Source organism: Balaenoptera ricei, chromosome 8, assembly GCF_028023285.1.
Source record: "Balaenoptera ricei isolate mBalRic1 chromosome 8, mBalRic1.hap2, whole genome shotgun sequence".
Classification (NCBI taxonomy): Eukaryota; Metazoa; Chordata; class Mammalia; order Artiodactyla; family Balaenopteridae; genus Balaenoptera; species Balaenoptera ricei.
The window spans coordinates 75879597-75951685 of record NC_082646.1 but is presented as its reverse complement, the minus strand read 5'-3'; the positions used below and the strand labels follow the sequence as shown (position 1 = coordinate 75951685).

General features: G+C 43.4%; 2 protein-coding genes across 2 annotated transcripts in view; both read left to right on the top strand.

Annotated features, from left to right (window-relative positions):
* The first annotated feature begins 35095 nt into the window (after window positions 1-35095).
* E2F8 (E2F transcription factor 8) lies at window positions 35096-49539 on the top strand. Its single transcript, XM_059929591.1, has 12 exons — window positions 35096-35110; window positions 37068-37346; window positions 37692-37848; window positions 39555-39869; window positions 40089-40250; window positions 41917-42054; window positions 43559-43762; window positions 44067-44154; window positions 44398-44929; window positions 48339-48471; window positions 48589-48983; window positions 49357-49539. The coding sequence occupies exons 1-12, from the start codon at window positions 35096-35098 to the stop codon at window positions 49537-49539; spliced, it is 2601 nt and encodes an 866-aa protein (XP_059785574.1).
* Window positions 49540-70964: 21425 nt separating this feature from the next.
* CSRP3 (cysteine and glycine rich protein 3) overlaps window positions 70965-72089 on the top strand; it is a 19438-nt gene continuing 18313 nt past the window's right edge. Inside the window, exon 1 of the mRNA XM_059929590.1 lies at window positions 70965-71097. The gene's annotated coding sequence lies outside the window, so the exon portion shown is untranslated. The remainder of the gene's footprint in view (window positions 71098-72089) is intronic.

Genomic DNA, 72089 nt, shown 5'->3' with positions numbered 1-72089 from the left:
GGAATATCTCAGTCTCTTGAGCAGAGCTTGGGTTTTTAGAGCCAGGTAGACCTGTTTTTAAATCCCCACCCTGCCATTTCCTAGTTGTGAGATGCTGGCAAAGTTACTTGACCAGTCTGAGCCTCACTTTTTCTCTCTGTAGAATGGGAATAACATCTACCTCACATGAATGCTTTGAGGAATAAATGCCACAGTGTGTATATAAAGCAACTAGCCCGGTTCCGTTGGAAATAGAGGGAAATTGCTGTGAGCAGACCGGGCAGAGGGATCAGACAAACATCCTTGAAAGAGATGAGATGAGAATGGCCCTAAACAGTCAGGACAGGAGGAGAGAAAGTGCAAGAGTTCCAGGTAGACCCAGAGGGTGATCTCTCTGGAGCACCCCCTCTGTGGGCCAGGTCTGGATGGGCCTGCCTGAGTACCTGCCCCCATGGCCCTGCAGTCCCTGATCCAGTGGCTACTTGACAGTCATCTGGAGCTTCACCTTTGCTCTGCAAACAATTCTGGCCTGAGCCAGGGGAAGTGCAATGTAGATGCCCCACTTTCTGCCCACTCTGTCCAACCTCCCCAGTAGACAGCTAATGAAGTCCACTGCTGAGAATCCAGTAAAACTCCTGGCAACTGCCTAGGGCTTCCCCACATCTCTGACCTCCCACTTGCTCCTGCCCTGAGCTTTGTCCCACTTTCATTCTGTACCTGCTCTTTGCATTCGCAAAAGGACCTTGGATTCCCCAGCTTAAACTTAAACACGCTCTGAGGACCCTGGTTCCTTCCCCTTTTCTGGTTCTTTTTGCTTAACCCCCACCTCAACACCAGCCCAACCAAACTAATAAAAAGTAGCTACCATTTATGGACCTTTCATGCCACGCACTTCCTCACATTATCGCATGTAAACCTCCAACAATCCTCTAAGGTTGGTACCAATGGTCCCATTTAAGATGAAATACGTGCCACTTAGAGAAATCAAGTCACTAGCCCAAGGACACAAGCCCACTGTACCAACAAGCTAGTGGTAAACGCTCTGGGGCCCCTAAAATCTGCACATTCTTCACCCTGACACCATGTTACCTTCCTTGGCCTTCGGGAATGCACACACCCGCCCCACAGCCTGCAGCTGCACCAGGTCATTCCCCACTGCCTCCCTCCTCCTTCTGGCCTGCAGTCCTTCCCTGAGATCCCGCAGGCAGCTGTCTGGACACAGATCTCTCCACTGCTGCCTGCTCCCCACTCAGCAGCCAGAACACCCCTCTCCCCAATGGCCAGGCTACCTGGGATGATGCAGGTCCTTAAAGTGGACCAGCTACAGGTGATGGAAAGAAAATGGGCTGGGATAAGGGAACTCACTGTACTCGCAGGATGTAGAGGCAGCCCCTGAGGGCAGCTTTCCCAGCCCTGGCCTTTCCTGGGATGTCACTATGGGGCTTCTGGCAGTCAGGCAGACCCATGGGTAAGGCTCCAGCCCAGAAACTCTCAGAACCATGTTTCTTGGGGTGTAGAATGACAGTGTGCCTGACTCTCCAGACAGTCCTTCTCATTTACTGCCACCAACTATCAAAGCAATTGTCAAGCTGTTTATTGGAAACTGCTCCCCTCATACAACTAAGCTGAAAGGAAGTTACCTCCAACTATCAACAATCTGGGTCAGCTTGACAAAGTCAACATGGTAGGGACTTCCCTGGTGGCGCAGTGGTTAAGAATCCGCCTGCCAATGCAGGGGACACAGGTGCGAGCCCTGGTCCGGGAAGATCCCACGTGCCGCGAAGCAACTAAGCCCCTGCGCCACAACTATTGAGCCTGTGCTCTAGAGTCCACGAGCCACAACTACTGAAGCCCACGGAACTAGAGCCTGTGCTCCGCAACAAGAAAAGCCACAGCAACGAGAAGCCCACGCACCGCAACAAAGAGTAGCCCCCGCTCTCCGCAACTAGAGAAAGCCCACGCGAAGCAACGAAGAACCAATGCAGCCAAAAATAAATAAACATTTTTTTTTTAAAAAAAGTCAACATGGTAGGTGCTCAAAAAAATATTTGAATGGATGAGTGGATGAACACACTAGACTCTAAGCTCCATGAGGATGGACTCCAGTGCTGCTTTGCCGGTCACTGCACTCCTAGCGCCCAGCACTGCCCCCTGTAATGCAGTCTTTGGAGGTCAGTGGTTATTATAGTCCAGGGGTGAGGACCTAGGTCTCAGGGGCGGCTGCAGGAAGGGGCAGACGAAAAAGACCCTGGGAAGGAAAAATGGACAGACTACATGATAGATTTGGTATCGAAGGTGGAGGAAAGAGAAAGAGGCCAGGCTGTCCTGAGCTCAGAGCTTGGGATACCAGAAGGTGCAGGAGGCCCTGGCCCATCAGGTAGCAGAGGAGAGGGGATGCTGCCCGGAAGGGGCAAGAGCCCAGCAGGAGAGATCAGAGGACAGTTACTGTAGGAGGACAGGGAAGGCATGCTCAAGAGACTGGAAGGATGGCCACCGGAAATTGTCCTGCAGGTAGCTGGCTGGACAGATGCCATCCTCCAGTGAGTCATCTGCAGAAGTGATCACTGAGGCTAGGGGAGGCAGGAGAAGGGAAGGAGGCACCGGGGAGGGGGTGGAGCGCCAAGGAGCCGGGCTTGTCTGTCCAGGAGACGAGCCACTTTCGGCTAAAGGAAGGACCTGCCCTGTGAGTGCGCGGTCTGGCATGACGCATCTGAAGGCAGTCAACCCACCCCAGGGGTGCAGGATTTCCTACTAAAGCTACAGGGACACCAAGACCACAGGAGCGAGACCAGGGAGTAGAGGAAGGGGAGTTGGAGAGGCCGTCAAATCATAATAGCCAAAAGCAGTAACAAAACAGATGAAGCCAGGAGCCTGGGAAGGGAAGGAGTGAGAGCCAGCTCGAGGAATGAGAGGGCAACGAGGGAAGGGCTGGATGATCATCTAGGAGAGAGGGGCTCACAACACAAGAGCAGGAATGTGGCCTCAAAAGGTAGAACCAGGACCAGGGAGATAAAACAGAAGGATGCAGATTTCAGCGCAGCAGCAAATATTCTTCACATCCAAAGATGGTACAGAGTAACTGGAAAGGTGTATATTTCCCTTCACTGAGGCTTATCTGACCCAAGACTGGATGCCTCTTGGCAGGGACATGCAGAGCGCACAGAAGCTTCACCTGGGGCACTGGACCAAAGGACCTTTAGGATCCATTCCTCCCTGAGACACCAATTCTCACCAGCTGCCCTGCCACTCTTCAGCATGTCACCCTTCACTAATACTCAGCACTCCCTTATCACCAGCTGATACTTTTCCTCCTTCATTTATTAGTTTATAACTTCTTCTTCATACTATCATCATTTACTGTATAACAAATTGTCCCCAAACTCAGAGGCTTAAGAACAACATTTACTATATCAGTTTCTGTGGGTCAGGAATCCAGGGGCATTGGGGTCCTCCAGCTGTGAGTTTCACTGGCGGCAATCAAGGTGCTGGCCGGGGCTGCAGACCCCTCAGACTCAACAGGGAGGGTCCGCTTCCTGGCTCCATCGTGTAGTTGCTGGCAGGACTCAGTTCCTCATGGCGAGGAGCTGAGGCCTCGGTTTCTCAGGAGCTGCTAGATGGAGGTCACCCTTATTCCCTGCAGTGTAGGTCTCTCCATAGTGCATCTCATGGCGTGGCAGCTCGCTTCACCGGAGTGAGCGAGAGGGAGAGAGCGATAGAGACAGAGACAGAGAGAGCAGCAAGATGGAAGTCACAGTCTTTTCTGACCTAATCAGAAGTGACATCCCACCACCTGGGCTCTGTTCTCTTTCTCAAAAGCAAGTCACTAGGCCAGCCACACTCAAGAAGAGTTGGGAATCACACAGGGCTGGGACCACCAGGAGTCACAGCTGTCACGTTCCTTCACGCACCCATCCCAAAGCTAAGCTCCATGACAGCAAGTACCTTATCTGCCTTGTTCACCTCCCTACCCCAGGGACTGACACATAGTAGATGCTTGACATATATTTTTAAATGAATGAATGAGGTAAGCTCTAAGCTCTGTGTGTTCCCAGCGCAGCACTGTAGAACGCATGCTTGTTAAATGAATGGGTGAATGAATGATCTGAATGTCCCTTGGTGAACACTTGACACTGTCACTATTAAAAATAAATTTAACAGACTGAGTGGCTTAGTGGGTACCATAAACAATTAAGATTTTTTCAGTCCTAATCACCCATAAATCCTGTTTCCCAACTATGTGTCCACGAGGCCATTTAGAAGGTGCTTCAAGAACTGAGGAATCCCTCTGGAAGACACGTGGCAAGAGGGCCCGTTGCCCCTAGAGAAAGGGACAGAAGGCAGACCTTTACCCTCTTGCCAGGCCATGGAGGGGGCTTGGGAGAGTTTAAATTTGCGTAATTGTTTCCCCTTCGCTGGCTCCCCTCACTGCTAGGGCTGATGTCCTGGAGATGCCTTTCCCAGTGACGAGTATAATGTCAACCCAGATCAGATCTGTGCGCCAGGCTGATTGGCAAGCCTCTTAAACCACAAAGAACGCCCCAGGTGAGCAACTTTGGGGACGTGGAGGAGGAGGCTGGTAAGAACATGTTCTCCCCGCCCCCGCCCCGGCTCTTAATTGCGAAGGAGAGCATCAATAAATTATATTGAAAGCAGATGATCAACTCGAGCTGCGTTTATTAAAGAAATAACAAATGGCACGATGCCAGCATGGATGAGTCTCACTGTAGCCAGTGTATTTATTTCACCCAGAAGAAGCCTGTCTGGGCTTCTTTTAAGCCTGATAAACTCATTATGCTAAATTTCAGCCTCCATAGCACCGAGGCTTTTCTACATGTTAATTCATTTTAGTAAATAATTATTTTGTTTGGCTGAAGGAATGCATGTCTCTATCATTTGATAATTGGGAGGGTTACTCCATGTGATTAATAGGAATCATAAACGAATACTGAGAGTATAATAAAGAGGGTCGTGGGGAGGCGGGAAAGATCCTCCCCCACCCCGCCCCCTCCCTCCTTTTCCTTTCAGAGTTAGGAACTCTGGACTTGGAATAGGAGAGAATGCCTTTCTTCTCCCCCCAAGATCCAATTCTGATACACAGCATGCTTCTCTTTGGAGCTCTGAAATGTGCCTCTGTGTGTCTGTAGGTAAGAGGAGAGAAAGGGAGAAGTCGAGAGAGGAGCTGGAGAGACACATAAAGACAGAGGCAAGAATTTGAGGGTTCTTCCAGGCCAGAGGCTCCCAAATGCCCATCTGAATCCCAACCTATCTGTTCCATGTTGAGCAGTGAAGTTTTCCCTAGTCCTCAGTGAAATGAGAACTATAAAAACAATGTAGCAGCTTTCCCACCAAGCCAAAATGCACGGCAAGTTTAAAAAATTCTGGGATCATCCTTCACATAACTGGAGTGTTAAAAACATCCTTTTGTGACATAATGAGTGTTGGTCATACTGTTATCCCTTTCCTTCCTTAGAAAACAAAAAACTGGCCAACTCTTTTTTTTTTTTTTTTTTTTTTTTGGCACTTTTCGTTTAGAAATTGACCAGTCTGTGAAACACCAACATCCTAGAACCTCTGCTTTTAGACCAGAGCCCTTCAGTCTCAAGACTTCCAAATCTGATTTTTCTGGGCTATTTCCTTGTTTATTAAGTGGTGAAACTGATTAACCCAGGTATTAATCCAGCAATTCAAAAATATCACTTAAGCACTACTCTGTGCTATTCTTAGCACTGATGATAAAGTTGATGGTGTGCTTTAATAAATAATCAATTTCAATGAAGAAGTGTTAACCCTATAAATGTGGAGGTTTGCTGTGCGTGACTAAGGCAAGGACCACAGTGCCCAGTTCTTGGTAAGGGATCAATGAAGTGTTTGTTGACTGAAGGAAGGAATGCATCAATACCACACATGGTTGTGAGATAATAGATGTAAAGGTTCTTGACATATTTCAATGTTGTTGCTGTCGTTGCTTCTGCCAGGAAATGGACCTTTAGGCCCCACCAGGGCCAGCTGGGAAGCCCTACGTCATCAGTGCCCCCAAGGAGCCTCGTGAACTGCCACCCCACTATCATTCCAGACATGCCGGCCACCAGGGGCACCTTGGCTCTTCCCCTCCCTGCCACCCCCAAACCCCAGACCTGCTCCCTGACGCCAGCCTTCTCACTTCTGACCTTTCCCAGCCCTGCCCACCCTCACCTGCTCTGGCCTTGGGGTCCACCATCCAGCCTCAGGGTTTTTCCCCCACCACTGCCCTCACCTACTGGAATCTTCTTCCGGGACCGGGGCACGTGGTTTGGGCAAAGGATGTCGGGGCTGTGGCTGCCTCCTGCCATACATGCCTCCTCTCCCCTAGGAAGCCAGTGAATCTAACGAAGTACAAGTCCCAAGGCCTGGCAGGCGCCAGCAAGCTAGGCCGGGATCGTTGTTCCTCCTAGAAGCTAGAGGTTGCATACCTGGAAGCTGCAGAGCAGTAAAAGCTTCCAAATGCATTCATTCACTCAGCAAATAAATTCAATTTGTTCCTGATAGACACCAGTCACTGTGCGAGGCACTGGGCATACAGCAATGAACAAATAAGCAAAACCCCTGCCCCCATGATGCTTGATTTCTAGCAGACAGATACAAACACATACACAATATAATGCCAGGGAGTGAACAGTGTCATGAAAACGAAGCAGGACAAGGGGGTAAGGTGGCAGAGAGGGCCTCTCTGGGGAGGTGACATTTGAGACAGAAAGGCATTCCAGGCAGAGGAGAGGGAACAGCAGGTGCAAAGGCCCTGAGGCCCACGCATTCTGGAATGTTTTAGGAATGGCCAATGTAGTAAGCCCTAGATGGGCTGCAGAGTGGAAAGAGCAAGGATAATGGGCCGCCAGTTCATGTGGCTCTGGTGGACAATTGTGATGGCTGTGGATTTATTCTGGGTGTTTAGGGAACCAATAAGAAACTTTCTGATCAATCAAAAGCAAGGGGAGGCTGGAGCTGAGGCCTGGCCTGACCAGCCACATAGTCATAAAAGAGGCAGCCTGTCTTCAGATAATTCCTTCCAGCCTCTTCCTCCTCCTGTACCCTCCAGCCTCACCTGACACCCTTCTCACCCACCCCCATAAAGTCTCTTGTTGTCTCTCATTCCCACTTCTCACTTGGTCACCGACCCATCAGCAAACAATGCTGGAGGTGGGGGGTGGCCATCATATGCCAGGCCCTGCGCCATATCCGAGGTTGGTTACTCAGATAAACACAGCCAGAAGAAAACCTGGTTTAGCAGAGACAGTACCAGGTGCAGGACCACAGGAGCTGTTTCTAGTCCAGCTCTGCCATTTAATAGCTGTGTGACCTTGCACGAGTTACTTAATCTCTCTGGGCGGTCTTCGTCTTTAAATGGCAACTGTAACCATGGCTCTGCTAACCGCATGTGGTAGTGAGAATCCGGTGTGACAGTGCTTTAGGTAAACTATGGAGTGATGTACCCTTGTCAGCTGCTCATCATGGGGATAATGCAGGATCATTTGTTTTTCTCAGTCAGTCAGTCATCAAATATTCGTTTAGAGACTTCTCTGATGTGGGCCAGGCTCTGTGCTAGGCCCTGGGGCTCCATCAGTGAACTAGACAGGCCTGGCCCTGGCCTATGGGGCACTTACTCAAATAGTATTTGCTTCCTTACAGCTGTGGTCAGTTTATCAGCTCTCAGGGAGCTCTGGGGGACCGTATCCATCCAAGGGGTCAGGGTTGGCTAGGGCTCCTCTGAGGAAATGTCTGTGTCACCTCTCTTGAAGACCACATTTGCCATTTTGCAGAGTTTGCCCGTGGAACAAATCACCTTTCTCCATAGACGCGCCCATCCCTGCAGCCCAGCAGTAGACAGCAAGCCAGGCGACCAGGGATTCCGTCCTGGTTCCACCATGCCAGGTCAGTTTGTAACTTTGGACACATCCCTTCTGCCCTCTGGGTCTCCGGTTCCCAGTCAGTCACAGGAAAGGCAGCAGAAGCCAAGCTTTCTTAAACCTTCAGTTGTCCTGGAACCATCCTCATGACTTTTGCCCCATATACCCCTTCCACCTTCAATTCACTTAATTTTATTTAACAGTTACTTATACAGTGTTTAGTATGAGCTGGTAAATGTTCTAAGCGCTTTATAAGTATTAACTCATGTAAACATCCAAACGCCCTCATGAAATGGCTCCTATTTTACAGATAAGGAAGCTGTCGCAGAGTGAAGTCTCCGCCCATCACTCCACAACCAGTAAGGGTAGAACCGGGAATCCCGCCCAGGAAATCTGGCTTCAGAGTTCACTCTCTTAACTATTATAGTATGCTGCTTCTCTAAATAGTTTTTTAAACCAATTCATCTTTATGTCAACTTCTTTTTTAAAAACTTTGTATCGTTGCCATCAATTGAAAAGCTATATGACTTGCCATAAATAAAGGAGACACATTAAAATGCATGGCTATTACATTTAAAACTCAGTATTTCCTCCAATGAGGTATCACCTCACAGCAGTCAGAATGCCCATCATTAAAAAGTCTACGAACAATAAATGCTGGAGAGGGTGCGGAGAAAAGGGAACCCTCCTGCACTGTTGGTGGGAATGTAAATTGACTCAGCCACTTTGGAGAACAGTATGGAGGTTCCTTAAAAAACGAAAAATAGAGCTACCATATGATCCTGCAATCCCACTGCTGGGCATATATCTGGAGAAAACTCTAACTCAAAAAGACACATGCACCCCAATGTCCATTGCAGCACTATTTATAATAGCCAAGACATGGAAGCGACCTAAGCGTCCACTGACAGATGAATGGATAAAGAAGAATGTGGTATATAAATCTATATATACGTACACACAATGGAATATTACTCAACCACAAAAAGGAAAGAAATAATGCCATCTGTAGCAACATGGATGGATCTAGAAATTATCATTCTAAGTGAAGTAAGTCAAACAGAGAAAGACAAATATCATATGGTATCACTTATATATGGGATCTAAAATATGATACAAATGAACTTATTTACAAAACAGAAACAAACTCACAGACATAGAAAACCAACTTATGGTTACCAAGGGGGAAAGTGGGGGGTGTGATGGGAGGGATAAATTAGGAGTTTGGGATTGGCAGACACAGTATACAAGCTACTGTGTATAAAATAAACAACAAGGGCCTACTGTGTAGAACAGGGAACTATATTCAATATCTTGTAATAAACTATATTAGAAAAGAATATGAAAAAGTATATATACATGTATATATATGTGTATAACTGAATCACTTTGCTGTACACCAGAAACTAACACAACATTGTAAATTAACTCTACTTCAATTTTTAAAAACTCAATATTTCTCCATGTGACTCCTAAGATCATCTCACAGACCACCAGAGGACACCCAGGGACACCTAGGGGGGATGTGCTAACGGCCTTTCCAGCGCCATTACACAGTGATCTTCTGTCACTTCCAGGCACCTGCAGGCTTCCTGGGGAGAAGCTTAGAGGCACATGGCCTTTCCTCTCTGGCCCCCCTCTCCCGCCCACAGGATGCCACTCAGCCACGCACACTCTGAGGACTTCCAGGGGATTCAAGGCTTTGATGACTCACCTGCCTCCTCCCCCGCGCGTGAAGCACCCACTCAGGGGCTGGTGATGCCCCAGCCCGAGGCTCCCTTTGCATGCTGCTTTCTCAAAAGACAACCCACTGGAGGTGTGTCCAACCTCCTGCCAGAGTAATGGACAATTCGCCATTGTCCACACTCCACGGGGGCCCTTCAGGGAATGCCAGCCCCAAGTGCAGGTGCAGGGGTAGGCGAGGGTGGGTCCTGCCATTGCTACCTGGGCCCCTGCCAGAGAGGAATTCTCAGGATAATGGGCGTTAACCACACTTCTGCAGCTGCACCACTTTGCAGACCGGCGTTTGTCCCACCACTCATCCCCCTGCCCTGTGCCAGGCTCTTTATTATAAAACAAGGATGTCTTGTATTGACAGTGGAAGGGAAGAAAAGTGGGGAATGGATGGCATGGGATGAAACTGTCCCCCATTGAACAGTTTTCTTTAACTTGGAGTACAAATTCATGCAGGGAAGATATAATTGTTTGGGGAACCAAATTCTGTGAATGCCAGTGAGCAGGGGGCTGGCAGCTTGTGGTGCCCCACTGGTCCTCGATCACAGAGTGTGGCCGAATCACAGAGGTGAGAGGAGCTGACCTGAAACCCCCAAAATTAAGTGAGTGTGTGAACTTGGGCAAGGCATTTATTCTCTTTTGGCCTCCGTTTCTTCATCTTCGAAACAGGGATAGTATCCCAGGCCTGCCCAGCCCAGCTCAAGGGGCCATTGTTGGGACTGAATGAGATGGTGGCTCAGCATGTGTCCCGGAAGAAGCAACGCTCCCTGTGGATGTGGGAGGCTGAGGGGACGAGGCGCTAACCACCAGCACCAGCTGACATCTGGTGTCAGGGGCAAAGATGGTCGGTTTCAGGTTCACCCTCTGAATATGAAGGCATGGTCCTGCCCACCTCAGTGTCTGTAATAATTTGTCAAATGGGGCATCGTTTGACCTCTAAGATAACCAGACTTCTCAGGAGGGCAGGATGCCAATGAAATGAAGTCTTGACTTAAGCAGAGTTGAAAATAGTTTCAAACTCCTTGTTTTGTTCTGGAATGAAAGAGAGGTTTGATTCCCATTATAACTAGTTTATCAAGTGAGATTTGACTCGTCAGGGAAGATGGGGGCACGGAGACAACTCTAAATCAGTTCAAATTCCAATGGATGGCAGACACTTGGGTTAAGTTAAGCTTCCAAGCAGGAGAACTGTTTGCCCTGGTTTGGGTTTAGGGTCTGTTACATCTGGGGTTCCCTGGCCTTTTGTAATGGGGTTTGGCTGAGCAAGTGACATGTGTCATACTGTGCTTTTCCAGTATGTTTGCAAGTCAGTATCCATTTGGTAGATGACATTCAGATTTGGCTATGACTACTAAGGGAATAAGCTGCAGAACTACTTACCCAGACACACAGAGGGAGCACCCACCCACTGCTTCATTCATTCACTCACCCATTCATTCACTCACAAGCATTTATTAAGCTCCCACTGTGCCAGCATTCTCCCTAATGCTAGGAAAATGAAAATAAGACTTAGTATCTGATCTCAAGAAGCTCATGGTCAGGGGAGAAACAAGCCTATAGAGAAATACATTACGATGTAGCATGTCAAGAGTGATGGTCAGGGACTTCCCTGGTGGTCCAGTGGTAAAGAATCCCCCTTGCAATGCAGAGGACACAGGTTCGATCCCTGGCCAGGGAACTAAGATCCCACATGCTGCGGGGCAACTAAACCCATGTGCCACAACTACTGAGCTTGCGTGCCTCAACGAGAGAGCTCACATGCCGCAAACTACAGAGCCCACGCACTCTGGAACCCACGCGCCACAACTACAGAGCCCACGTGCCCTGGAGCCTGTGCGCCACAACTAGAGAGAGAAAACCCGCGTGCCACAACTAGAGAGAAGCCGGCGCACCACAACAAAGAGTCCACGCGACACAACGAAAGCTCCCGCATGCCTCAACAAAGATCCCACATGCTGCAACTAAGACCCGAAGCAGCCAAAAATAAATTAAATAAATAAATAAATAAATAAATAATCTTTAAAAAAAAAAAAAAAGAGTGATGGTCTAGGCCCATGCATGGAGCAGGACAAAGACAAAGAATCGAAGCAGCGGTGCAGTCCAGAAAGTCTTCATGGAGGAGGTGGCCTCTCGTCTGTACTTTGAAAGATGAGTAGAGGTTCACCAGCTAAAGACACTTACTGCATTCCGATTCCTACATATTTACCAGTGGAAGTGTTTATTTCTACACAAGCATGTGTGTGCGAGTGAGCACACATGCAGCACTAGAATATCCACACAATGAGGTGGGACTTGGTCCATTCACTGCTACATCCCCAGAACCTAGAACGATGAATGGCAGGTATTTGTCAAATGAATGATAGAAGGACATATTCCAGTCAAAGAGCACAGCATGTTCAAAGTGCAGAATCAAGTTAAAAAGGACAAAGAAGACGGTTTCCACTGATGATGGAAGAGAAATCCTGTGGGCTGGCTCAGGAATGGATAGCTGCTCAAGCCAGAGGGCAGAGGGTTTACAAAGGAGGAAGTTACCTGACAAGGGGTAGACGGGACGTAGCTGAGGCTTTCAAAGGGCCATATTTTTAAGAAGGGTTCAGATACCCCACCCCACCCTACCCCCACACATACTCGATTTTTGCACTAAATTTGCCTGGAAATTGGCAGGCAGAGAAGGCTGGCACCAGCCGTAGGGCAAGTGCATTAACCAGACAGTGAGAAAAACAAAGCAGAAATAGGACTGTTGTGACTTCCCTGGTGGCACAGTGGTTAAGAATCTGCCTGCCAATGCAGGGGACACGGGTTCGAGCCCTAGTCTGGGAAGATCCCACATGCCACAGAGCAACTAAACCCGTGCACCATAACTACTGAGCCTGCGTTCTAGAGTCTGCGAGCCACAGCTACTGAGCCCACATGCCACAACTACTGAGACCGCTCGCCTAGAGCCCGTGCTCTGCAACAAGAGAAGCCACCGCAATGAGAAGCCCGTGCACCGCAACGAAGAGTAGCCCCCGCTCACCACAACTAGAGAAAGCCCGCGAGCAGCAACAAAGACCCAACACAGTCAAAATTAATAAATAAATTTTTTTAAAAAAGAAAAAGGACTGTTGACACCACACATAATCCTTCCCCCCTGACAAGCCAAGGCCCACGGACGGACTAAGGTGACAGCTACAGAGCCGAGAAGGCCATTCTCACAGAGCTGCCACTTGGAAGGTAGCGATATGAGCAAATAACGTTCATTTCAGATTCTAGGGACTTAAGATGGGGAGTCTTGAGACAGCCAAACAGCCATGACTTGAAAGTAAGATGTCTACACCTTAATACCACATTTATCAATTATTCCTGAGCCAGAGAGGTAATCAGGGCATTTGGTCTGCAGGTATCAAACAGCAAAGTAATGTCTGACCTTGCCAAAGGGTACGGACTATGTCATGAGAATGTGTTAGCCGTGGTGAGCTTGGCTTGCAAAGGATCAGAGTGGGAGCCAAGGAGGGAACTTAATTCTCCAAGGGGAGAGAGGCTAGTGCAGGAAGCACGCTCAGCAGTCAGTCGCCCCTGTGGCTGCAAATAAAAAGATGGGACTTGCCTAAGTGTTCCAAGTATAGAACAGCTCCCGAGGAAGATGCATTTATCACAGCTTCAGGAAAGACGCCAGAAAGAGGAGCAGACAGGAGGGAAGAGGGAAGCTCATTGATTCTGCTCACAAAGTCAGGCTGAAGAGCCTCCAACTGGAAAACAATCCTGTGCAGAGACAGTGGCTGAAAGTCACTTACTGAGTGGAAACAGAGAGAGGTGACATTTAGAAGAGGTAAAGCATCAAGCGACAGCGTCATCAAGATGAATTTGTAGATTTAACAGATGGTGAAGATGCACCTATTAAATAAATCAGGTCCCCTAACCCACACCTCTTCCTTTTAAATGGTCACCGACTTCTAGCTGGCAGGGGCCGGACAGCACTCCAAACCAAAGCCAACCCCCATCTTCCACAAGAAACACGGTGATGTGGTAGGATGAGCGCTGGGCTGGGAGTCACAGGTTCTTCCTCTCACTAGTTACTAGTCCCCCTCAGCCTCTAAGCTGCAATTTCCTCATCAGTGATATGGGAACAGTGAGGCTGATGTCACGTGACTGTCACGAAGATTCAATCAGAGATGTGAAACCGCATCGGAAATGTTAGGCGTTTGCCTATTTTTTTTTTAACAGGTGAGGTCACTGAGGTTCTGAGAGGTGAAGTAATTTAAGCCCAAGAAATCAGCAAAGGGGAAACAGAATCGGAATTCCCGACCCCTCCCTCAGTGCTGTCTCAGTGCCCACCAACATGTAAAGAGCTTGGATTCTCCTCGGGGCGCACATCTTGTCTCTTCAGCAAGTTTCTCTAGGACAAGGATTACGTGCTCTCCACTGTTCTGAATACTTAACAACAAAGCTAACATGTGTGGAGCTGTTACAGGGTGCTGGGTTTTGTCCTAAGTGATTTTCCTGCACTAACTCATTTGTCCACCTGTGAAATCTATGAGGTAAAGTGTTATTATTATCATCTCCATTATTACCGATGAGGCAGCTGAGGCACAAGTTAAGAAACCGGCCCAAGGTCACCCAGCCAATAGGTTGGTGGTATTTCTTTACTGCAGCATCTGAATGGAAAGCTCTGTTCTAGCCATCTGAGCAGAAGTGCTGTCACATAAAGCTGGCTGTGCTACCCCAGGGAAGTTTGGCACAAGGCTTGTTCATGCCAGGGACACAATCGATTGTGGTTTCCCTTGACCTGAAGAAAATCCTGTGATAAAAAAAATTTGCCATGAAATAATGCCATTTGCAGCAACATGGATGGACCTAGAGATTGTCATACTGAATGAAGTAAATCAGACAAAGACAAATATATGATATCGCTTATATGTGGAATCTAAAAAAAGAGAACAAATGAACTTCTTTACAAAACAGAAATAGAGTCACAGATGTAGAAAACAAACTTATGGTTACCAGGGGGTAAGGGAGAGGGAGGGATAAATTGGGAGATTGGGATTGACATATACACACTACTATATATAAAATAGATAACTAATAAGGACCTACTATATAGCACAGGGAACTCTACCCAATGCCCTGTAATGGCCTATATGGGAAAAGAATCCAAAAAAGAGTGGATATATGTATATGTATAACTGATTCACTTTGCGGTACACCCAAAATTAACACAACATTGTAAATCAACTATACTCCAATACAAATTAAAAACAAAAAAATAAATTTTAAAAAATTAAAAAATAATTTTTTTTTCTCTGCCGAAGGAAATATGAGGAAAAAGAAAATTCACCACCTGCAGCCCTGGTCTGGCTTCCTGCTCTTGGGAAGCACTTCCATCCTTCCCTCCTCTCACAAAGGACTCAAGGAAATGCGTCCTAAAATGTGATGAACAGTCACAAAGGGACGTTAACAAACTAGGAGAAACCTTCACCCTTGCCGGGAGTTGAAAAACACAAAGTAGAGTTAGATAGTCTTTTCACCTGTCAAATTAGAAAAGATTTTTTAAAATGATATCTAATGCTGGCAGGTGTGGAGTCAAACAGGCATTTTTACATCCTGCTGGTAACACTGCACATTGATTGTACGTCTCTGGAAAACAGTTTGGCCGTGTCCAGTCAATTCTTGCTATTCCCTGTAGTTACGTTTTATAAAGTCACCACGAACACAGAATTACAGTGAATACTGAACCATAGCTCCTAGGGGGAATACAGGGTTAGGTTACTGTGAGCCTCTGGTCACAACACTTTTGTCAACCAATCGATACGTACCTTGTTTTACATGTGTCTCTGTTTAAAGACACCACTTCAATATACTATATATTGTTGATTATTTAATATTGAACTCACAGCCAACAGCACTGTAAGCCAGGCCTGAATGAGGCTCACCAGACACACGTATTCTCTGTGTAAAGCACATCACAGCCTTCCTGTGCTTACAAACTCTAGACAGCACTCCAGCACAACACGTGGTGGACATTTTAAACGGCAAAATCACCGACAGAAAGCACAGAAAATGCAAAGAGCATGGCCCTGAGTAGACCACGTGAAGGACACTATAGTGTAAGGGAAATGAGGAGGCAGAACATCTTAGCTGGAAACGTGCATGATGGAGACTCAAATTTTTCCACTCTGCGCGTGTCAGCAAATGACTGTAAAAGCCCAGCGAGCACTGATTTCGAAGTTACAAATCAATCTTAGCAAGTAGGTGAATTTGCAAATCTGCGAAAAATGAGGATCCACGGTATCTATTAAGAACCTAAAAAGCTCAGCTACCTTGAAAGGGACAGGTAACACAAATACAGACTTGATTTCACAAGTGCCTTCTGACCTGATCCTATTTCAGCTGAAAAAGATCCCTCTGAAACAGAGTCGGGGCCTGACTGATAAGAACTACTGTGCATTTCAGGCTGAAAACTGCAGTAAGGAGAATTAAAGGCCCCCCACTTGGATTGGGGGATGGGGAGCATCACAAAGCCAGGCACAGGCTCCTCCGCCTCCTCACAGACTCTAGGCTCTGTCCTCAGGGAAAAGTTCCCACTAAGGACCAAGCCCTTCTCAAGTCTGTGCCAAACCCATTGTTCTTGTAATGGCCTGGAGGTCAAGGCCCCTTCTTCCATTCTGACTTATCTCCTGCCCCCTCTCGCTTTGACTTGTTTCTGTCCCACTGGCCTCCTTGCTGTTCACTTGAACGCACCAGGCAGGGTATGATCCCAACTCAGGGCCTTTGCACTTGCTGTCTGCCCCACCTAGAACTCTTCCTCCCGAGAGTCAATAGGGTCTTTCCCTCACCTCCCTCCTCTCTGCTCAGTGGGGCTTTCTCTGCCTGCCCCCACCCATCTCTCCACTCTCTCTTCCCTGTTCTATTTGTCTTCATAGTTGTTATCATCTGACTTATTCATTTCACTTGTTCATTTATTGTTATCTCTCCCCAAAAAGCTGAGAAAGGGGGATTTTATCTTTTTTTTAACCCCATATTCCTAAAAGAAGGCCTAGCACATACTAGGCACTCAATAAATATTTGTTGATCAAATGAATGAAATGAATGTCAGATACTAGTAGTATAGTAATAGGAATTAACATTTTTGCACCACTCACTGTACTTGGGTGCTTTACACATGTTTCTTCATTGGGTTTCAAAGCTTTAACAGGTGAGCACTCTTTTGCCCATTTTATAAGTGGAAGCACCAAGGCACAGAGAGATAATACACTTTAATTAAGATCAACCAGTTTTTGAGATTGGGCTGCAATAAAGCCCAGATTTTTCTAATTCTACAGCTTCTACACCAATGTTTTTCAAACTATCTGTGGTGAAGGACCAGTTGGGTGTTTTTTTTCTCAGTCCATCCCAGACTGATAATAGAAAAATAAAGTGGAAAAAAGTATAAGATACCCTCTACACTTGGATGTCACAGCAATATTAAAGTTTTAAACACTTGCAGTGTTTGCACTTATCTCACCACAGACTGGTAGAAACAGTTCCACCCAGACGGTACTGAGCAGCTCTGCACGTACACCTAAAGAACCAAATAGTTCTGAGTTTCCAGGTGGCCTGGGGACTGGGGCTGAGACTCCAATAGAAAAGTTCGTAATCCCTTTCCCATGTAGGGAACCTGAAAATTTCACAAATCAACTGTCCTTCATTTGACCCCTGCAGTTCTGTGAGATGAGAAGTAGCTTTCCTCATCCTCAAGATTCAGGTAGGAAAACCTGCTTTTCCCTCTGCCCAGAAGGCCCCTTCCCTGGGCTCTTCCCTGGATTGACTCCTCATCAGCCTTGGGGTCTCGGCTCAGCGTCACTTCCTTAGAGCGCCCCCTGCCCAGCCAACCCCCCCAAATACCGCCTCTGACCCGCTCTGTGAACACACCCTGTTTATTTCCAGCACGGCACTCATCACTACCAGAAACTGTCTTTCTTTTTCCTACGTGTTTACTAGTCTACTCTCCCTCTTCCCTCTTCATGAAACAAACTCCAGGAGGGCAGAAACCTCAGTTCATCGGCCTCTCCCTAGTACCTGGCACAGAGTCCGGCTCCCTGAAAGATGTGTTGAAGGAACGCAGTAAAAAATAAACAAAAAACAGAGTGGTTAACTAGCTTACCTAAGGTCAAAATCAAGCAAGTGCAGGAGCTGTAGAGCAAATCCATTCAGTCGTTCAACAGATAATGTTTCCGTGTCTCCTCCTCAGAGTCAGCCATCGGGCTGGGCGCTGGGGTCGCGGTGGTGGGCAAGAGACGCAAGCTCTCTGTCCTACGGGGGCTCACAGGGCTCAATTTCCGGTGCTCCTCCTCCCTGCCTTTCTGGCCCTCTCTAGTTTCTTTCACCTGTACGTGCTTTTCTGCCTGCAAACACTTCGTCACAAACAATTGTGTTATCGTGTAAGCAGGGAACTTTTTACACCTGTTTTTGCCAGAAAAAATACATTTGAATTGGAAATAAACAGTGAGTGATTCTTTAGGATAGTATGTCCCATGCAATACAGACATACTTATTCTAAGAAATTATTTATTGTTTACCTGAAATTCAAATGTAACTGGATGTTCTGGGGTTTTCCTTCTTTTCTTCCTCTAAATCTGGTAACATGACACATTTTACAGATGAGGAAACTGAGGCTCAGTGAGAACAACTGACGTAAGTGACTGGCCACAAGGGCACACAGCCAGTGGGAGAACCAGAACTCGCCTTATCTGCTGTCCAACAATTAGCTACGTCCTCATCCTCTCTCAGAGACCCTGTGCTTCTGCGCCCAAGCCAATCCCTGCACAGCTGTCTAAACCCACACACTGTGAAGGTAATCTTGCAGTTGAGATGTCTCCTTGGCCTCCAGCAAGTTTCTATGTCCATATGTAATCATTTTTAGTAAATCTTTTTCTGATTATAAAAATACAGACGGGCAACATATTCACACAATTTAATACTGCACACCAATGAAAAAGAACTGACTTCTGCTACACAAAACAACAGAACAGATTGGTGAGTTTTTATGTATTTATACACATCAGCTTAAAGAAATAATGTTGAACAAGAGTCCAGACACAAAAGAAGACATCCTGTATGATTCCATATATATATAAAGTAAAAAATTAGGCAAAACTAATCCATGGTGATAGAAGAGTGGTTCCTAGCAGGAGAGGGGTTACTGGGAAGGGACCCAAAGGAAATGTGGGGGGCTTGGGTAATGTATATCTTGATCTGGGTGGAGATTACTTATGTATATAAATATGTAAATCCAAGCTGTTTGCTTACAATTTACATATTTTCCCTTTGTAGGTTATACTTCAATGAAAAACTAAATACAAACAAGAAAGTTAATAGATGCCCATTGTAAAAAATGAATAAAGTACAAACAAGTATGAAAAAAACAAAACCAAACCATCTATATTCCCACCACTGGGAGAGATCACCACTAACATCTTAGAGCGTATCCTACCAGATCTTTTCCCAGTAGCATTTCCTAAGAAAGGAATTTGGGACCTAATTCCAATCACTGGAGGTGCTAATTTATTTAGGAGTCTGAATTTCCTGGACATGTCTTTCACTTACCCAGAAAGCCCTGAAACGAGTAGATTTAATTTGATCATTTTAGAAGAGCATGGAACAATTAACGGCAAATAAATGGAATTAAAATCAAATTGAATACAGCTGTTCAATGCTATGACTTAGAATCTGATTTTAAGCACAGTAATGAATATAAAATGAAAGCTTAGCGTGTGGAAGGCTAAAGGGCTCTTGAGCGTCCTGTGACCCAGAATGTCACCTACTGGTCACAGTCTGTAATAACATCCCGCCACCCCATTATGTAAATGTATGGCCTTCCTACTGAGAAGCCTCAAAATAATACCTCTTTTTTTTTTTCTATGAGTTTATATATCTCTCCCAAGAGCTTCCCAGACACCTTTGCTTCCATAGTGAATTGCACAGTTCCTAGCACATAACAGTTTGTTGAATGAATGAATGAAAGGATGGATAGTCGGTTGGATGGATGGATGGATGGATAAACAAACAGATGGACATTATTGTGCGTTGTTGTGAAATGAGGAAATAATCTCTGTCCTACCCAGCTCACAGGGTTTTTTTGGTTTATTTTGTTTTTAATAAAAATGATGATTTGATACACATAGTGAAACGATTACCATAGTCAAGCTAATTAACATCTCATCTCCTCACAGTTACCCGTTTGTGATGAGAACACCTGAATTCTATTCTCTTAGCATATTTCCAGTATTCAACACAGCACTGTTAGATGAGCCATCGTGGTCTCTAGACTTATTCATCCCACGTAACTGCAACCTTGTACCCTTTGACCAGTGTCTCCCGATTTCCCCCACCTCTGCACCCCCAGTAACCACCATTCTACTCTCTCTGTGTTCAACTATTTTAGATTCCACATATAAGTAAGAGAATGCAATTTGTTTCTTTCCTCAGAGGCTTTTTTGGGAGAGTGAATAAGACAGCCCTTGGGGGAGGCCAGAGGAATGTGAGGGATTATTATGACAACCCAACGCCAGGGGGTGGAGGAGTCCAGTGGTGACCAGAGTGAGCAGTGAGGCTGCAGAGACAGGTACTGCGTGGAAAACAGGAAGCTCAAAGAAATGTGAAATGTCTCGAACCAGATACTCAACAGGCACCTGACAGATGTTAGCTATTTTCCCTTTCCTCCTCCTCCTTACAGCCCAGTTCACAAATCCCTGCTAGGACCTGAGGAGCTAAGAGCAGAGATTTGTTCTTTTTTGGGCTCACTCAGAGGGTAGGTAATGTTCAATGTTTGTCTGCTGTCAGTTTTTGAAACAGGCCAGGGTCACTGTGCTTGCGGGTGTGAGCTGGCCCATCAAAGCCCTCCCTGAGTTAAGAAAAGTGGATTCTGAGCCATCACTGTCAGGCTGCCTGATGGCAAGGTGCCCATCTGAGCGTGTCCACTGTGACAGCGCTTGACAAGCATCATGCCAGCCTTGCTTTTAGATGCCGCCCAGCAGGGGCTCTGGTCTGCAGAAAGGCAGCCTGATGCAATTGAAAGAGTATGGACAAGAGGTCAGAAGACTGGGCTCAGCCACCTACTAGCTAGGTGACCTTGAGCAAGTCGGCTTGCCCTTGCCAGTATATAAAAAGTCTCATTAGGACAGTGTAACAAGATAATGCCTGGGAAAACACTGTAATCTGAAGCACTGGACCCAGGTTAAGGTGTGGCTATTAATAAAACCCTAGATGAACATCATGCCTGAGTGACCTGCGTGAGCTCAAACTACAGGGAGTGTCACCTGCATTGATCTGGGTCTGGCTTCTTCTTATGGAATCCAATCCTGTTTCAGCAGCTACATCACAATTATGGCCCACTAACACCTACCCCTTATTGGCTTTTTTTATATGGGCTGCGCCCCTTGGAGCACCATCCACTCCTTATTTGGGTGATTTTTTGAAACTAAGTGTAAACTTTGTGTTACACATATACTAGGTAAATTTAATCTTATTGCTCTGGTCTATCTATATAAGCTATTAAAATATTTTTAATACTGCTTTGGCTATCTATCTCCCTGCTGACTTGGTGAGAGCCATACATTTCAACAGTGTACAATCCATGCATTTGTTCATTCAATATACATTTACTGAGCACCTGCTATTCTCTAGACACTGTGGTAGGAACCAGGAGATTCAGAGGGTATATCTGATGGAGGGTAGCAAATTCCATAGTAGAGGCTCAGAGAGTAGGGCATTCCTATTGCTGTCAGCAGCATGGGAAGTTTTCTCAGTTCAGGAGATGTGGCGGAGGCCACTAGCCACTCGCCTCTTCTTTCTGAGCAAACCACTGGACTATATTTTCCAGCCCTGACAATTTGTGGTGCTTCTGCATTAATGACCATATCTTCCTAGGCAGATAAAGAGATGAAGTCCACTGTGACAGGCTTCTCATGGTTTCTTAGAAACTGCAGGTGGCAACAGCTAGCCTGCTTTTATCTGTCTAACCTCTTCACCCTATCCTCATTCCCTCGTCACACACACATTCATTCCACAAATATCGGTAGAGTTCCTACAATGGGCCAGCACTGGGTTGGGCACTGCTGCATTCTCTTAAATCCTCTCTGAGTTCAAAAATCTCCACACTGGGGAGCAGGTGCCTTCTCCATGTGGGTGGATCCCCTTCCTTAGCCCTTTCATCCCAGCCAAAATCAAGGTCTGAGCCTCTGCATCCTCACATCCCCAGCTTGGTACAGCCAGGATCTGTGTAAATGTGCCAAGAAAGGAAGGAAGGGAGGGAGGGAAGGAGGGAGGGAGGGAGGGAGAGGAGTCAAGGCACATCTTGTCTTCTTGGTCTCTTGATTAGCAGAGCACTGTAGTGAGTAAAACTTGGATTCAGATACAGATCCAGACTTGAGTCCCAGATCTGCAACCAACAAACTTTGTGACTTTAGCAATGGCCTGTAAAACAAGCTGAATAACCCAGAAGACCTTTGAGTTCCCACTCAGCTCTAATATTCTGATTCTTTCTATGCTAATCCCGAATTCCTGGATGAACCCTCCTCTCTCTTCTAATCTAGCTTTACAGAGGAATAAAAAAATTTCCCCAAAGAGGCAGAAGGGAGGGAAGAGTTTTGCCAACTTTCCTTATAATGAAACATCTGCTGGCAATAAGCAGTCCGAAGCTAAAAAACAAATGCTAAGTGTTATAACTTCAGAATATCCTAAAATTCTTCCTTGCCCGTAACCTGATTTCTTTTAGGCTCAGCCTAATTTTGTCCAGACTCAGGCTCCATGTTAATTGTCAAGACCAGCTTGAATTATTCATGGAATTTCTACACTGGAATGGTTTGGGAGATGTTCTTTGCAGATGTATTCATCCTTTCATGGCTGCAGGAACTCAATAATGAGCTGTTTGGATTGGGGAGTCCCTTCACTTTCTTGGGCCTCTGTTTCTTCACCTGTAAACTAGGGAGGCAGTTCCTCCCAGCTCGAGAACGTCTTTGGTTCTGTGGTTGCAAGTGCCTCAGCCAGAGATTCCACATGCAGCTCACAAGCAGCAGCAAACCACGGAGACAGAAAAAAAAAAAAGAAGAAGGATGCCATCCGACGATTAAATGCAAAAGGAATTATGCAATTAGCAAAGGACCTTGATCACACAACATGGGAGTCTAATTGCAGCACATACAAATGTTTGCTAAGTTAGATAAATATGGGTTTACAGTCACTCTGGTGCACAGATTGAGTTGTAAAGTTAAGGAAAATATAAAAGTTAATTATGAGATGGGAGTGATAAACATAGTGTATGTGCACTAGGCCGATTAGGATTATTAACCAAGTAATCATCGCACACCAAAAGTGTTATAGGAGTCCCAGGCCCACACTTGGACTACCGTGTACTGGTTACCACGTGTCACAGGACATGGACATGCTTCATTTTTACATAGCACCTGTCACCTAGGGAACCCCAGCACTCAGGGCTCGTTCCATTGGCTCGTCAATATGCCCAATGCACATTGCCAAGGTGGGCCAGGCTTCGTGTGCTGGCTCAAAGAAAAGCTGGATCCTAATGGTTCTCAGACTCTCCTGAACCTGCCGCCAAGTCATAAATCTATAAGCCCATGAAGTAGCTCTCACAAGATGTGCCTATCAGCCTGTTGGGACCTTTCAGGGATGGGTAAAGAGTCCTGGAGAGGCAGCCACAGTGAGAGCCCAGGTTCTAGAGGCAGACAGCTTGGCTTGAATCCTGGGTCCCTCACTAATTCTTTGAAAAGCTGGCTCAGTTCGCTGTGTCCTGGTTTCCTCATGTCTGTCATGGGGACAATAATATCACCTACCTCTTGGGGTATCTGCAAGGATTAGAGGAGTTATGACCGATAACAGAACACTGTCTGGCACATAATAGACACTCAATAAGTGCCTTGTTTCTTATCCTCTGGTTTCCCCTACTCATTAGATCATTCATTCAACCAAGTAAGGGCCCCATGGGCGAGGCACTATGCTAATGATAATAACCATGGGGGTGGGGGTGGGGTGGGGGACATACACACATGGGCTCCACCCTCACATCGGGATTAGGGAGGAAATGTTGGCACACAGATAACTGCAGTGAAGCCACAAGTGAGGTGCACTGCTGAAGTGTTATGAAATGCTCGAGGGTGCATCATTCCTGCAAGGCATCTGGAGAAAGCTTCACTGAAGACAGGCCACTTTGAGGTAGGCCGTGATGAGATTTTAACAGATGGTAGGCTGGGTGGAAAAATGTGTAACATTCTAGGCAGAGGATATGTCATGGGCAAAGATGCCAAAGTCAGGAAAATCAAGGCAACATCAAGTCATTGCAGGAAGTGATGGGTAAGGCTGGGAAGGAGCTCTGAGGTCAATCGTGGCAGGGGTGGGGTGGGGAGGTCTTGATATCAAGCCCAGAGTATCGACTTTGTCCTGTGAGCCATAAAGAGTCCTTGGGACATTTTAAATAAAACATTTTAGGACAAAGCAGTGTTAAAGGAAGATGAACCTGGCAGGGGGAGCAGAAAGGATGGAAAAGGGAAAGGTTGGTGACAATGGGAGCTGGGAGGCTACTGCAATAGTCCAAGTGAACAGTAATGAGGATACGTATGAAAAGAAATGCAAGGGAAGGACAAATTGACAGGACTCAGTGACCAAGAGGATGTGTAAAGCACAGATAGAAAGGAGGAGATAAGAGACGGTTTTGAACTTGGGGAGCATGGACAGAAAAGGAGGCTTGCTAGTCAAGCCAGGATTCTAATTCCTAGTTCCCCAGCATATTATCCCAGTGAAGCTCTTCCAGTGGGAAGCAGCATAGAGTAGAAGTTCTGAACATGGTCTTGAGAGCCCACATCCCTGCCCTGCTGCTTGCTAGCTGTGTTACCCTCAGCCAATCTTAACCTCCCAGAGCTTTCCTCATTTGCAAAATAGGGATAAGAGCAACCTACCTCTTAGATACACAGTGAAGATTAAATGAGATAATGTGCTGATAACATGAAGCACCTGGAAAGTGTCTGCCCCCTGGGGACCTCTCAGTAAATGCTGAAAAAAAATAAAACCAAGGCCTCAAAGTAGAGACTACCAAAAAAAAAAAAGCCCTAAGTAACTCTGCACTAAAATTCCCCTGAACATGGTTTGTTCACGCTTTGAGGATTCAGAAGCTCTTTCCAGATCTTGCAGAAACACCAGTACACTGTCACTGTGCTGTAGTCCCACAGAAGCACTGGTTGGTACATGTTAGGGTCAAAATAAAGATAAACCTAGCTCACTGTATTGATTTGGAGGCAGATTGAGAGAAAGCAGTGAGCAACAATCCCAGGTCCTGCTGATGGAATCAGACCATGAATTTGGGTAACTTTCTCCCCTGTTTTCATCAAGGACCTCACTATTTCCTTCTCTTGCCTCTCAGGCAATGCCAGCTTTGACACGCTGTTCCTGATGTCCTATGACAAAGGTTATGGAGATGATTCCAGGGGCTGCTGACCAGTCAGCGGGTGTGTGTGGGCTTCCAAAGCCTGCTGACACAGCTGCAGACACACCCCTGGGCGGGGGGCCAGTGGTGGGAGGCAGGCCTGTCTGAAATGCTTGGTCACACCTGGAGAGCCTCAGAACCAACGGCAAGGGTACCAGTAAACCATCCCAGCTCTTGGGGCACTGTTATTCATTCAACAAAAATTCAACATGCAAAAGCAAACTGGTTCTAGCAAATGGGCCGCTGGAGTTTGGAAATTCTAGACCTGAATCTTGGCCTGATCCATTTCATCACTGCGGAGCTCTGCTCACAGCTAACGTCTTCCTGCAAGCAAAACTGCCCTTCAGCCAAACTGCGGTTAGTTTTCCAAAATACCTGGAACCCTCTGAGACAACCTTTCAGGGTCCAGAAAGATAAAAAGACAGCAAGCTGTGAAGTGGGGGATTGACCCCAGTCTGTCAGACTTCAAAGCCTGTGCTTTTTCCAATTTCCAAGGGAAGCCTAACACCAGCATAAAATTATACAATGTTGGGAGATGTAAGTAATTAAGTCTGCTCTCCCTGTATCACAGGGGAGATAACTACAGTTCAGAGGAGTTGAGTGACTTGTTTAAGATCACACAGCGCATAGCAATTCCTACTGTGGAAATCAATTAGCTAGCAAGAGATGTGATCATATTAATAAGACTATTTCCTTATAATCAAATCACAATTCATGTTTTCAAACATTATTATTTTTACTTATGTTGCTTTGGTTGGTCTCACACAATCAGTGAAATATTTATGCTACAAACATTACCAACCCCTTTCAGAGAAGGAAACTGAGGCTTGAAGAGGTAAGTGGTCTGCGCTAGGGCACAGAGGTAGAAGACGCCACAGCCAGGGCTAGAGCCGAGGCCTTGTATTCTAAGCCAGTTGGCAAATTCTATGCCCAGGCCTAGGATTAGAGTCTTTAAGATGTCTGTGTGCTGGGAGCAGAAAGACAGGAGAAAAAAGAGGAGGAGAGGCAATATGTACTAATAGAGCCCATGAACTAGACAGGAAACCTTCAATTATGAGGTACTTATTAATTCTAATAAGAGATAAGAGTATGCTATGTTCGAGAATTTTTTTCCCCTTCAAAGTATCTTTCTCAAGCATTTCTGTAAATTATGTCCTAAAAAAAGGCCTCAAGTTGTTAGGCTTCCAAGGACACTGGACATGTCCCCCTGCAGTTGCGCACTGAGCCAGCTGCACCTCCTGCAGGGGGCGGCAGGAGGAAGGGGAAGAGGGAGGGAAGATGCAGACTCTGTTGGTCAAGAGGAATTTCCTGGCCAAACCACCTGGTTACCGGGAATCTTTTTCCCCGGAGTGATTAAACCCCGCAAAAAAACAAAAACAAAAATGAATATTGCTTTGTCTGGATTCGTGTGGGTTACAATAACATGTAATAATAACTGTTATCGAGTACTTACTGTAACGTGCTAAACACTGTGCTAAGCACGTTACAGTAAGTACTGGGTAACAGCTATTACCTCATCTAATCCTCACAACAACCCTTCAAGATGGGCATTTTGATCCCCATTTTAGTGAGGAGGGGAAAGTGAGGCTCAGAGAGGTTAAGTAATGTGCCTAAGGTTACACAGCTGTAATGATGAGGTAGGCTTTGAACCAAGGTCTATTTCACTCCAAAGTCCTAACTTGTATCCACATCCTATCCTCTCTGACTAGAAGATGCCTCTCCATCCTCCAGACCCTAATTTTCTCTAAGAGGCAGCCACAGATGCTATGACACAGATAGGACATTATTATCACAATGATACCAAGATAACCAGTATCAAAAAATTTTGGTTAGCAAATACCTTTCCCTTTTTTAATAAAAAAAGTAGTGTTTCATATTATTCAAACTAACCCTAAAACAATTATACATTTTTATTCCAAAGACTGAATTTGTAATAAAGCTTAGCTCTATATTTATGTTTATTTATTTATTTACTGAAAGAGTTAAACTTTAAAGCTTAGCTCTTTTTTAAAATTGCACTGACTATTCAGACATTTATCAATTAATTTAAAAAATTTACAAGGTTACTTGTCTCTTCTATTAGAATATAATATTTAGATTTAAAAGTACTTTAAGATGTTATTTAACTCTTCCAATTATGCACTGATAGAGTTTTTACTATTAAAAAATATGACTTGATTATAAATGCTACTTAATAAATCTGTATGACTAGAGAAGTGTTTCTCAAAAAAAAAAAAAAAAACGCCTATGTAGAACTATCCGTTTTGTGGGCAGATTCATATGCAATTACTCCAACCAATTTCCATACTGAAAAATACTGTGAGCTTTTATTGAGCATTTGCAATTAAAGCGGAGAGGACAGTTATGCACTTCTTTCAGAAGATCCTAAGTATTTTGTCAACAAAATTAATTATGTATGTCCTATCCAATCTCTGTACTATATGATGAAGCAGTGTAGTAAGACGTTAAACTCTACCATAATATGTCTGGGTATCATGGGTATATTAGATCAAGTCAGATCCTGAAAACCATGACTTGAAGGAGAATTCACATGAGCCAGTGAGTTAGAAGAAACGTGTAAGGGGAAGAAGTGGGTTCTTAGAGCGCTTGGTGACTGCCTGTAACCCAGTGGGGGAGATGCCCCTAGCCCAACTTGGCTGATTAAGAGCCTGTTCTGTCTTCCTGGCTCCTGTCTCCAAGACTTGGCAACTGAGAGCCGGCAGAGGTTTAACTAACCCACTTAATCTGACTTCAATGATCATTCCAGGAGAAACCGGGTTGCCTCCAGGGACTCTGAAGCAGCAGTCTGAAAGCCTCAGAGAAGCAGACAACCTGTCCAAATGAAGTCCATGTCTCTGGAAAAGAAAAAGAGAGAGAGAGAGAGAGAGAGAGAAAGAAAGAAGGGTGGTGAGTAAGTGAAAGGTTGGTTTTGTCGCTGTGATGCGAGGGCAGCCGCCAGGTCCTGTAGCAGGTGCCCAGCACAGTCCCTAGGCTCAGAGCAAGTGACCCATACACATGAGCTGAAAGAAGGAAAGACCAGAACTTGGGTTCCTAAGGAAGAAAAATACCTACAGAAAACTTAAAAAAAAAAAAAAGTACTATAGAGGTAGGACATAGAAAAAAAGACATTTGCTAAACTGAGGGGTGGCAGAGAAGTCTCACATTTACAGGAAAAAAATAAGATGATGGTAGTAATAATAATAGCAGTTAATACTTTGTGCCAGACACTGTTCTACTCCTTGACTGTAAATTCCAGTAGGGCAAGGTCTTTTCCTCTTTCACTCACCTGTATACACCAAGCACCTAATTCAGGGCTTGGGGCCATAGTAGGCATTCAGGATACTATGTTTTAGTGAATGAATAGATAAAACAGAAGTCATGGGTCAGGGAGGGGGGTGGAAATAGTATTTAGCTAAGTTAAAAAAAAAAAATTTAAAGGATGGTAATTATGAGCTCATTTTTTCTAACATTATTGAGCACCAAGTATGTGCCAGGCATTGAACTTGGCCCTGAAGATAGAGATTAAACGACAAGGTATATTCTGGGCTTGGTGAGATGGCAATTATTCAATCAACCAATACTTATCAAGCCCCTGCTCTGGGCCAGGCATCCAGCTGAGCACTGCGGGGACAGAGATATAAGGGAGTTCCTTGCCCTGCCATCCAGGAGCTCACAGTGGTGTGGGTGGGGTGTGTATAACAAGAGATGCATACACAGGGTTATGATCAGGACAGGGTGTGAGGAACCTGCCTGAAGGGGCCAGCACTGTTACCCTTCCCTACCAGACTTCAAGCAAAGGGTAGCCGTCGCTGATCAGGGAGGTTACGGGATTCCTGCATTGACTGGGACTTTCTCAGGTACTAAATTCCTGCCCCCACTCCCAGGAATCTGTATATATTTTCAGTACTCTAGAACCTGGAAAATGGGCTCTTCCAATCCAAGATAAGCGTTAAGCCTACATGATCCTCAGCTCTATGACAATTTTAAGATCAGATGATGCGGTAAGGCAATGAGGACAGAACTCAGACTCCAATTCTATAAAAAGGGTCCTCAGTATTTCGTGTTCTGTTATCCCCAAAGCATTTTAAAAACTTAGATGCAATAATTGCCCAATAAATGGCAGCAACTGTTGCTGCGGCAGCTGAGTTCAGGGCTGCAAATATCCGCTCAGGGCTCGGAGTTGAGTGGCGATCCCCACAGGAAGTCACAGGAGAGTTGGAGCAAACCTCACACACAGCCCAGAGGGCTCTGACCAATTCTGGCTCCGCCGTCAGCACAAGCCACCTCCAGGCTCTCCCACCCTCCTGCACCCCTTGCCGTATCCACCCTCTTTAAACCTTGTCCAAGGTGGACTCAGCATGCTTCATTTTCAGGAAGAGTAACCAACTAGTTAAAAAGCCCAGGGAGGGCTGAGATCTGGTTGGGAGCAGCTGCAACCTAACCCAGCAAGCACATGGGGATTTGTGCAACTGAAAGCTGTAGATGACTCTTTTGTAGTGGTCGTGCCAATGTGTGCTGCAGAAAAAGCACAAGCCCGCACTGCCCCCACTGGGTCAGGAAGTAGAGCGGGTGATAGAAGCACGTGGGTGGTGGAGGCAGTGAGAGAGCAAGAGGGAAAGGTCTAGGAGCCCACTGGCTAGAGCAACTTCTTTTTTTTTTTTTTTGATTCAAAAGAAACATTTATTTTTAAAATCGGGAAATTATCAAAAGGATGCAAATAAGATAATGAAAAGCACACAAATACCACCACCTAGAAACTGTGTGATCTAAATGGCTTAAGTTTTCATTCTTTGAACACATGAATACAATTCTGCTCTTTGTACAGATTATTTTCTGTATAGAAAATGTTACCTGTCTGTAATAAGTAATAAAGTAATATGTAGAAAACATCACATCAAATAATCAGATAGTATTTAAACATACAATCTTTCAACATGACGATTGAAAATAGTGTCTCCTTGCTATTGTAATTTGCATTTCTTTAATTAGTAGTGAATTTAACAATTCCTCATATGTTGCTGGTCTTTTCTGGTTATTTTTGACAGTTTATTTTTTTCAATTGTTCTGTCAGTGGTTGTCTTAATTTCCTAAGTGAATATTTTAAATGAGAGATACTAAACTATCTATACTCATTGATATAACTCATATATGAGTCTTTATTTTTTTTTAACATCTTTATTGGAGTATAACTGCTTTAAAATGTGTTAGTTTCTGCGTCATATATGAGTCTTGTGAAACATATTCATCTGGTTAGAAATCTGAATGTAAATGTCGATAAATACCACTGACTGAATTAATGTGAGTGAAAAATCCACATTATAGTAATAACGATAGAGACATACTAAACAGGAGCAGAAAACGATATTACCAATGATAAAGTATTACTAACATACTCATGTAATATTGCCACCCATTAAATGATACATATTTTATCTTAATTTGAAAATTACAAAGCACAGTTAAAGGAAAATTTTCAAATTTTTAATCACTGATAAAAATTTAAATAGGTTAAATAATTTTCAAAACACTGGAAAAGAAAAGAGCAAAGCATATTATGATCCTTACACCAAAGGAGTAAAAAGAGAAAATGTGTAAATAGAGCAACTTTTTTCTTAGCTCCTTGACCTGCTCTGGTCAGCAGGGAAGAGCCTGTTTTTTTCACACCCTGTGTGTGAGGCTCTGGTGATAATGAAAAGGGCCGTGATTCCAAAATCCTGAATGTTACCTTTGAATCTAGACACCTCAGGTGACTCCCATCTTTCCCCATTACCTCTGATATCTTTTTACACTGTGTAATGCTGAATTTGTTACCCAACATCTCACCCTCCAAGTTGTGCTAGCATAAGGGTAGCAGCAGAGAGTCGAAAGACTGGTCTACTTCAGTGAGACACAGATTATACAACATGGTGAACAAAAGACCAGCAACAAGTGCACGAATATTCCCTTGGATTATATAACTGGAAAACACGTCTGATAGCAATACAAGAAAAAAAGATTTCACATCTGCCCCTTCATCCTTCCTTCTTGGTTGTGCAGTAAACATAAAAGTTTTCAGTAGTCTTGTGTCCTTCCTTTCCACTCATGCTGAATTTCAAATCAGACACACCATACAGTGTTGAGTAGAATTGTTTTAGCTTGCTTTCTTTGTTCATTTCCTGTACATGAAAGGGTTGTTAAGACTTTAAAACTATATCATTTCCCTCTTAATAGGGCCACTTTTCATCCTAGTCAGTAAGCTGGATTATAATTTGCATGTTTCAATAAGACATGACAATTGTCATTAAACCAAGAATTACAGATCCCACTTTTTCTATATTTTGTTATGTTGGGGGAGGGGTTATGTAGTTAAGAGTGGTCTAACGTGTCACCAACACTGCTTTTATAGGGACTTTCAGAAGCAGTGGAATGGGATATAGGAACTGGGAGCAGGTAGACCTGGATTATAATCCTGACTCTATAGCTAACTTGGCTATCACTGAAACCTTTTTGTGCCTCAGTTTTCTTCTCTATAAAATGGGGCACAACTATCCTGTGAAGGAAGTACGGACTGGCCCAAGCACAGTGGAGAACATGGCTTTCAGGGAAAGCCCTTAGGAGTAAAGAGACTTGGCTTCAAATCCCAGGCCAGCCACTTACCCTGAGACCTGGGGTTTGTTACTTAAAAATGTTCTACTTCACTTTCTGGATGGTAACTCACAGTTAACACCTGTGCTGAGTATTGAATGAGATGACATCTGTGCAGCCTCACCAGAGGCAGCTGCTCCTTGCATTATTTGCCTTACAGGTACTTGGCACTCAGACACCTGGGGCATGAATGCCCCCATAGACCACAGATGTGAACGCATCAGTCACCGGTTCTGAATACAGTGGCGTCAGACCTTCCCTTTAAAGAGGATTCCCAGGTTGTAAAAACTTAAGGTAGGTTGGGCAGAGCTGGACAGGCACACTCTTATAAATGCTGGTGGGAGAGGGGGAACAATCCGTGAAACAGTGGCTAAAGCAGAAGCACCAACTGCCCACCTTTCGTTGATGTATATATAAACACACCTTCCTCCAGAAAAGGTGTACCGGGGCTCAGTAAGAACGAGCTGCTCAGTGCTGTCGGGGGTGGGGCCCTGCCCAGTGACCTCACTTTATTTTAAATCTGAGAGCTCTAGGTGGCCGCTGGCTTCTGCACAGCACCGCGCCCAAGGTCGGCTTTCAGGTGGAAGCGAGTTCTTGAGCGACACTTGCCTGAAGCCGGGTAGGACCCGCTCCCCGGGTAGTGGAGAGGGAAGGACGGAGACACCACGGCGCTAACCCTGCGCGCCCTGAGGTCGCGTTCAGCGGGAGAAAGAGCCACCGCTCGCCACCGGGACCCCTGGTCCTACGGCCTGTCGCTACAGCACGGCGACCTTAGCCTCAGTATCACTGTTTCCCCGCCCTTATATCGCGTCCGGGAATATAAGAATATTCCGCGCTGCGAGTCAGCACTGGATGATTCGTTGACAAATATAAATAAGTTACACGCTAGGGGATTGCGGCCCCGAGCTTTGCTGGAGCTTAAGAGATGCGAAATTACAAAAGAGGAGGAAGAGCTCAAACCAAACAGTCGATAGATGGGCGCCCTGATCTAGGCGCTGTTGGGCAATACATGCGGCCCCGCAACTCCAGCACAGGTCCCCAGAAAAGGGAAACGCTTTAAAGCAGAGAACAGCGGAGCAAGACAACGCGGGCGCAAACAATCCAGGCACAGGCAAAGGCAGCGCTGCCGCCCCGGGCCTCGGTTTCCCCGTCTGCAAAACAGGGCGTTGGACTAGAGTGTCTCCCAAACCTCCTATTAATCTAGAACTCTACAATATTCCATGCTGAAGCTGCCCGAGGCTCGGAAACCGGAAAAAGAGGGAAAAGCGAGGGAAGACGACAGGGAGGGGAAAGGGAGGAGCCGGGAGCAGACCTGGAGAGGGAAGACAGGGGACGCCTGGAACAGGCTTGGCGGGTTTTCAACCTTATTCCTCCTCCTCCCACACCTGCGTTCTCAAGTCTGGGCCGAGACCCCGCGCCCCTCAAATCTGAGCACCGGTTGGCAAGCTTCTCCCTCCACACCCCAGTTTCTAGAGGCCATGAGGAGATGGTGGGCAACACAATAATGCATGCCATGGGTGGAAGGGGTAATGGTCCTGGCTGGGATCCCCAGGGCAGGTGAGCGGATCTGGGGCTGGGCAGGGGGTGCCACGGACCCAGGCTGGGGATTGCAGAGCGCCCGCGTCCCAACCCGCGTGCCCCGGGCGGACTAAACTTCATTCCCCAACTTTGAGCTAGGGGAGGGGGTGTTTGCCAAAAAAAAAAAAAAAAAAAAGTTGCTTAACTTTTCCCCCAACTCTGTCGTGGAGGCAGGACCGGAGGGCGGTGCCTGCACCCTGATTCGCCGCCGGCTCCAGTCTGGAGGCTCGGATTGGCGCGCGAGGTCCGGGGCCGGGAAGAGCGGGCGTGGGGGAGGGGAGCGGCCCTCCCTGCCCGCGGGATCGGCTCGCGCCGGGAGCGGGTTAATTTCAAATCGGGGGCTTGACTGCTCCTGGACGGTCACGTTCCCTCTGCCCGCCCGCCGGCCCGCCAGTCCCGGTCCCGGCGTTTCCCTCCGGCACCCACCTCAGCGCAGCGTAAGGACCGACTGACTGCCCGACACGCGGGCTCCCGGGCCTGAGCGGGGAAGGGGTGCCGAGGAGTCCCCGCTCAGCCCCCGTCGGCTCCAACCGTGAGGTGAACTGACAGGTCAGCGGGGCGCAGAGGGACGCGGCGCTCGGCCAGCCTGGCACCGGGAGAGGGCTCGGGAAGGCAGCGGCGGCCGTTTCCCGCCTCTCGCTCCTCCCGGGGCAGTGGAGGGAGGAGCTGAGCTCCCGCGCAGAGGGGAGGGGGCGAGCGAGGGGGAGGGGCGGGGATGCTGTGGTTCCGGGCGCGGGTTTGCCCGCGCTCAAGCCCCGCGCTGATAAGGGGCGGCGCCGACCACGGTCCGGCTTTCCGCGCCAAATTTTTAAATCGAAGGCGGAAGGTCCGGACCCGCCCATGGCGCCGCCAACCAATCGCAGGCCCGCGACCAGCACTCTGATTGGTCGGGAATCGTTGCCCTAGAAACCGCGAGGATGCTGTCCGGGAACTGCCTGGCGGGCGGCGCGCGGACTGGGACCGGGGAGGGGGAGGGGCAGTTGGCCTGGCGCTAGGGGAAGTGCGCGGGGCGCGGGAGCCGGTGGCGGCAGGGGGATTGTACCTGGTTGCCTTGCTGAGCAAATGCAGCCTTCCATGGTAGGGTCCAACATTGTGGCGTGAACTAGCCGCCTGAATAGCGAGTACATAGCGCTTTAAGGAAGCCGCATCTGTAAGGAAGTCTTTTTTTTAAAAAAGTCTTAATCATAAGGCGCTCTTTAAATACCCAGAATACGTTTGGAGCTTAAGGACTGAATTTGTAAGTTACCTATCAAGCTATTTCCCAAGACTTTACTGCTGAGCCTATGCACGTGTGTGTCAAGGGAGAAATTCAGACATCTAGATGCAGACTTTTATCCAGATACTTAGGGTTGTGGCTGCTTAGCCGGAACCTGGGCTCATGCTCTGAGTCCCGAGCTCTGATCTGTGAACAGGTGGGTGCTTGTGCTTGGCTACAGTCCATTCGGTGGGGTCTGGAGAATTGTTTGCCTTCTCTAAAGGTGGGAGAGGGCTGTCACTGGAAATTCTGTGGGTTGCTTGAAGTCTCATGACAGCGGATCGGTTAGCTGAAGAAATCTACAGGCGTTTGATGGAGTTCTCTGCTCCGTGGGGCTGTCTGTGGTCGGGAATAAAATGTAAGTGTCGTTTGTCAGTTTTCTTTAGCCTTTGTTTCAGTAGCCTGTGGCGTCCATGAAGTTATTTTCAACAGATCTACTGCTTTTATTTTTCTTTAACTTTTTCTATGTCCTTTTTTCTTTAAGGATATTAAAGTTTTTAATTGGACTACCTGGACTACTTGAACCATCAGGATATTGGGAGGAAATCCAGATTTTTCATTTTTAAAGAAACTCTAAATGTATGAGAAATTTACAGAATGGAGAACGAAAAGGTACCTTTTTAGCTTCAGTACTCATCCTTGCAGTTTTAAATGCAACATCATCCTGATTTAGCTCCATAATTTTTCAATATCCAATATCTTACTAATGCCGCACCCTTTTTTGGTTATCCTTTTTTGGTTAGCCCCTATAAAAACCCAGAAGGAAGGGAAATTTAATTTTTGAAGAGGGGAAAATTACCCAGGATTAATCTTTCTAGTTTTTTATGATTTGGTGGAAATTTCAAAGAGATAAGTAGAGAGAAAAGGTATTTTTAAGAATAATAAAATTTGTTAGTTGCTTTATGATATTTCTGAGAATTCTTGAACAATAGGAATTCAGAAAGGGCATTTGACATGATTTGAGATTGGATTTCCTGTTAAGATAATTTTCTACCAAACCACCAGTTTCTTTTAACTATAGGGGACACTGTCAGTGGGGGGGTATCTTGATTGATGTCCAAATACTGATAGGTTAAAAAAAAATGAAATATGCAAATTTCCTAAAAGTTTTAGATAGTAGTCAAATAAGAGAATTGCTGTTGCTTCTGACGGTCAGAGGCAAAGGACAGCAGCCCTGAGAAAAATCCCCTTCTTGGATCAGCACCTCTCAAGTACACCATCAGGGGAGGGTTCCCCCCGCTTGGGTCCATCACACTGACTTCCATGTAAGGGCACCATAGTTGGATGGAGGAGATTCAGATTCAAGTCCTGTGTGACCTCTCTCAGCCTGGGTGTCCTCTTCTGTAGAATAGGACTACAGGATTGGATGAAAACACAAATGGAAAAGCACTTGATAAATCCTAAAGAGTCACAGACATATAAAATAGTCCCATTAATCTTTGTTCCTAAAGTCACTGAAGAATTAGTGAGCCTCTATTCTTTCGCTTATTGCCATCCTAAGCATTTCCTTATAGATACAGATGTATTCTCAGTGTTTCCATTAAAACAGAACAGTTAATGCATAGCAGTGCAAGAGCGGGATTGACTGGTCATTGTACATTGTAAATTGTAGACAAACATCTTTTGTTGTTGTTGTTAATAAAAACATGATAATAAACATCCTAATCAAATTTTTTAAAAATAAAAATAAAATAGATACAGGTGGTAGGAATGTGTGAAGTCACCAGTGGCCAAAAGTACAAGAAACGTAGTCTCCATCAGTCTTAAGTATGAACTGCTGTTAATGTACCCCCTTGTTTCTCAGTGGCAGTCCAGCCTCTGCCAGGAACCAGCTTTGTGGTCTTAGGTAACTAATCTTACTTCTCTGGGTTCCATTTTCTCCATCTGTAAAGTGAAAAGGTTAAATATTCAAAGAGCAGACTTTTCTGGTCGGAAATGCTGCTCGTAGGCACTCTGGACTTTGCTCCCCAGTGGATTTTGCCAACAAGTCTGACCATATGCTAGCCCTCACCCTTGTTTCCTTGGCTCTCTGACTTTTCTTCATCAGTGGTATTTTATTGAGTAGCCACTGCATGCAGTCATTGTGCTAGATACACAGATGAATGGGACATGGTTTCTGCCATGGAGACCTTTACTTATTACAGTGTCATAAGTCAAAGTCACTCCGAGAAGTTTGGGATCACTTAAATTATCAGTCCTATTAAGGGAAGCTAAGTGAAAGGTATATGGGAATGCTCAATTTTTGCAACTCTTCTCTAAATCTAAAGTTATTTCAAAATAAAATTTTTTAAAATTATAAGTCTTAAAGTTTTCTTTTTAAATTCTTGGAACATAAGATGAAAAGTTTAAGTCCATGCTTTGTTGAAAAGTTAAAAATGGGAAATTTAGCTATTAGAATGGACAAGTGTCAAAGTGATCATTGGAATATAGTCACTAATGTAATCAACTCGACAACCTCACTAGGCATTTTTTCCTTAGCACTATTCTATTTATACAATTTCTAGAGTCAAAAGCTATCTGATAAATCCTTTTTTACAGTGGATTTAATAATTTACTTGTTTTGAACCAGGAAAATCTCTTTTTCGAGCCACATAAAAGGGGACTGGTGAAAACACCTCTGAAAGAATCCACCGCAGCAAATATAGTGTTGGCGGAGATCCAACCTGACTTTGGCCCTTTAACCACACCCACCAAGCCCAAGGAGATCTCCCAGGGAGAACCGTGGACACCAACAGCCAACCTAAAAATGCTAATCAGTGCCGTGAGCCCAGAGATCCGCTACAGAGATCAGAAAAGGGGTTTGTTTGACAACGGAAATGGATTACCTGAGGCCAGAGATTGTTTACATGTAGGTTTCAGAGGCCTGGGTGGAGACTGGGGGATTTGGGGAGCGGGGGTCTGGGGAGCAGTGTGAAGCTGTTGCAGAAGCACTAGCAGTGTAAAGCATCACCCCCCTCAGAGCCCTGGAGGGGCTTGGACCCCATCAAATACAGCCCTGGGAATTCTGAACCTGTGACTTACTTATGAACTTCTTCCCTTTCAGATCTGTCAAGCAATTTATCCCGGCTCCACACCTTTTCTTTCCAATTTTGTAGCTATGGAAGCAAACCATATGTATAAGTGTTAGTCACTGAGCGCAGATGCCCCCAATAAATCTTTACGAATAAGATATTATTTACATCTTTCTTTGTAGGAACACTTATCTGGAGACGAATATGAGAAATCCCAACCCAGTCGAAAAGAGAAAAGCTTAGGATTGTTGTGTCATAAGTTCTTAGCTCGATATCCCAACTATCCCAACCCTGCTGTGAATAACGACATCTGTCTTGATGAAGTAGCCGAGGAACTTAGTAAGTATGCAAAGAGCTCACCGAAATGGTTAATCATTAAAGGGACTTCAGAGACTTACTCCTTCAGGCCCACGCTCATCTAGCCAGTGTTTGTAATGACGCAAGGCCACACAGAAGTTATCCATCTGTAAAGCCCTATTAATTTAAGAATAACCGCATATAGTTTCCAGTCTCAGTTAAGTCTTAAAACAGAAGCAGAAAATCACAATGGAGATTGCTCTGACTGCATTTCGAAAGCTCTGAAGCTTTAAAGGGAGGCACCATTGTTCTATGACTTGTTTCATAAACAGCTACAACTCTGAGCTTGGGTCTTGTTTCTCACTCTGGAGCCAGGCTGTGGAATGGTTTCTTCACAGTTTACAATGAGGATCGGCCTCTGGGCATGGGAGCAGGGCTTTAGCCCTCCCTGCCATTCAGCACTACCCTGAGAACCAGTGCATTTTCTGCATGTTTTGTGTTTGCCAAAAGTTACTGTGTTCCCCTGCCCCCTTTCGCTCCTCTCTTCGTGGACTCAAACCTAGTTACAGCTAAAAAGGAGTCTGTGGCAAACTTGGTATATACCTTTGGAGTCATGAAAATACTATAATCTGAACCTGTGAAGAGATATACAGGATATTTTAATATATAGCTATCACCCCGGGAAGAAAGTCTTGTCCTTCTCATACATGTTTATACATATCAACTTTATTTCATATTTTAAGAATATGCCATTTAGATTCATGTCTTCACATACACTTCATTGTAGCTATGGAGGATGTACCCTTTAATTCAGCAGGTATCTACTGATCACCTATTATGTGCCAGGCAATGTTGTAGCAGCTGGGATGACATTGGTGAACAGAAAGACAAAATCCCTGCTCCTGTGGAACCTGCTTTCTAGTGGGGGCAATAGATAATATGCAAAGGACATAATAAGTAAGTAATTATGATATATGTTAGAAGGTAATATGTGCTATGGAAAAAAGAAAATGTAGGCCAAGGTACAGGGGGATCCGGAGTGCTAGGGGTGTGCTTTGCAATTTGAAATTTAATTTTAAATGAAGTGGTCAGGGCAGGCCTTGTTAAGAGGGTGACATCCGAGCAAGGACTCAAAAGAATCGTGGGGAGCTATGAGGACATCTGGGAGAGGGAATCCAGCCAGAAGGAGCAGCCCAGCACAAAGGCCCTCAGGCAAGGGCATATCTGGCAAGTTCCAGAACAGCAAGGAATCCCAGCACCTTGTACCTATCATATGACAGCTGTATATGTGTGTGTGTGTGTGTGTGTGTGTGTGTGTGTGTGTGTGTTGGGAACTAATATAAGAAATGGAGTGTAGAGTGTGGGAGTTAGAGCACTGTAGACTTGATTTTGCCACTTACTGGCTCTGTGCCTTGAGGTGAACAGCTTAGCCAGCCTGAGCCTCTATCTCCTCATCATTAAAGTGTGGATAATAATGCCTACCTCACAAGTTCAGGGTAAAAATGTCCTAAACCTGTATGGCGCAGCGGAAGCCCTCAATAAATGTCACCTTTCTAATTCATATTAACTATTTGTGCCCTTGGAGAGCAGGGGCATGCCTTTCTCATCTTCACACTCTTTGTTGAGCATAAATAAAGTTATATAATCCAGCACCTACTGACTAGTAATCCCTGGAAGGAAAAGGTATTCAGTTCTATCCACATTACAAAATCTGATCCTAGTAAGGTACAATTGCTCGTTCTTTGCAGACGTTGAGCGCCGACGCATTTACGATATCGTCAACGTCCTAGAGAGTCTGCACATGGTGAGCCGGCTTGCCAAAAACAGGTACACTTGGCACGGCCGACACAACCTCAACCAAACCCTTGGGACTTTGAAGAGCGTCGGGGAAGAGAACAAGTATGCCGAGCAGATTATGATGATCAAAAAGAAAGAATATGAACAAGAGTTTGACTTCAGTAAGAGTTACCGTATAGAGGATCCGATCATCAAATCAAACACTGGCCAAAATGGACACCCAGACATGTGTTTCGTCGAACTCCCTGGAGTGGAATTTCGGGCAGGTGAGAGCTGCTGTTGAAAAGCCCAGGCGGCAGAGCACCTCTGGGAGGTCTAAAGAAGAGGTTCCTTAGGGAACCACGCTCAAAGCTACTGCTGCTTTTAATGTGAAAATGCTGCACATCAACCGTGGGATCAGGTTGTGGTATTTTTAGCCTGGTTACTTTAGAAAGCACTTGTCCCTTCATAAATTTTAATTCTCTAATCCTCTTCCTTCTCCAAAGCCTCTGTAAACAGCCGCAAAGACAAGTCTTTAAGAGTGATGAGCCAGAAATTTGTGATGCTATTTTTGGTGTCAACGCCTCAGATAGTAAGCCTGGAAATTGCTGCCAAGATTTTAATTGGGGAGGACCATGTGGAAGATTTGGATAAAAGCAAGTTTAAAAGTAAGTGGCACGACTGCCATGGACTTTTGGACCTACTCTTAAATAATAAAATCTCGGTTATTAACTGATTTCCAAATACATTTGTTATATAAACAGATCATATCTAGTTAGGCTTTTGTATCTTCACTTCTCCCCAGAAGCCATGATGATACTGCTTTAGCTGACTTGTAGGATTCAAAGATACATATATAATTACTCTTATCTGACACTTTGGCTTATACAGTTCCTTAAATGTTACCTCCTTTGTTACTGTAACATTGTCTCCATTTTACACATGTAGAATCTGTACTGTCTGAAATCTAAATGAGCAGTAAGTTGTAAAGTGGGAGTGGTACCCAGGTCTCTGCTCTTTCCACTGACTCTCATATTTGAGGGTGAAAGTAACTTCTAACACCGTCCCCAGAAGTGACCTGCAGCACAGTTGGTTCGCCATTTTGAAAGTGGTTTTAGCCAGAATATCTGCTCTAAGTTGGAAAGAGACCGTAGATTGGGTCCCTAACACAGCTCTACCCTTGCCTCTAGAACAGACTTTGCAGGAACCCCCTCAAAGAGGAGTAGAGAGAGAGTGTGGAAAGGAGTGCTCAGCAGACACCTGAGGGTATTAGCGACCTCCAAGTAGGGCATGAGGCTGGCCTGGACATGGGTCATTCGGGGGACCCGGCTGACTGGTGAGGAAGAGCTGCCTCGAGCCACAGCAGAGGCTGGGGGAATGCCTGGGAGCTACCACACAGATCCCTTCCCATCCCTGTGAAGCTGTACTGGTGAAGTATATTAAAAGTATATGAAAGTATATTCATACATCTCCAGTGTCTCTATAAAGACAAAATGAATAGAGATTAAGGCAATAATGCTGGCAATGGGCTTGGGAGATCTGTCATCTCAAAAAACACATCCCGATACTACCGATGGGCTGCCCGCTTTCTCTGAGCCACCAGACAGTTTTCAGCTCTCCATTTCACTGGTTAGTCACAGCCCTGGAAACTATTCCAGGAACTACAGATGTGTAATTTCCTGAATCCCCCTGGGAATTCAGAACCTTCTGGCATGGCTATGAAAGAGGGGCTCAATTTGTAACTTTGTACTGTCAAGCTGAAGTAAAGGCAGACTTTTTGTAGCAAAACTTTTCAAGATATGTAAGGTTTATAGAATTAACAAATCTCTGCTTTTCACATTACATATGGACAGTATGAAAATTTATAAATTTTGATGGGCTATAGAATATTCCATGCTTATGTTATTAAATAAATCTTTTTATAAACTATCACAAGCAGGAAAGCAATACATTTATCATCGATGCTATATTTCTATTTGTTCATAATCCTGAATCCTCACTAGGAGATGCCCAGCAATGGTAAATTTTTATTAGAAAATCTGTAACATGATTCCCAATAGGGTGATCTCATTGAGTCACTTTTCCTTTTCCAACATGTACTTTTGTCATTTCAAAATTCAGTATCATCAGTAACTGCATCTTATCAATATTTAAAACTATTTTTTGTTGTTTTAATTAAAGCAGTGTCACTAGCATAACTTAAGAAGAGTCACATTTTTCTCTGACATTGATAGTTAGGATAGCTCTTTGAATGTACATGAAGTCCTTATGAAGCAAAGTCCTTTGATCTTTCATTATTCCATTAAGGGATGTATACACTTTTTTTCCCCCCAGCAAAAATTAGGAGGTTGTATGATATAGCTAATGTTCTGAGTAGCCTGGATCTTATCAAGAAAGTTCATGTTACAGAGGAAAGAGGCCGAAAACCAGCTTTTAAATGGACAGGCCCAGAAATCAGTCCAAATTCCAGTGGTATGTATTTGTTTTCTTTCATTCATTGCTTCATTATTTTGAATTAACGCACATTTGGAGATATTCCCCCTTTCCCTTCCTACCCACACTCCCACATGTAAAGAACATATATAAGTGATTGAAATTACAAAGATGAGTACCAATATGGAAAATTTAGCTCTTGGCTTCATCAGCAGCACAAGGTCCATAACAACTGCACACCTTGTGCAGGAGGTAGAATCTGTATGTGAAAGGATTTGAGAAAGTTGAAAGCATCACGAAGCATAAGATACTACTGCTGTCATTATTATGCTGTTCAGTGACCATAACAGAGTCTGTGCACATGGAGAATATGAAGTGAATTCATTCTAGTATCAATATTCTAGTCTCCATCTCAACTCTGGGATTCTGACATTTTGCGTTCCACCAAGATCCCCACACAGAAGTGCTGGCAAGTGGGAAGAACATGGGCTGTAGAAGCAGAGGGAGGCTTAGCTTCCAGTCCCAGCTCTGATACTTATCAGCCTTGCGGCCTTGGGCAGGTCACTTCTCCAAGACTGTTTCCTCACCCGCAAGTGGGAAGAATAGTGGCACCTTCGCAAGGTTATTGTGATTTTGGATATAACTACAGAGAGAGGTCCTTCGGTACAGGGATTCAGAGTGTAGGCTCTGGGCTAGACTGATCGGGTTCATATCCCAGGCCCACATTCTACAAGCTAAGAGACCGTGAGTCAATTAATGTCTGAAATGTCTCTGAAATGGGGATGCATTTCCTGAGAAGTACCTACCCAAGTTGTGGAGGGTGTCTTAGCATGTTCAGGCTGCCATAGCAGAGTACCATCAACTGGGTGGCTTATAAACAACAGACATTTACTTCTCACAGTTCTAGAGATTAGGAAGTCCAAAATCAAGGCACCAGCAGATTCAGTGTTTGGTGAGGACCTGCTTTCTAGACAGCCGTCTTTTCATTGTAACCTCAGGTGGTGGAAGGGACTAGGGAGCTCTGTGGGGTCTCTTTTGTAAGAGCACTAATCCTATGCAAGAAGGCTCCGCCCTCATGAGCATCTTGCAAAGGCCCCACCTCCCAATACCATCATATTGGGCATTAGCTTTCAGCATATGAATTTGGTGGGTGGGGGAGTGGAGAGGGACACAAACATTCACTCCATAGCAGTGAGGGTCACCATATTTCATCAGATTAAGTCTCCACTGATTCTGAGATGCACAATGTTTTATATATCAATAAGAAAGAAAAATCAGTAACAGTCACACTATAGCACCACTGGTTATAAGATGCAACGGCTTTCAGAGATGTTAAAGCGTGAAATATTATCTCAGAATTTATTTAATAAGATAAACAGGGTTTTGTAGGTGAAGCCCTTAAAATGGTATCTGGCACACAGTAGGTGCTCTATTAACTGTGGCCAGTTTAATTCCTAAAATCATTTTAGAATCACACTGACCTCATACCCCAGAAGGAGGCCGAACCAACCGTGTATTAACACACTGCCCTTTCCTGTTTCAGGTCTTGGCCCAGTGCTTCCTTTTGCTGCCTCTGATTTGGAAGGGAGGCGGTCTTCTAAAGAGAACTGTGCCAAAAACCTCTTTTCCACACGTGGGAAACCAAACTTCACTCGACACCCATCTCTCATCAAACTGGTAAAGAGCATAGAAAGTGATCGGAGAAAGATAAATTCTGCTCCCACTAGCCCTATCAAAACCAACAAAGGTATGTTTACAATCATGTCAGGGCTCTGCTCGGAAGAATTCCTTTTTATCTGACTTTTTAGCTTACTTGATCCCGCGGGACTTGCTAGAGAATTGTTTCAACTTCCATAGTCCCAAACCCACTTGAAGCCTAACTGTATATGAATTAAAGGATAAAAAGTGATTTGTGGGGTTTATTGTTTAATTGCTGGGTGATTTTGGGGGGCGGTGCATGTTCCTTTGACCTCAGTGATGTTTCATCTGTGTGAACATGTATTCTTTTGCTTTGACCAATCCTCTCCCCCACCTTCTTTTTATTTTACCAGCTGAGAGTTCTCAGAATTCTGTGCCTTTCCCAAGTAAAATGGCTCAGCTTGCAGCTATTTGCAAAATGCAGTTAGAAGAGCAATCAAGGTAGGCAACGCTCTTTAGTAACAGGATGCATTACTTTACGTTGCATCCTTAGGATTACTTATTTTACATAAGAATAGGCACTAGCCTTGGCAACTGGTGAGAGAATCTTTTCTATACGGAATGATTACAGAAACTATCTGCTAGTTTCATAAAAGCATAGCTTCAATCTGGGGCAATCTAAAGTGGTAGAACATTTTAGAGAACATGTTTCCATTGTATCATGATTTAAATCTTGTCTTTTAGTGACCCCAGAAAGAAAGTGAAAGTACAACTGGCAAGATCTGGGCACTGCAAACCAGTGGCCCCTCTGGACACTCCAGCAAATGCTGAGCTAGAGATGACAGCACCGTCCCTCATCCAGCCCCTGGGGGTGGTCCCCCTCATCCCCAGCCCATTGTCATCGGCAGTGCCCATGATCCTACCTCAGGCCCCTTCGGGCCCATCATATGCCATCTACCTGCAGCCTGCCCAGGCCCAAACGATGACGCCGCCCCAAGGCCTGAGCCCCACGGTCTGCCCCACGCCCTCTTCTAACGCTACGAGATCAAAAGGTTCCACCGATACCACCACAGAGAATGCAGCCAATGATGCACCAAAGTCCAGTGCCTCCACCAGGCCTGGAAGCTTGCTGCCAGGGCTGGAGCGACAAGGTACAAAGAACCGAGACAGGGAGCCTGCTGGAGAAAGAGGCTCAAAGAGGGCAAGCATGCTTGAGGACAGTGGTTCCAAAAAGAAATTTAAAGAAGACCTAAAAGGACTTGAAAATGTCTCCACAGTAAGTACAGCCTTGAACTGTGCGAAGCTTTAGGAGCTCCCCAGTTGATTAGGAGAGAATCTGGTGGCTTGTGAAATTTACCAGAGCAAAGAGCAGTCTCTCAGAAAACAGGGAACTGTTCCTTAGCATCCCATAATCCAAACAAGGCCTCAGACAGCTAATCCCCTTACTGGGATGATGGCAGGGACATTTTTAACCTTTGGAGGAAGGGATTATTTGCTCTCTTTTTAAAGCACCGCGGGTGGTTGTCCTTAAGTCCATTTCTCTGTCACACACTGGAATGCAAACACCTGCCATGAAAGTCTTAAATAATTTACAAGCAGCCGTGACCCCAAATGAATGGATGGACACATAGGGTCCCTTTAACTCCTGCTTTCTGAGTCATTAGTTGATGTTTGTTTGATGTCATGTAACTGGCATCTGCTGCCTAGAAGAGAAATTGTTCCCCCTGTTTTTACTTTCTACCTAAAATTCAAACCAAAATTTCTATTTTGTGCAAATAGAAAAATCAAACTTAGCTTGGCTAATTTTAGGTATATTTGATGCATTGGTTTCTAGAGATTTTGATGTTCTAGACAATTTTTTTCCTAGATGGAGTTTTATTCAGGAAGGAATGAACATTTATTGGATGCCTACCCACATACCATACAGCAGAAGTATTAGGCACTTTTACATACATTATCTCATTTTCCTCCCTTAGGACAATTATATATGAGAGACAGCATCACCAAATAAACAAACACCACTAAACGTGGAAGCAGAAGTTAATCTCTCATTTTGTCCCTGCTGTGAATTCAAGTTATTTTACTTCCCTTCATCTTGTTTTTCCACATCTATAAAGAATTTATTCTGCCAGTTTTTCCTGATCGTCTATTGGGTGTAAAGAGAATGTGCTTTGGATCAAACCTGTGCTCTGGATCAGACCAAACCCAGCACCTGCCTTTGGGGGTGGTTGCTTTTGAGCACTTGCCCCAGGGCCATATTACAGTTTTTGTGAGGTTAAGTGCATTTATTACATGATGTTTTACATAAAGGGGTTCGTGGTCCTTTTAAGGCACCGTAGAAGCTGAAGGGTATTATCTATAACTGTTGTTATTAAGGAGGCTTTAGAGTTTGTCAAATCTTCCCTGAGGATGGCCTCATGGTAACCATTCAAAACATCCATTATCTTAGCATAGTATCATTTTGCATCTAATATCCATGCTAGGGGGAAAATCACAAGGCTTCGGCTTGATTCGATTTTCTGGGAGGTCCATAATCTCTTTGAGCAAATGGGTATGATTTAATAATGGTCTCCTGTTGCTCACTTAGTTATTCAGGATTAGGGTTTTCACTGGATAGATTTTTCACGTCCCCTGCTTCTTTTTTCATCTCTGACTTCATTTTGACCATTTCTCTTTAGCACGGACTGAGCAGGACAAAGAAAGTGAGAGATTCGCGTGTTAATTCATTCAACAAACATTTACTGAGAATCTACACTTCTAGGGGTGGAGAGAAGACAGTATACAAATAAACACAAACGTATCAGGTAGTGAATGATAAGAAATATGGTGAAAATAAAACAGGATAGTGTCATAGGAAGAGGGGTAAGAGTGGTAATGTAGGCTCAATGAGAAGATGTGCAAGTTGAAATATGTCAAATTCTTTCATCCTGCTACTTTAATAGTTCTAATTTGTTTTAAAAAAAAGGAATTGGCATTATAGGTGAACAAATTTTGCGATGAATATAGTTTGTAGGAAATGGAAAAATAATTATTATTAGAGTATTAGAGGTCTTGCTGGAGATTTGAAAAGAGTTAAACCGGCAACCAGAAAAACTCGTACCATGAGAGAGTACGATTAAAGATAGCAATGAGCAGCTATTTGTAAAACACCTAAATCTACCCCTTAAAAATTCTTCTTTGCTGCAGTCTTTAAGGAACCTACTAGTAAAGATATTGAATAGAACTAAGCATCTAAGAAACAAAATAGAAAGTCTGTGGTACCCTTTAGCATTGTGGATTCTGACCAGACCTATTAACAGCTAGATCAAAGTATAGACTGTTGTTTTGACAATGGCGAGAAGAAAGATCCGGAGGAAGATAAAAGGAGGGCCCCTAGTTTACAAGAGCTGCTTTTTTGCTTTTACCAGTCCTGCTCCTGGTAAGACTGAGCAGACTTTTCAGGCGGCTCAGCCACCCATGTAGGCGCTCTCTGTTTGGAAAAGTACAATGATCAGCGGGCAAGGTGCAGACACACACAACCCAACACTCTGGCCATTTCGGTTTGGAATGTAACTTTATTCCCTAAAGCTTTTGCTGCATGACAACTGGGCATCTAATATGAATTAATCAGTTCTCTTTTTTATCTGTAATTTTTGAACCCTGGTGCCCTGCCCTTTCATTTGTATATTATAAGGGTGTTTGTTTGGTATCATTTGAACCTAAAGTACTAGGGAAAAAAATCTATAGTTGTATAATTCCTTTGTTCTAAATCAGGAGTCAGCAAACGTTTTCTGTAAAGGACCAGATAGTAAATGTTTTTGGCTTTGTGCGCCATATGGTCTCTGTTGCACCTATTCACTCTGCCATTGTTAAAAAAAAAAAAAAGGAATGCATCTGTAGACAATACATAAATGAATGGGCATGGCTATGTTCCAATAGAATTTTATTTACAAAAACAGCCAGGAGGCTGTATTTTTGGCCTATGGTTTGGCGTTCCCTTTCTGTAAATCAACATTTCTTAAAATGTTTTCCTTAAATACCAATACTACCGAAAATTTAGTTGCTGAATAACCTAGGAAATGTTACATGATGCCCCCTTGGAGAACAATGCATGCCATCATAAAAGTCCCTTAGAAATTCTGTCATAAAGACCGTTTTCCTTTGTTTAATTCAGAATTTACCAGACATATTTGACTATGATTCGCAGAGTGCCTGCTTGCATCCCATAGGACTAGAGTCCCTCAGAATATTCTTGGGAAATACCATCCCACAGAATTCAAGGACAATCAGATAATAACACAGCAGTGCCTTTACGGTGTCCAGCTGCATTAAACTTGTTCTGACAGTACCACATCATACCAAGAAGTCTGGTAGCAGGACTTAGGGCGTCAGTGGTGGGGGTCAGGGGGGATGTGCTGGGTAAATCCTGCCCTTAAGCAGGTTCAGTGCTAGCTTTAGGACACTTCCTAAGACCACAGATGGCATTTAAGAAACACATGGTTTGTATCATTCAGGACAAGCGTTGGAATGGGAAGGAGGGCTATTGTCTTCAAGGAGCCATTATAGCTGGCCTGTCCGTGGCCCATAACATTGGAGGCTTTAGTCTGATGAGAGAACCACCAAGGGATACTAGTCCCAGAAGAGGCGCTTGGCCATTTTTCTTCCGTATTTGTGTGTAAAATAAACGCTTCCTCCTTGTTTTCTAGACCTTGTTCCCATCAGGATACCTAATCCCTCTCACCCAGTGCTCAACCCTGGGGGCAGAGTCCATTTTGTCTAGTAAAGAAAGCTCAGGTACACTTTCCCCAAACCACAGGATCTACAGCTCCCCGATTGCAGGTGAGTGTACGTAAAACACTGTTCAAGTGTGGGTCATTCTCAAGTTCACTCAAGCCTTGTATGCTTCTCGGACAAATGCCTGTGCTTTTAAGATATTCTCCCCCCTTTTCTTTCCAGGTGTTATTCCAGTGACATCATCCGAACTCACTGCTGTTAATTTTCCCTCTTTTCATGTAACACCTTTGAAGCTAATGGTCTCACCAACTTCCGTGGCGGCCGTCCCTGTCGGGAACAGCCCGGCTCTCACTTCGAGCCACCCCGTTCCCGTCCAGAACCCGAGCTCAGCCGTTGTAAACTTCACTCTGCAGCACTTGGGCCTCATCTCCCCCGGTGTGCAGGTGTCTGCCAGCCCCGGGCCTGGAACCGTTCCTGTGTCTCCAAGAATAGAGGCTGTTAGTGTCACACCAGAAAATGCAGGCACTCAGCAAGGAAGGGCCACCAAGTACGACGTATCAGTCCTGGGCCAGAACCAAACAAATGGACAATCAGTTGCAGTGACAGGGGCACAACAGGTAAGAGTATTTCCATTTATTATTTTTCCTTAGGTTATTAAGTCCCCAGTGTCAACATCATGGGAGACTCACATTTGCTTTTCTCCTTTGAGAAAAGGAAAGGATGGGAGAGTGAGGAGATTAAAGGCCTGCCTTCCTTCCAAACCCAGGAAGAGTGCCCAAGGAGTCCGTTTTATGGGGTTACCATGAGCTTTTTGTCTCACCTTAGCAAAAATAATTGAGAACATGAAACTCAGGCAGGCTCAGCCGGCAGATTTCAGGGCATGCGAGGTTCCCATCATGTGACGTGTCCCTCCAGTACAGTTTTCTAAGGTTGCCAGGTGTACCTGTCTGCGTGGGTTTGACTCTTCTCCATTCTTCTCTTTCCAATCAGCCTGTTCCTGTGACACCCAAAGGGTCCCAATTAGTGGCTGAAAGCTTCTTCCGTACCCCAGGTGGACCAACGAAGCCGGCAGGCTCCTCCTGCATGGATTTCGATGGTGCTAATAACACCTCCATAGGAACTCTCTTTGTCCCACAGCGAAAACTGGAAGTCTCAACGGAGGATGTCCATTAATTGACAGATTTGGCGTCGTTTAATCTTCTAGACTTGTTTAACAGAGATGATGTCCTCAGACTGATTTGGAGAACACGTTCTCTGAAAATGCTGTAAATACGTTGGGAGTTTACTTAATTTCAAAACAGACACTTGTTTTCATACTTATATATATCCATACACACATATAAATATATATTTGTATTAAGCTAAGTTCGGCCATCAGTCCTACAAAATAAAAGAACTGAGATATATATTAACTTCTAGGGGGAAAGAGTTCGATGTTCCAGCTGTGCCTATACTATTATGCCTAATAACTGTGTTAAAGTTTACTTCCCTTTGAGTGAATCTGTGACAGGCCTAATGCAGCGCTCTCTTCAACTTTGCACAAAGAAAACGCTGTGACGTACAATGCTGTATTTTTAAATAGGAGGGCTGTAGCTATATTTTTTGTAATTTCTTTCAGCTGTTGTTGCAGTATGTCTTTTTGTAAAGTTTGCAACAATCCTTAATCAAGTCTATGGAAAAATTATTTATAAAATGTATTTTTAATCATAAGTTGTTCAAATTAAAACTTTTCTAAAATGTATTTAACTTTTCATTTGGCCTGTTGGAAGAAAAGGAAAATTTCTCGAACCTCTGAGGCAAATTCTTAGTACGGAGAATACATCCTGGGTTTCCTTAGATATGCCAAGTTTACTGCCTACGTTCTTCCCCTCTTTTGATCTTCCATATGGCTCCACTTTTACAGAGTGAAAATGGCTTCAGAGAAGCTGTTGCTTGGCCAAGGACGGCCAGCTTAGTCTCCTGGGCTTTCCACCACGCCCTGGGAGGTTGGAAATGAGAGGTGTGAGTTGGGGTGCTCCTGCCCTGGCATGGCATGGCATGGCCAGCACCCACCCTCTTCTGTCCCGCTGTCGACAGAAGAGGGGCTGCAGCTATAGTCCTCTTTCCACACTTTCCAAATGGGCCCAGCTCCAGGGGTGGGCAAGTAGCAGTAAGGATTCTAATTTCGTCCACACTCAGGGAACTATCACATCAAACCCTCCATGAGCTCCAAGAGAAGGAACGAGCTATAATGTGTTAAGTGTGCATCTCCCTGATCCCCTGGTTATGCAACAAATTGTACCTTAAGCATTAACACGTGCCTTCCCTCGTCAGGGTCTTAAAGGATCATTGTAATATCTATTTCCTGCTTGTTTCCTATGTGCCAGGCACTGTGTTACACATTTTAAAGGCATTATCTCTACAAGCTAGGGCGATGAGGTCACTGAGGCGCCCAGAAATTCAAGCAGCAAGTCCAGGGTCACACTGCCAGTGTATGCAAGGACTTAACCCATGTCTTTATCTCTTTTTTTTTTTTTTCACACACACACACTGCATTTTATTTTTACAAGAGATAAATAGACTGACACCAAGCATTGTACATGGATGACCACAACAAAAGCAACGATTGCAATTACCAAACATGAAACATACTCATACTATGTCATAATATTGACATTCAGTCCAGTAATCCTCCACTGTTAACAGCTCCTTTACTTTGCAGTGAAAATTGATTTGTATATTCTTTGCCTCTGAGTCCTTGTGGGAATGTTTTTTTTTTTTAATTCAGACAGAAAGTCACAAAAATTATACTCATCCTCATCAGTTCACTCAGTCCCATGTAATTAATTTTTTTTTTTCATCTTGATCTTTTGTTAGCACTTTTATGAGTTCATCAGTTTTTCATTAGAGTTCTGAAAATGCTTATTCATTCAGTTCAGCAGTACAGTCAGTTACCAGAAACCTGTACTTGTCAGAGTACTTGTCAGAGTCTTTTCCATGAATTTCTTGAAGATGAAAGCCTTTTATAGGAACATATTTGCAAAAGCATCAGAGTGTTTATCTCTTTATCTGTTCATTACCCATCTGCCTCCAGATGCATGCCCAGCAGTTCTAGCAGGAACCAAGCACATTGTTTCAGGGTAATCTGAGCATTTGCAAGCTCAAAGCTTTCAAATATACATGTTTTGTTTGCACAACCAAGTACAGCTAAGAGGCAGATTTTCACACTGACCTAGAGATCCCTCTTCCTCCACACCACTAGAGAGCCAATATGAACTATTTCCCCCAAAGTACCTCTGCCTTGGCTTTTATAAACCTACTTGGAGGGCACGTGGATGGTTCCTGATTTAAGAAATGGCTCCTGCCTTTGCTTATAGTATCACTGAGGAAGACAGTATATACACACAAATAAATGAAAGAAAGCAAGTCCATTCAATATAGAGAAGGTAAGTTGCCAGTAGTAGATATAGACTAAAGATACAGTTCAGCGGAGGCTACTACATAATTGCACAGAGAACTGAGAGAAACACCAACCCAGACAGACAGTCACTGTAGCTCCAAGGAGGTGAATCTCCTGACATCTGCTCCCCGATAGCCGAGCTAGAGAGACTGCAGGCCAGGTTTTGTTCTGCCCCCCTTCTCAGGTCTACACATGGAGAAGTACCTCTCTAGGACGGAGGTTTGGGGAAATCAGATGCACAGAAAGAAAGGAGATGTGTCAGGTTTTGAGACAGCTCTGGGGTTGTCCCACCCAGCTCTGCCACTGGCAGATTCATAAAGTTGCCCCATAACCCCCACCTCCTGGTGTTCACGCCCTTGTGGATTCCCTTCCCTTGAGTGTGGGTGGGACCTGTGACTTCCTTCTAACCAATAGGACACAGTGAAGGTGATGAGGTGTGTGTGAGTGTGTGTGTACATGATTAAGAGCCTGCCTTTCCCGCTTGGAGGAGTCAGAGTGACCATGTTTGGGGAGCCCAACAAAGGACCTGTGAGCAGCTGTTGCAGCTGAGGGTGGCCTGCCACCAACAGCCAGCAAGAAACTGAAACACTGAATGTGGTGCCAACAGTCTGAGTGAGCTTGCAAGCAGATGTTTCCCCACTTGGACCTCAGATGAGACCACAACCATGACACCTTGATTGCAGCCTTATGAGATCCTAAGCAGAAAACCCAACTAAGCCACTCCCAGACTCCTGACCCACAGAAACTGTGACATAATAAATTTGAGTTGTTTGAAGATGCTAAGTTTGCAGCGATATTGCCATGCGGCAGTAGGTAACTAATACAGCTACATAACCCACTAGTGTTCATAAACGTCTTCTTCCAGTTTGTCTTATTATTGTTCACTGGTTTTATAGGCACTCATAGAAACAAACATCACTGGCACATGGTAACCCCAAAGGCTTTCATGGGAGAGTGTCCATTTTTAAAGCTGGAAGCAACTTTAAAGATGCCAGGTTGTAGCACAGTAGTGGACAAAGTTATCTGCCCAGCACGAAATTTCTTTCCTCAAACTGCACATTTCTCCAAAGAAGATATACAGATTGCCAACAGACACATGAAAGAATGCTCAACATCGTTAATCATTAGAGAAATGCAAATTAAAATTACAATGAGATATCATCTCACACCGGTCAGAATGACCATCATCAATAAATCTACAAACGATAAATGCTGGAGAGGGTGTGGAGAAAAGGGAACCCTCTTGCACTGTTGATGGGAATGTAAATTGATACAGCCTATATGGAGAACAGTATGGAGTTTCCTTAAAAAACTAAAAATAGAACTACCATAAGACCCAGCAATCCCACTACTGGGCATATACCCTGAGAAAAGCATAATTCAAAAAGAGTCATGTACCAAAATGTTCATTGCAGCTCTATTTACAATAGCCAGGACATGGGAGCAACCTAAGTGTCCATCAACAGATGAATGGATAAAGAAGATGTGGCACATATATACAATGGAATATTACTCAGCCATAAAAAGAAACGAAACTGAGCTATTTGTAGTGAGGTGGATGGACCTAGGGACTGTCATACAGAGTGAAGTAAGTCAGAAAGAGAAAAACAAATACTGTATGCTAACACATATATATGGAATCTAAAAAAAAAAAAAAAAGGTCATGAAGAACCTAGGGGCAAGATGGGAATAAAGATGCAGACTTACTAGAGAATGGACTTGAGGATACGGGGAGGGGGAAGGGTAAGCTGGGACAAAGTGAGAGAGTGGCATGGACATATATACACTACCAAACGTAAAATAGATAGCTAGTGGGAAGCAGCCACGTAGCACAGGGAGATCAGCTCGGTGCTTTGTGACCAGCTAGAAGGGTGGGATAGGGAGGGTTGGAGGGAGGGAGATGCAAGACGGGAGAGATATGAGGACATATGTATATGTATAACTGATTCACTTTGTTATAAAGCAGAAACTAACGCACCATTGTAAAGAAATTATACTCCAATAAAGATGTTAAAAAAATAAAAAAGTATTTATTCTGGTTCAATCTCAGGTTTTGTTTGTCACCAAAAAAAAAAAGTATATATTCAATTTTTACTATATGCTTAGAACTGTTATGCAAAACAATGCCACTTTTGATAATAAAATATCCTCTGTGTATGAATCTTCTAAAAGTTTATCCTGAATAAAAATTTTTTCTTTTAGTTATGACTAATTAAAATCTTTCTAAAATGATAATATACCCTTCCAGTTCCTAAACAGAGTACTCTGAATATAATTTAAACTTTTCTTCATGTTTCAGAAACTCATGAGCGCTATTTTATTAAATTCAAATTCAACAAACAAACAATTTAGACCATCTATGATACAGTAATGCCCTCAAGGGCTATTAAATATATAGGTCTGTATCCTCCTAAAATTAATGGCTCCAGAATATTATGCTTTTCAAGTTCTGTTTTTAATGGTTCTCTGTCTCCACCTTTGATATCAGCTTCAACTTGCTTCTTCCCTCTAACCTCATGATGAATTTCTCTTCTAACCCAGGAAAACTGAAGGATTCCAGGGGAGCTGATGTCACCACACTCACTTTTATAAACCACTCAACAGATTTCTAACTATTTAAAGAATGCTCTGTTTCTCTCTTGGGGGATAAAGGCCGTGAGCTTCATCTCAGGTGTTTCCCTTGCCAAACAGTGGTCTTTCTCACTGTCCACACAAATCCAAAATTGTTGATACTGGGAATCTGGGGCATGACGGAGTGCCAGGAATGCTGAATTTAAATTATAGCTCTATATTCATGATCAAAATCCAACTTAGCCAATAAGGGCATTTCTACACGGAGACATTTTGAGAAATACTACATGTCCTAGATGTACTAGGGGGAAGGGTGGGACTGGAGAGATAAAAGGAGTCATTTTTATTGAGCATCTACTACTCTACCTACTCCAAAACAGTATTATGAGGTGGTTACTAAGACCTAAATGTAAGGCCAGACACCATCAAACTCTTAGAGGAAAACATAGGCAGAACACTCTATGACATAAATCACGGTAAGATCCTTTTTGACCCAGCTCCTAGAGAAATGGAAATAAAAACAAAAATAAACAATGGAACCTAATGAAACTTAAAAGCTTTTGCACAGCAAAGGAAACCATAATCAAGACGAAAAGACAACCCTCAGAATGGGAGAAAATATTTGCAAATGAAGCAACTGACAAAGGATTAATCTCCAAAATATACAAGCAGCTCATGCAGCTCAATATCAAAAAAACAAACAAAGCCTTTCAGAAAGTGTAAGGAGCATGTCCCAATCCCACAGTATGTGTGCAAAGCCAGCACGCATGCGCAGATCAGCCTGGTGACAAAGCTGTTCTGATTCCAGGGCACCACGCCCCACTGCTCCATCACACTAAAGCTATCACACGTTTTCAGACTGTGGTGAAACAGGTTGATTCCAGATTGTTCATGACAAATGAGAACAGAGCTTCAGGAACATTACTCTCAAGGTATGACAGCTGTTTCTATTTAAGGCTCTCTACCTACAGTGATTAACGCTGTATCAAGTTGCCTAAGCCAGAACACCATCTCACAGAAACCCCTTCGTGTTATGGTTGTGCTTTTGAGTTTGCCAAAAGAGCAATGCTTGGCTCCTTGAATTGACTGGTTGGTGCCAGCTCTGGTTCTCCACCTCACCCTTTCAAACCTTCACTATCCTAGCTCCTCCTCCAATGGTGCGAGGTCTAATTCCTGTAAAAAAAATCCCTGACTTCATAACTCATCGTAGTTCTCCTTCCCTGATTTAACACTGACTATACAATACCATGCAGCACATTTGAAAGTAAATGGGGCTTGGGGAGCTTCAGAGGTGGCCAGGGGCTGTCTAGTTCCCAGTGCGCAGAGAATAGGATGTGCCAGTAAACTGTGGGTCACTTTATAAGCTGTGGGTCATTTTGGTTGCCAGTATTTTAGTAACTGCAAATCCAGGAGCTAAAGCATGTTTAGGTCAAAATGCCCTTTACAAATGCACTGCATGGAACTCAGCCACGGCCCACTCACTGCAGCGCCTGATCCAGCTCAGTTACTGAGTTACTCAGTTACTGGAGACTCCCAGGGGCTCCAGGAGACTCCACATCCAAGATCTCACCTGCCTCAGCTCAGTCAGATAGAAAATGTGTTTCTTAGGAGCCAATGTCTGGCTTCTGGACCCAGTTCTGACCCCCTAAATAAGGCACATAACCTCTCAGGCCTGGTTTCCTCTTCTATCATTAGAGAAGTGAGCTCAAGGAAATGATTTCTGAAGTCCCTTGGAAATAAGCTTTTATGAAAAGCAAATTTAAAGTCACTAGCGATTCCTAGCACATAAGCAGAAACTGCACTCAACCAAAAGAAGTTTGTCAAATATATGGGAAAGGGATAAGCCTAGGGAGAAAAGGAGACGTTTAATGAAACCACTAATCCTCAGACCTGAGCATACATGGTCTCCCTTCTGGCTAACACCACATAAAGCAGATTTAGAATTTATTGCTGCTTTTAGTGCAAGAAGTTGTCATTTCCATGAAACTAACCTTACAGGTTAGGAGTCCATTCGTTCTCCTGTTGGCTTTAATATCTTGACTTTGCCTATCAGTTCTATATATTTTTTGGTCAGCTCTGTGGCAGCTATGTGGCATCACATAGATGACCTATGTGATCCAGAGCTTCAGTTAAACATTTGAGGGAAGTGGCTAAGCACCTCACTTAACAAGCAGCTTTCTGAATGGGATATTCTGAATAATATAGAGCCTGAGGATCTCAGGGTTGGAAAGGACCTTGGAGATCATCTCATCCAGGGCTTCTCACACTTCCAGCTTGGACCCTATCTCTGGGCACCCCCCAAAACCGGTGCCAGGTTGGCTATATCAGAAACTCAGAAACATCTTCTACAGATTCTTGGGTTCCCATCCTCAGAAATGAGTCTAGGGTAGGGTCCTGGAATTTATGTTTTTTTAAGTTTCCCAGTTCATTCGAATTTGTTGCTAGGTTTGAGAATAATGATCTGCAAGAGTGGTCATCCAGTATTTAAATTGTCATTACAAAACTTCTGGTGCTAATCAAGACAGAGTGAACCCATGATAGCCTATCTTTCCCAACGATTATAACTAAAACCTCCAGAGAGAATACAAAAGCTACTAGCTGAGGACTCTGAAAAGTAAACGGTAGCATATAGACTGAGAAGGGAAGTCAAAACCTGAAGCACAACTGGTATGGCAATGAGATTACTTGGTTTTTCTTTCCTTTATCTCTTGGCTTTGATCCGAGAGTGGGCTGAGTCCTGGAACTGTTCTACAGGTAGAGACAGCAAAAAATCTGAAAGAAATCCCCTTTTCTAACCAGAGAATCAGGAAAGGGGGCCCTTAAAGCTGAAGAGTATGGGGAGAATCCCTTTAATTTTTCTTTCTTTTTTTTTTTTTTCCTCCCAGGCCTCAATGCCAGTCCTAGTGCTAAAGCTTCACTGTCATGATGGCAGCAGCAGTGGTGTGGGTACCTAAAACTCAAACAACCATCTCTCGGTTTGCACAAATCGGGAAAAGGAGTCCCAATAGCCTGAAGAGAATGGGAGGGATTCCTATTATTTTTCTCTTTTCTTTCTCCTCATGTTGCCTAGAAGGCACCCCAGGTTCTCAGAAAGTGCATGGGTTAAAATTCTGGGAGAAACAATGGCTTTCTACCCAGAAGACTGGGAAAAAGGACCCCTGGAAGCCAGAGAGAGTCAGGGCAAGTCTAAGGATGAGAAAGCTGAAGAAGCAAATCCCTTAATTCTTTTTATTTTCCGTTTTTTTGGAAATCCCTTCATTCTGACTATGAACAACCACCAATCTCACTCACTCCTGAGTTATACATGTACAACACAGACCCAAAGAAGAAGAGAAAAAGTTTTGAGAACTAAACTATGATATAAATCACTGCCCAAGTAACAGATAAACAGTTGAATGGTGTATGTGCTGGGCAGACAGACAGAGCACGGCAGAAGCTTTGACCTGACATTGCACCCACCACTCTCAGAAGGTAAGACACAACTTGGAATATGAACATAACCAGGCACACTGCCTGCTAAAAAAAGCAAAAAACACAGAAAAGAGAAAATCTGCCCAATTCTCAAAGGAAAAGAGCACCAACAGATGCCAAACCCAAGACGATCCACATGTTGGAATTAGAGAGTGGCATGGACATATATACCTACCAAATGTAAAATAGGTAGCTAGTGGGAAGCAGCCGCATAGCACAGGGAGATCAGCTCGGTGCTTTGTGAGCACCTAGAGGGGTGGGATAGGGAGGGTGGGAGGGAGACGCAAGAGGGAGGAGATATGGGGATATATGTATATGTATAACTGATTCACTTTGCTATAAAGCAGAAACTAACACACCATTGTAAAGCAGTTATACTCCAATAAAGATGTTAAAAAAAAAAAGTGACTATTATAACCATGATCCATGAAGTAAAGGTGGACACGCTTGAAATGAATGGAAATATAGATGTTCTCACCAGAAAAATAGAAGCTATAAAGAAGAACAAAGTGGAAATTTTAGACCCGAAAAATACAGTTTCTGAAATAAAGAAAATTCATTGGACTGGCTTAATAGCACAAACAAAAATTAACATTCTCCAGAGATTTTAGTAGTGCCCAGAATCAATAGAGAGACCAGAAATAGACCCATGCAAATATGGTCAAATGATCTGATACAATTTTTTGACAAACGTGCAAAAGAACTTTAATGGAGAAAGAATAGTCATTTCAGCAAGTAGTGATAGAACAGTTAGACAACCATATACACAAAAGAGTGAACCTCAACATACACCTTATGCCTTTTACAAAAATAAACTCAATATGGATAATATGCCTAAATATAAAATGTAAACCTGTCAAACATTTATTTTAAAGGAACCATAGGAGAAAATCTTTGTTACTTTGGGTTAGGAAAAGTTCTTAAATACAACCCCAAAAGCTTGCATAATCCATGGAAGACATAATTATTACCCTGGACTCTATCAAAATGAAAATCGTGGTATCATAAAAGGCTTGAAAAATGTTTTAAAAATGAAAAGAACATCACAGACTGGGCAAAAATATTTGAAAAATCACATAACTGATAAAGAACTTGTATCCCGAATATATAAAGAACTCTCAAAACTCAACAATAAGAAAACAATCCAATTTTTAATAGGCAAAAGATTTGAACAGTCAGTTTACTAAAGAAGGTATATTGATGGCACATGAAAAGATTCTCAACACCATTATTCACTGAGGAAATGCAAATTTAAAACACTTATTAGAACAACTAATTAAAATACCATTATTAGAATGACTAAAATTTTTAAATCAAGAAATTGACCATACCAAATGCTGGTAGATATAGAATCTGGAATTCTCATTCACTGCTGATGAGAATGCAAAATGGTACAGATACTTTGGAAAACAATTTGGCAGTTTCTTAAAAAATTAAACATGAACTTACTTTATGACCCAGAAATTCTCCTCTGGTGTATTTACTTCAAAAAATGAAGAGTTATGTTCACACAAAAACCTGTATGCTACTGTTTGTAAAATTAGTAGTTTATTCCTATTCACTCCAAACTGGAAACAACCCAAATATTCTTGGAATTTATCCTACTTGGTGTTCTCTAAGATTCCTAGATCTGTGGTTTGCTGTCTGACATTAATTTTGGGAAGTTCTCAGTCATTAGTGCTTCAAATTTTTTTGTTGTTGTTCCTTTCTCTCTTCTGGTATGTTACACTTTTCATAGTTGTCACACAGTTCTTGGATATTCTGTTCCATTTTTTAAGTCTGTTTTCTCTTTGCTTTAGTTTTGGAAATTTCTGTTAATATGCCCTCATGCTCACTGATTCTTTCCTCAGTTGTGTCCAGTCTACTAATGAAACCATCGAAGGCATTCTTCATTTCTATTTTGGTATCTTTGATTCCTAGCATTTCTTCTTGATTTTTTCTTGGGATTTCCATCTCTCTGCTTACATTACCTGTCTGTTCTTCCATGTTGTCTACTTTTTTCATTAAAACTCTTAGCATATTAACCACAGTTGTTTTAAATTCCTGGACTGACAATTCCAACATTCTTGCCATATCTAAATCTGGCTCTGTCTCTTCAAACTCTGTTTTTTGCCTATTAATATGCCTTGTAATTTTTTGTTGAAAGCTAGATATGAGGTACTGAGTAAAAGAAACCCAGTAATGGTTCCCATGAAGGTCTCTACTTGTGGGTTTCTGCTCCAGTAAATTGTGATTCTCTGTATCCACCTATCTGTCTCTCCAATTTTGGGGGCAGTAGTTTTTCCTGTGACCTCAATTCTCTGATGGATATAAGGAGAGTTGTTAATTTTCAGTTTGTTCAGCTTTTAACTTGTTGTTAGAATGGAGTCATGACTTCCAAGCTCCTTACATGCCACACTGGAAACCAGAAGTCACTTATATATTCTTCAACTGGTTGACGGATGGACAATGTGGTAGATCTATACAATGGAATACTACTCAGCAATAAAAAGAAACAAACCTTGGATGAGTCAACAATATGGATGAATTTCAAATACACTATGCTGAGTGAAACAAACATGATTCAAAAGGCTGGATACTGTATGATTTCATTTATATGACATTCTGGAAAAGGCAAAACTTTAGGGGTAGAGAACAGGTCAGCAATTGCCAGTGGTTAGGGATGGGGGTGGATTTGACTACAAAGAGGAAGTACAAAATAATTTTGGAGGATGGTAATTATTCTGTATCTTGATTGTTGTGGTAGTTATGTGAGACTACCTATTTGTCAGAATTCATAAAACTATACAATAAAAAGTTCATAAATTTTAAAGAATTTTTTTAAATTGCCATTACAGCACCTCATCTGGGTTGTTTCCAAACTCTGCTTGAAAATTCCCTATGATGGGGAATTTATTCTTTTCAGAGACCACTGATCCTATTATTACAGAGCTTCCCTATCACTGTGCTGTGAATGGATTACAGGTTGCCAAGATATTAAACATCTCAGCCCTCAGGCAGGTGGGAGTCATTGGACAACTCTTTTCCACAGTGGACTGTAAAAATTCTTTCATTTTCTATAATTACCATAAAGTGAAAAAGGATGCACTGTGTTATTAGATGGATTAAAGTTTTTTTATACATTGAAACAATATCAGCCTATCTACAACGTTTATTCTTATTGGTCCTTGTGTTTTCTTGAAACACATTTATTCCCTCCTTATATATACGGCAGTTCATCAGGTATTTGAAGATTTGCTATATGTTTTCCTACTCCCACCATCACCAGTTCTTCTCTGAGTAAATGTGTCTGGTTCCTTGGGCTGTTCCTCACATGGCATATTTTTAAGATTTTTTACTGCTCCCTGGAACATGGTCTTTATTTGCAGTATTTCTTCCCAATCTCCAGAATATGATATTCAATTTTCAGCTAGCATAGGATCTACAAGGAAAACACTTTTATTGAAGCTGGTCTATGATATCTGCCTTCACACATCCAGCAGAGAATGAATAATACAATCTTTTTTTGGAGACTGAAACTATTACAGGGTCTCATGATCTTCAAGTTTTGTCATCTAACCGTACTGGCTCTAAAGGCTCTAAGAGTTCGTGGAGCACTTTCAAATTCTAGCATTTGGAGACAACTCACTAGAAGGAATTCACAGAATCAAAATAACACCAAGCAAGTCAACAATAACTATAACACAACCACCAGCACCATATCTCAGCATCTATAAAAGGATCCACATCTATAAAAAAGATCCACAGTTGTCACCCCGTATACTTGGCCTTCCTCCAGCACTATGTCATTCTGTAACTAGAGCTCCTTATTGCCCTGACCCTTTTCTTTCAGATACTCATGAGGCAAAATCTTCCCATCTTCCAGGAAATGGGAGACCTTTCTTAGGTTCCAGCTAATCTTCTCAGGAAATTGTTCCTCACTCACAAAACATCTCACCATCTACTTAGCCCACATTCCAGCTGACAGACATTGCCATAACAATATGTATACTCAGCGAGAAATAAATTTTATCTCCTGTGGGTTTATGGAAACTTAGTTGAAATCCCTTGGTCTATGACTTCAGATATAGCAAAGTGGATTTAAGAAATTGGGTTGAAATCTCCCAACCCCAAAGACATCCCCTCAATGAATACTGGAAACACACATTGCAAGTTATAACTCAAATTTGATGACAGATGATTTTTCTAACTTCTGTTTATAACTCCTAAATCAAGGAAATACAAATAAAACAAAGCCTATTTCTATAGGCTAGAAAGAAATTTCTGGATAAGTGGGATTTCTGCTAAACAATTTAAAAGTAGAATTTTGCTTGAATGGATCTATTAAAAATGAGAACAGCTCTGCAGAAGATGCTGAAAAGAGAATAAGGATACAAGCCGCATTTGCAAAAGACATATCTGATAAAGGACTGTTATTCAAAATATACAAAGAACTCTTAAAACTCAACAATAAGAAAATGAACAACCCAAGTAAAAGATGGGCAAAAGACCTCAACAGACACCTCACCACCAAAGATGGCAAATAAACATATGAAAAGATGCTCAACATCTTATGTCATTGGGGAACTGAAAATCAAAACAATAAGATATCACTATACACCTTTTAGAATGGCCGAAATCCAGAAGACTGACAACACCAAATGCTGACAAGGATGTGGAGCAACAAGAACTCTCATTCATTGCTGGTGGGACTATAATACAGCCAATTTGGAAGACAGTTTGGCAGTTTCTTACAAAATTAAACATATTCTTACCATATGCTCCAGCAATTGCACTCCTTAGTATCTACCCAAGGGAACTGAAAACTTTTAAAACCTGCACATGGATGTTTATAGCAGTTTTATTCATAATTGCTAAAACTTGGAAGCAACAGAGATGTCCTTCAGTAAATGAATGGCTAAATAAACTGTGGTCCATCCATATTCAGCACTAAAAAGAAATGAGCTATCAAGCCATGAAAAGATATGGAGGAAGCTTAAATGCATATTATGAAGTGAAAGAAGCCAATCAGAAAAGGCTACGTGCTATGTGATTCCAACCATATGACATTCCAGGAAAGGCAAAACTATGGAGGAAATAAAAAGTTTCAGAGGTTAGGGGGGAAAGAGGTTGAAAAGACATAGCACAGAGGATTTATAGGGCACTGAAACTACTCTGTATGATAATATGATGACGGGCACATGTCATTATACATTTGTCAAAACTCATAGAATGTAAAACACCTAGAGTGAACCCTAATGTAAACTATGGACTATGGATGATAATGATGTGTAGTGTAGGTTCATCAATTCCAAAAAATGTACCACTCTGTGCGGAATACTGACATTGGAAGAGGCTGTGCGTGTATATGGAAATTCTCTGTACCTTCTGCTCAACTTTACTGGGAACCTAAAATTGCTCTAAAAAATAAAGCCTAGTTTTTTAAAAAAATGGGTAGAATAGCATTTCAGAATACTGGAGGGCTTTCAAGTTTCCTGTTACACAAAAGGAAATTGTCACAGCATCTAACAGGTGCCAGGGATACAGCTGCACTCACAAAATTGAGGATTTCCGATTCCCTTTGTACCTGTGACATATTGTAAAATGCCTTCCCTAAAGACCTGAATTTAAAACTCCACCTCCAAGCATCTTCTCCTTCCTCTCCAAACCATCTTCATGTATGACCTGACCACTTTATTCTCTCCTCCATCTTTGTGAACCCATCAGATCAACTAATCTGTCTGAGGTCTTTTTCTTAGCCTTATGCATGGACTTTCAACTTTAAAGGGCCAGAGGCCTGATGTTTTGGCAGTAAGGAATTTTTTGTTAGTTGTTTTGCTTTTGTTTTTGTTTTTTACCCTGTATCAGGAACTCTCACTTCATAAAATATTTGGTGCTTTTTCTAATACCTAAATTTTATGTAATGGGGCCACAGTAGGAGAAAAGTGTTTTTATGACAATGTAGAATGTCTGCTCTTCTTACTAAGGGACCATCACACTCAAAGGGAAATAAAGACTTAGTCTTCCTAACTAGAAAATAAGAACCTTCAAATTTTACAGTTAGAAGACACCTTTAAAGTCATTTTGTCAAGCATTTTTGTAAAGAAAAAAATCAGAAAGGGGGACCGACTTGCCAAAGGGCACACAGCTCAGTTCATTGCGGAGGAAGGACTAGAAACCCAATCTGTTTGTTCCAACCTGGTGCTATTTCCATTTTAGACATGGCATGAACTTTTTGGTAAACCCAGTAAAAGGCTTCCAACTATTCAAAAAATGCACCCAATCCTTATTTTAACATTTTAGATGGAGTATGCTTAAATAAGTAATTTCTTCATGCTGATTTTCTGCTTTCTCTTTTGCTGCTTATCTCAGATCTGGTAGGAATTTAGCCCTTTCAAGACCTTTCAAAACCACTCAGTTAGGGACTTCCCTGGTGGTCCAGTGGGTGAGACTCCAGGCTCCCAATGCAGGGGGCCCCGGTTCCATACCTGGTCGGGGAACTAGATCCTGCATGCATGCCACAACTAAGAAGCCTGCATGATGCAACAAAGATCCTGTGTGCCGCAACTAAGACCCGATGCAGCCAAATAAATAAATAGTAAATAAATATGATTATTTTAAAAAACCCACTCAGTTAGATGAATAAATTCAACCAAAAAATTTCAAATGCCTATAGGTACCAACACAGAGGACACAAAGATGAAAAAGATGCTCTCTGTTCCCCTAAGGAGTTCACCATCTCATGAGTCAAAATGACATGTGAAAAACCAGCCAAAATTCCTTGAAATGAGGAGTGTGAAAGGAGTGTTTGAGGGCCGGTGCAGAGAGTGGTGCGTCCCACCTGGAAAGGGGTGGGTGAGGAGGCCTGCACTGAAGAGGCAGCATTTGAGCAGCTCATGGAAGGTCGAGGAAGATTCCACCGAGGGGGTAGGTTAAGGAGGGGGAGGACATTCCAGGCAGAGGACGGAGCATGAGCAAAGCAGAGAGGCATGAGAGGGCTGGCTATTTTTAGAGAACAGTGATTAGACTGGAGAGGCTGGAAGATAGAATAAAGGAAAGTGGGGCGGTGGGAGGAAAAGTTGGAAAGTTAATTTGGGGCAAGAAGAAGAAACCTGAATGCCATGTCAAAAGTTTTTAGTAAGATCACATAGTAAGGGGGCGCTAATGGGGGTCTTTAAGCTGGAAGCTGCCATCATCAGATCTGTGTTTCGAAAGACGGCTCTGGTAACAGTATGAGAGATGGAAGACAGGTGGGGAAAACTCAGTGGGAAGCTTCTGAAAAAGTCTAGGCAAGACATCTGAGCCAGGGCAATAAGAGGAGCAGGGATAAAAAGGACTGGATTCAAAAGAATTTCTGTTGTTGACACAGGTGAACAGTGATAGAAGCTAGTCAACCCATGGAAACAGCTCCTAAGATGATCCCATTGATCCACTTTAGAACCTCCGTGAGTGGATTTGCATTTGTCAATTTGCTGGCCCTGTGATACCCACTTAAGGGGTTTGCACTGCTTCAGGCTCCTCCTAGAGGCTTTGTCTTGGCTGAATAGCGAATGCAGAAACAGCCTCTACTGAACCCAAGGGACCATTGATGTAAATAAAGCCCTGCTAATCTCTCAGGGCAAGAAAAAGTTGAGTTGGTACTTTGGCTGCAGAGGCACTCTGACCTGTAGTGATTCTCAGACCTAGTGTCCTCTCTCCCAACTACATAATGCCGACCAGATCAGTCGAAACCTCCCTCAGGGCATTGGCTCTGGAGCAGAGAACCTGGTTCAAGTTCTGACTTTACCATTTACTGGCTGTGTGACCTCACCTCTCAAGCCAGGCTCTTCATCTGTAAAAAGGGAATAATAACACCTATATCCCCCCACTGCTTGAGAGAAACAGAGAGAAAGGGACAAGAGAGAGGAGAGAGATCACATCTGAGAGAGAATCAAACACTTGGTAATGCTTTTAAGCTGAAAGCGTTATGTAAGGAATGCTGTCATCACTGTAATCAGCAAGTGATGTATGGCCATAAGAACAAAGAGGCCAATACAAAAATCTGAATGACGCAAGTACATCAATTATTTGTTTCTCCAAGTCTCACTCTATTTCAGTGAGGACAAATACATATATATATATACATATATATATATATATATATATATATATATATATATATATATATATGTATATATATATATTTTATCTCTTGGGGAAAAGGAACGATCTTGGTTCACTTAAGTGTTGCTTTGCTCATTTCTCTGCCTTTCATGGATGGGCCGCATGGCCAGGAGCAACCTTTGAATGGTAGTCTTAAATTAATTCTCTCTTTGAAATAACAGCCAATGACAAATGTCAGACTACTGGTGCATAGAAATAGTGAAAAGCCCTAGTTACTCCAAGAATGTGGCTGACGTTGAATACATTATAGTCCAATTATGTTTCTTTTCAGAGTGGTTTGGATGAGCAGATGAAAGCTGAGATTCCCAGGCCTGTAAATTCTTCTACAGCATATTCCCTCTTTGTATGGCATGGTTTAGAGCAGTGGTTTCCAAAGTGGAAGGGGGGACGAGCATCGTAGAGAGCATGTGAAATAATACTAGAGCATGAGAAAAAGAATTAGAACTTTTATTACATTTATTTTTATCTTTTTTAGTGTGTAGCATGGAGTGTTTTATAGTGTATATGACAGTAATATGTTTATAATTTACATATATATGTACATACATATGTGTGTTGTGTGTGTATGTATGTGTAAACAAAAATGTTTACTGAGGGCACAGTGACCAAATGAATTTGGGAATCAATGTTGTAGAAGGGATTTGAAGTTCAATCTGGGTTTGAATTTCCCTGTCTCCTTAGTGATGTGTTTCCCAATGACTCTCCAGTTTTTAGTTATCCTAGGAGAACGGAGGGGGTGAAGCAGCGTATTCTAGTCCTGACATTGCCACTGACTCACCATTGACTTAAGTGTGTGGGCTTGGGGTAACTACTTAGCTTTCACGAGCTGTATTTATTTCATTCCTCACTCATACAATGGGTATAATAGTATCTTCTTTACAAAGTCATTGAGAGAATTAAGTAGAATAAAGTTTATTCTGATTTGGGTATAAAGACAGTGTTTTAAGGCATGTGTTTAAGATCATCGTCCCTTCTTACTCTATTGCCTGATCTTTTTTTTTTTTTTTTATAAATTTATTTTTGGCTGTGTTGGGTCTTCGTTTCTGTGTGAGGGCTTTCTCTAGTTGTGGCAAGCGGGGGCCACTCTTCATCGCAGTTCACGGGCCTCTCACTATCGCGGCCTCTCTTGTTGCAGAGCACAGGCTCCAGATGCGCAGGCTCAGTAGTTGTGGCTCACGGGCTCAGCTGCTCCGCGGCATGTGGGATCTTCCCAGACCAGGGCTCGAACCCGTGTTCCCTGCATTGGCAGGCAGATTCTCAACCACTGCGCCACCAGGGAAGCCCCTTGCCTGATCTTCTTTGTGTCCTATGTTTCACAACAGCTGACTCATTTATGGCTATTCTTGGGGAACAACGGGGCAGAAACAGTGGGTTCTAGTCCTAATATTACCATTCACTCACTGTTGAGTCAACACTCAACTAGTATTGATTGAACACCCTGCCATGTGTCCAACACATGCTTAATATTATCTATTCTTCATAGAATCCAAAAGGCATTTGCATCATTTTTCAGATAAAGCCACTCTACAGCAGTGCTAGTCAACAGAACTTCTGCAATGATGGAAACACGCTATAGCTACGCTGTTCAAGGTGGATGCATGAGCCACAGTGGGTGGTAAGTACTTGGAATATGGCTGCTGTGACTGAGGAACCAAATTTTTCATTTCATTTAATTTCAAATAATTTCAATTTAAATAGCCATATGTGACTATTGGCTACTGTATTGGACAGTACAAATGTAGAGATTGCTGAGCTAGCATTCATGTGTAAGGCAAAATTGAGACTGTTATGGGCTGAACTGTCTTCCCCAAATCATATGTCGAAGTCCTAACCCCTGGTACCTCAGAATGAGACTGTATTTGAAAATAGGGCCTTTAAAAGTAAAATGAGGTCATATGACTGGGTCCTAATCCAATATGACTGGTATCCTTATAAAAAGAGGAGATTAGAACACAGACACACACAGCAGAAGACCATCTGAAAACATGTGAAGAAGATGGCCATCTACTAGCCAAGGAGAGAGGCCTCAGAAGATACCAACCCTGCTGACACCTTGATCTTAGACTGCTAGCTCCAGAATTGTGAGAAAATAAATGTCTGTTGTTTAAGCCACCCAGTGTATGGTATTTGTTACGGCAGTTCTAGCAAACTAATACAAAGACCTTTTCACTTCTAGTTCACTTACAACAGACTTTCTCAATAAATTCATCAAGAATACATTCTATCACTCACACACACACAAACAACACAGCACACAGAGTTTAAAAAGTAAGATACAAAAAATATATAAGTAACAGTAGTTGAATGAAGAAAGCAGTAAATTTATAATTAGGTTTATTTTTTTATGTTATTTTTTAATAGATCTTTATTGGAGTATAATTGCTTCACAATACTGTGTTAGTTTCTGTTGTACACCAAAGTGAATCAGCCATATGCATACACATGTCCCCATATCCCCTCCCTCTTGAGCCTCCCTCCCATCCTCCCTATCCCACCCCTCTAGGTCATCACAAAGCACCGAGCTGATCACCCTGTGCTATGCTGCTGCTTCCCACTAGCTATTTTACATTTGGTAGTGTATATGTGTTGATGCTACTCTCACCTAGCCCCAACTTCCTCCTCCCACCCCGTGTCCTCAAGTCCATTCTCTATGTCTACATCTTTATTCCTGCCCTGCAACTAGGTTCATCAGTACCACTTTTTTTTTTTTTTTTTTTTAGATTCCATATATATACGTTAGCATACGGTATTTGTTTTTCTCTTTCTGACTTACTTCACTCTGTATGACAAACTCTAGGTCCATCCACCTCACTAAGTATAATTCAATTTCATTTTTTTTTTAAAGCAATTCTTTATTTACTTATTTATTTGGCTTAGCTGCTCTGCAGCATGTGGGATCTTCCCGGACCAGGGCTCGAACCCGTGTCCCCTGCATTGGCAGGTGGATTCTTAACCACTGTGCCACCATGGAAGCCCCTAGTTTCTTTTTATGGCTGAGTAATATTCCATTGTATATATGTGCTGCTTAGTTTCTCATCTCATAGAAGAAATAAAATATGGCTACCAGTTAAATCTATATCTATCTATCTATCTGTGCATTAGTTTTTAAATTAGAGGAAGAGGATCATTTTTAAGTCATAAAAGAAAACATGACAAGGAAAACTATTAAATCTAATAAACGTCCAGAAAAGAAAAAAGAAACATTATTTAAAAAAAAATAAAATAAGATGAAAGGAATAAGTCCATATATATCAAAATTCACAATAAATGTGACTAAAGTATCCTTTTAAAAGGTGACTCAAGTTATGTAAAACCCAAAATATTGTCACGTGTTAACTCTGGGAAAGAAAGTAGGATTGTGGGAGGGCACTTTTACAATTTACTGTAAATACATCTTTATCATTTAGTCTTTCACGATAAAAATGCATTCCTATGTTACCTGTGTAATCAGAAAACATTTTTTTAAAGGTCAGAAACAGTAGAGTCAAACTCAGATTTTCTGGCTCCAGAAATAATTCTACTATACACATTGAATTTCCCCTTAAGGGAACTGAACCCCTTCTTTGGGCTTTAATATCTGTACTATAAAATGAAAGTTGTGGGCTACATTTGTGACTTTCAAATTTTGTTTCAAAGAAGTATTTTAGAAGCCACTTTGGGGGTTCCGAGAAAGGCTATGTGAGTAGACCACCTATTTATTATAATAGACCACCTATTTATTTCAAGCAGTGAAGTTCCTCTTTTATTTGCTTTATATATCGATGTTCCATTTAAGATTACTTATAGAAAAAAGTATTATCGTTCTAAAAAAAAGCACACGAAAGTTTGAAAGCTGCTATCCTGGAAGACTTCTAAAGTACCTTCTAATTTTAACATTCTAGAGTACTCGCCATTTCCCCATTTCTACAACAAATACACTTCTGCATGAAAACATAGACTAGGAAAATCTCATATTAGGTTTTGCTGTGTTCATATTTGTGAAATTAGCACAATCTTCTTTACAGTTATTTCCATCACTCAACCAACTGCTTTGTGGTTATGTAATGAACAGGCTAATATGGCTGATTTGAAGGGCTGGATTTCATATCCCTCTCGGTTGGCTATTACCTACACCTAGCCTCAACAGCTAGGTCAACACTAGTGGAAAGTGCCTTCCCCTAAGAGACAGATAACCTGGATTTTCATCTGGGACCTACCAAGACTCATTGTTTGCCCTTTAGCAAGTTATGTACCTCAGTTTCCTCAGCCATAACATGAAGAACTGGTCTATTAAATCTCTGAACTTCTTGCCAGCTATCAAATTTTATAATTTATATGAGTCCTTGATGCTTGATCAAAATATATGTGCATTTCAGGCAAAGAGAAATGAGACCTCCAAAAAAAATGTGGGTTCAGAGAGACTTATCAAGACTTGTAAATAGGATGCACAGCCATGTTAAATTCTTAAGTAGAAAAAGATAACAAAGTAACTCAAACCTTTGGAATGAAAGCTTTTCTTCATAGGATAGCGGGCCATGAAGTGACAGGACCCTAATGATTAGCTGACCTTTTTTTCCCAAGCTGCTTTGAAGAGATTATCTAACTATCATTTCAGACAACCATGACTCTTATTTTTAGCTCTGAGTTTTCTTCACGAGCACAGTGACCTGTGTCTCGGAGTTACAAAGGGCTCCCAGATATGGTTCATGATTCATATGCAGGTACCTTGCATTGACTTCCAGGAAGGTCAGGGGGGTAGGAGCCCAGAAAAATGATTTTAGGTGTAAAATCTTTCTTTGCCCTTGTTCCTGTTCCCACCACTTGATCAGAAATGCACACTCCACAAATTGATCCCTTGGCGCCATAGGCGATTGGCAATTAAAACAGAACCCAAGAGATACTGTTCTCCAAGGGTCTCACAGCTGGTGTGGGCGGGACGACACTCAGGGCTTTGGTCACAGGCTATTTCCAGCCTCTGATAGCAGTTGTGTTACTCATGTCTCATTCACCCTCTCCCCTCGGCCTCCCTCCCCTTCCCTCTGCAGGTCAAGGCTGGTGACAGCCCCCATATATTTAAAGAGGACGTGAGCCCCCTTAGGCAGTCGAGCCGACAGAGACCGCACAGGCAGGTGAGTGGAGCGAAGGGCATCAGGGCTGGGGGTGGGCTGGCCTGGTGGCCAGCTGAGACTAGGAAGGGTCCCGTAGAGTAAGGGTGTGTTTCACGTCCCAAGTACCAGCATCCACTCTGGTTCTGTGTGAGGAGGCTCAAGTTATGCTCGATTCTAGATGGACCTAGCTGTCTAGAACATTCCTAAAAGGGTGATTAGCATTTGGGGGCTCAAGGAAAACCCACAAAGAATGAGTAAGGGATTATTTTTGGTCTAAAACTATTTCCATTATTCATGGAATCATGTTTCTTATCGTCTTAGTCAAAAGACCTGCATTCTAGTCCTAGGACCAGGTAAATGAAAGGATGTGTGACTTTGAGAAAGTTCCTGCCCTCAGGGTCTTGGTCTCCTCTGCAATGATGGATGTGGACGTGGTGACAGTTTTCTAAACTGTAAAGCACTGCACAGTTACAAAGTGGTTGCAATAGATACGATACAGCAGAAGCCAGCTTTCCAATGCGCAAAATACAAGGATTTGTTCTTTTCAAAAGGTGTGGGTGAATGACTCAGATGTCTTTATTTCACCTTACCCTGTCTCTCACATAGGTAATACTCAATGGAGTTGTTGATTTAAAATTGATTTTATATCCCAAGGATGTTCAGCAACTGGCTTGCTTTTAATAATTTGAAACTAATCAAAGCAAGACCCAAAATAGACATTGCTGTATTGAAAACCCATTAAAAACTCTGTTTCCTGGGAAGATAATTCCCAGCTGGGGCTGAGGGGTGATTCCCAGTGTTTCCTCTAGGTTTCAGTAAAGGATTTTTTTTTTTTTTTTTTTTTTTTTTTACATCCCAGTGAATGACAGGCATGAGTGTGACTGAGAATAAGAAGTGGTTTTAAACAATAGCCTGAGTGGAGCTGCTGCCTTCAGATCAAAGCCACTGCCTCTAATTTCTGTTTCCTTCACTGAGCTGGGGAAGTGACTCCCCAAGAAGGAGGGGTTGGGGAA

Coding starts and splice junctions, on each gene's coding strand:
- E2F8 (XM_059929591.1), top strand. Junction 40,251..41,916: donor GGATAAAAGCAAGTTTAAAA/GTAAGTGGCACG, acceptor TTTTCCCCCCAG/CAAAAATTAGGAGGTTGTAT. Junction 43,763..44,066: donor CCCTATCAAAACCAACAAAG/GTATGTTTACAA, acceptor TTATTTTACCAG/CTGAGAGTTCTCAGAATTCT.